The sequence below is a fragment of the Ceratotherium simum genome, chromosome 30 (assembly GCF_057802395.1).
Source record: "Ceratotherium simum simum isolate JZ-2026a chromosome 30, ASM5780239v1, whole genome shotgun sequence".
NCBI lineage: Eukaryota > Metazoa > Chordata > Mammalia > Perissodactyla > Rhinocerotidae > Ceratotherium > Ceratotherium simum.
In genome coordinates this window covers 23,315,318-23,387,406 of record NC_141929.1, presented here as the reverse complement: position 1 = coordinate 23,387,406, position 72,089 = coordinate 23,315,318, and the positions used below count along the sequence as shown (strand labels likewise).

Genomic DNA, 72,089 nt, shown 5'->3' with positions numbered 1-72,089 from the left:
TAATTATAAACACGTTATCTGGACAAGTCTCCCAGTTCTTTTTCCACCACACTATGATCTGGAAATTTCTTTCTTTTTACATTGTGGACAAAGTCAAGTGCCTTCGATCATTTGGTATCCTATCTATTCTCTTTTTCCACTCCATAATCCACTTTGCACACTGCAGTCACAGTTCAAAACTAGTCTTGTGGTATAAGTGACCAATGTCAGTGGAACTGCTTCCCCGTTCAGTGACACGTTGTCTTCACTCAACAGAAATGGATATGAGCTTAAATGAAAAGGTTCTCATGATCTTCCAGAATCCAAAAGGAAAAAAAGATTAAATTGAAATATTCTTTGACTAGGCAAAGCTCTCTGAATAATTTATTTGTTCTTTGACATTGTCAAGTATATTTGACCAGGAAAAAAACTGTGTTAAAAAGTTATATTAATTAAAGGATTACTACAGCTTTCAATATGTCAATGTACATTCTGAAAGTCCATGTTGGGAATATGGTTTGCCACTTTTCCAACTTTGACTATAAAATTTTTTACACACACACCAATGTAAGCATGCACACTCAACAAATTTATAAATTTCCAATGGCCAACGGCAGTGGTCCATGAAACACATTTTGGGAAATGCTGTTTTAGAGAAAAGACAGAAGGAGGAAGCTTTTTTTCAGCTCCTAAGAAAACCATTGTCTAATAAGAGAGCTAAAAATATTTCACAAATATATAATCAAAGATTAAGTGTCATAAAAAGAACTGTGGGCATTTATGGATTTTCAAGTGTTTTTGCATTGGAGATGAAAGAAATGATGTGAGCAAAAAGGCAAGGAGAGGTTGGGAGGATAAGAAAGATTACAGGATATATTAAGAAAATAGCCGGAAGTCCAGTTCTCAAGAGTAGTTGTTCTCAACCCAGGATGGCTTATTGTCCCCCTCCCCCCAAGGCATATGGCTGATCCTTGTGACATATTTTGGTTGTCATGCTGAAAATGAGGATGCGCAAGTTATTGCTCTGGTGGGGAAAGGCTAGGGATGCTGCTAAACATCTTACAGTGTACAGGACAGCCCTCGAATCTCCACCACCCCACCATCAAGACTTATCTCCCCCCAAATTTCAATAGCACCATTGTTAAGAAACCTTGCTCTGGAATATAATGTGTGTGATGGGTATGCCAGCCTCAAGAGTGTGGTTAATGTTACATGGAATATTTAGAATTCCAAAATAAAATATGTCTTTCAGTTGACAAAGGGAGCCAGGAAATTTTTCCCATAGGCAAGATATTGACATTTAAATCTAAATTACCTAAATTATGCATAGGTTGAAGCAGGGATAGGATGAAAAGAGAAAATTAAATAGTGGTGATGAGGCTAAGATGAGAGGTGGTGAGGCAGTTATAAGTATGAAAAATAACAGTTGCCAATAATCTTATTACCCTTATCAAACCACGAGCAATATTTGGATATATAGCTTCCCAGAATTTTTAAAATAACTATGATACTATATCACTTCATTTTATCATATTATAGTGTTTCTGATCAATTTAATATACACAGGACCCTAGTATATGTGCTATTTTGTAATCCACTATAAATACTTACTGAATTAATAAAAAATCATACACATAAGAGCATATATACAACTTAAATATATATATATGAGCATATATGCATATATATACACACGTATATCTGTATGTGTACACTCAAAATGCTCACTCTATGGGCGTATATATATATATATATTTACACAGTTGATGTCACTCAGTAGAAGGTCAGGAGATGAGGTCTCCATAGTTCCTTTCGAGAGTCTATTCATTCATCATTTCTAACTCTCACTCCTGGCAAGATACCAACTTTGCGTCCTTGATTTGGCCGGAAGAATAACTGCATGGTAGCATCCTGCCCACAAGATGGCAGTGGTAAGACAGTGTTTGGTGATAGAGGTTATTGGTGCCTGTGTTATTAAAAAAAAAAAAAGAAGAAGCTTGTTTGGTAATTCAATTTGTGTCTGTCTATCAGAGGAGGATAAGGGGATTTCAGAGGCAGCAGGCAAGGGGAAAGATCGTTAGCGGTACAATTTCTTTATAAGAAACAAAAATAAAGCGGCTTTTCTGTACGCCACAAACCTGCTCATCTTTTTCTCAAAGTGAAAATATTTTCACATAATTGCAGCACCATATTTAATAGCTGTGCATCCCATAGCAAAGCATTGTCCTTACAGGGCAATCCCCAACCCTCTCCCTTCCCACATATAAATATTTGAAAGTGGTAATTTTATTTGTGTTTTATTTTTCACTTTACTGGTGAGAATATTCCAATTTTATTTTAAAATTTTGTACACTGTACACATTACTTTGCTGGAAACCAATAAATATTTTCATTCATCTACAGTAACAGGTTGGTGGTGATGACTATTTGGCCAACATATGAATAAGTATTAACCTCAAAGTTCTCTTCTTTGTTTGAGCCGTATGATATATCAGAGTTTCAATAAATAGCTTGCCTTTGCCTGTGTTTCTGGCAAACATACTATTACCATCATTTAGCCTAAAAAGAATCCAAACACTTCTGCTCTCTGTTCTTATTCTCCCCATATTTGCTAACAGATTGTACTGCTATTAGCTAAAGTTATCAAAATACCTGTTAAACATGAGCAGCACATGATAAAGTATAAAATATTATTTTTTAAATTTTTTGTTTAGTGCAGTAACATTGGTTTATAACATTGCATAAATTTCAGGTGTACATCATTATACTTCTATTTCTGCATAGATTACATCATGTTCACCACCCAAATACTAATTACAACCCATGACCACACACATGTGCCGCATTATCCCTTTCACCCTCCCCCCTCCTCCCTTCCCCTCTGGTAACAACCAATCTAATCTCTGTTTCTATGTGTTTATTTGCTGTTGTTATTATCTACTACTTAATGAGTGAGATCATACGGTATTTGACCTTCTCCCTCTGACTTATTTGACTTTGCATAATACCCTCAATGTCCATCCATGTTGTCACAAATGGCTGGATTTCATGGTTTCTTACGGCTGAGTAGTATTCCATTGTGTATATATACCACATCTTCTTTATCCATTCATCCCTTGATGGGCACTTACGTTGCTTCCAAGTCTTGGCTATTGTGAATAACGCTGCAATGAGCACAGGGTTGCATGTATCTTTACGCATTGGTGTTTTCAAGTTCTTTGGATAAATACCCAGCAGTGGAATAGCTGGATCGTATGGTAGTTCTATCCTTGATTTTTTGAGGAATCTCCATACTGTTTTCCATAGTGGCTGCACCAGTTTGCACTCCCACCAGCAGTATATGAGAGTTCTCTTCTTTCCACATCCTCTTCAACACTTGTTGTTTCCTGTTTTATTAATTATAGCTATTCTGATGGGCGTGAGTTGATATCTCATTGTAGTTTTGATTTGCGTTTCCCTGATAGTTAATGATTTTGAACATCTTTTCATGTGTCTGTTGGCCATCTGTATATCTTCTTTGGAGAAATGTCTGTCCAGGTCTTTTGCCCATTTTTTAATTGGGTTGTTAGATTTTTTTGTTGCTGAAATGCATGAGTTCTTTATATATTTTGGATATTAACCCCTTATCACATGTATGGTTTGCAAATATCTTCTCCCAGTTGTTAGGTTGTCTTTTCCTTTTGTTGATGGTTTCCTTTGCTCTGCAGAAGCTTTTTAGTTTGATGTAGTCCCATTTGTTTATTTTTTCCATTGTTTCTCTTGTCCGGTCAGACATGGTGCTTGAAAATATGTTGCTAAGACCGATGTCGAAGAGCATACTGCCTATGTTTTCTTCTAGAAGTTTCACATTTTCAGGTCTTACATTCAAGTCTTTAATCCATTTGGAGTTAATTTTGTGTATGGTGTAAGGTAAGGGTCTACTTTCATTTTTTTGCATATGGCCGTCCAGTTTTCCCAACACATCTATTGAAGAGACTTTCCTTTCTCCATTGTATGGCCTTGGCTCCCTTGTCGAAAACTAGCTGTCCATAGATGCGTAGGTTTATTTCTGGGCTTTCGATTCTATTCCATTGATCTATGTGTCTGTTTTTGTGCCAGTACCATGATGTTTTGGTTACTATAGCTTTGTAGTATATTTTGAAATCAGGGAGTGTGATATGTCCAGCATTATTCTCTTTTCTCAGGATTCATTTAGCTATTCGGGGTCTTTTGTTGTTCCTAAAATATTTTTAATAAAATGGATGAATGAATGAAAAGAGAAGCAATGGTTATGGTGAGGTGGTCACCATAAATAAAGGATCAAATCAATGTAAAAAAAAAAACATTTAAAACTATTTTCACTTCCTAATGGATGTAAATAAAACTCTATGTGTGAGTTATTGAAATGTCTGAGAGTGTGAAGATTTACATGCATATACTATTGCCTCTCCAAAACATTCTGTTCTCAGGACAGATGACTTTGTGGAAATAAAGTATAATTTTGTTGCATTTGTGTTTTACAAAGACATTTTGGATTTTCTGTTTTGAAGAAGGGTGTTTTATTCCATTAATATGCTTACTTGCCTTCTTCTCTCTCTCTTCCCTCCTTCCTTCCTGCCTCCCTCCCTCCCTCCTTTCCTTCCTTCCTTCCTTCTTTCCTATCTGCCTCCTTTCCTCCCTCTCTATCTCACTCTCTCCCTCCCTTCCCCTTTCTTCTAAAAATTCTATAAAACAACTTTTCTGTGTTAGATATTTATGATACTGAGATGTGATACTGTGAGAGATTGCTGTTACTCTTGTTGCACTTATATTTTAATTTTGTGATAGAGAAAAATGAGGAGAGTGGTGGACCTTTAAGTGAGTAATATTTAAGTTGAGACTTGGAGAATGACTCCATCATCCAAAGGGGGCGCGTGTGTGTGTGTGTGTGTTGGGAAGGATAGGATAGTGTGGCTGTTCGAGCCTGTGGGACAGCATGAACAAAGTCTTTACAACTATACAGGGCTTTGTTTTTTCTAAAAAGTGAAATAACAGTAGGTGTTAGTAGCCTAAGAAGGAAGGAAGAAAGAATATGAGTTGAGTTTGGAGAAGCAGATCACATAAGACCACTGGCTTTTAAAAACAACAGAAGACACTGTTGAATCTTAAAATATATGTATATGTGTATGTGTATATGTATACATGTATATCATATAATGCCTCGAGCTCTTCCTTGGAAATCTAGGAGAACACTAAAAGTCAATATAGCTCCATACATTGCCCTCAAGTATCAAAATTAAGAAAATTTTGGAAAATTAAGGAAATGAATCAACTAAATTAATAGATTCTTAATAAATAATAATAGAGGCACACTAATTCTAAATCACAGAAGGTATAAAACTTGTTATGCATTTAAATCACACAGGGCTTAAAAATATACTAAACTAAGCTCCATCCTAAATATGCAAAATTGTTCTATTTCTAGTGGAGCTAGAGTTATCAGTTATTAGTACTGTTTTTTTCAGGTAATTATAACATGCAGCTAAGGTTGAGAACCACTGCTTCAAGGAATAGGCAAGTACCTTGCTAACTATGAGACTCTCCCCTTCCTTAAAAGAAATTCAGCCTATGTGCCCTTGTGAAGAATGTTTATTTACGTAAGTTCAATAGTTAGAGGGACTGGCAAGCCTATGGTTCACCTTGGTGGGATATTTGAAAGGGAAATAGAGGTATCCTTATAGATATGAGGTGACATATCTGCCATCATAAATGGGATGTGGCCTCAACTGTCTTTGTCCAGTTTGCTTCCTGCAGTCTGAGATATCAGTCTTGTACATCCAGCCAAAGCCTGCAGGCTATCTGAGCACCATTCCAGATGCAGAGCAGCTCCTAAGGGAGTAAAGAAGAAGGATTTAGGGAGCCTGATCTTTTCTTGGAGAGAAGTGGGGAGAAAGTGGAGGCTCTGGGATACAGGAATACATATGTCCTTTCAAAGGTAACAAGAGATATTTCAAATGCTAATTGATTATTTGTATATGAGGGAGGTAGCTTGGAGTCTAGAAAACTAACAAAAACAAAAACAGAGAGGAGAGAGGACAGAGATAAAAAAAGATAAAACGAAGCAGACAAAAAGAAAAGGCAACCTCCACACAGTGTGGACATGGTTAATCTTGTAAACTGATTCACTGCAGCCGCAAGGAGGCCATCTGCCTTAGAAAGGCTGGCTAGGGCCCTCCAAGTACAAAACTTCCATTATTTATGCATTCTCCAAAAAGCTTTGAGAGTGTAACTGTGATGTATATGTATGTGACACATGCCTCTGCGTAGTGGCTGGCCCTGCCCTTCCCTTAACCCCTCTGCATTACTTAAGCCACCATTTTCCTCCTAGGATTTGGTGACTGAATCAGGGGGACTTCAAATCTTTTCTAGAAGAGACATACCTCTAGGGCCCCTCCTCATTGGGGGCTTACTTCATTAAATGTCTTCATTTGAGACTACAGAAAATAGCCAACTTAGCTAGAAATTCAACTTCTTGTTTCCCATGTTTGAATATTCCCTGGAATTTCTCAAACCCAACTTTAAAGCAATTTGCCTCTTCCTGACTAATCTAGTAGGCTACTTTTGGAAACTCTGGGGGAATAGACATATAAAAAGGGTGGACATGACATTCCCCATTTTGTTACGGTTTCCTTGTAAAAGAGACATCAACCTACCCAGGGAGGTAAACGTGGAGTAGAAGTCACTAACCTTAGATGGTGCAGCGGGGCTCGTAGTCCACTGAGAAGAGCAGGAAAGACCAAGACAGAAGGTGAGTGTCCTGGTGTGCTTGCAGATGCAAGAAATAGAGACAAAATCCCCTTGCTTCCTCCTGTATGTTAAATCATGGATTCTTGAAGTGCGGGTTGTTTACAACTGGTATTAAGTAAGATGATTTTATATTGTAAAAGGCCAGGCATTTTTAGAAAAGTATTCCCTTTATACTTCTCTATCAATCTATCCACTTATATCAGAAAGAATGTCTTGGTGTCACATGACTACCTTAAGCATTTCCCTTATATGTGTCATCTATAAGTTTAGCAAAGAAATAATAGGCTTTAGGCTGAAAATCTCAGACAATCAATGGTATCTATCTAATATTTAATAATATTATCTTGGTTATATAGTGTTTATTTCATTTTAAAATAGGTATTAATTGTTTATCATTTGTCATAGTGACAAAATTTATTTTAAATATAAATTTACTTAAGTTAAATATTAGTCTGGGGCCCGCCCAGTGGCTTAGCAGTTAAGTGCGAGCGTTCTGCTACTGGCGGCCCGGGTTCGGATCCCGGGCGCGCACCGACGCATCACTTGTCTGGCCATGCTGAGGCAGTGTCCCACATACAGCAACTAGAGGGATGTGCAACTATGACATACAACTATCTACTGGGGCTTTGGGGAGAAAAGGGGAAAAAAGGGGAGGATTGGCATGGATGTTAGCTCAGGGCTGATCTTCCTCACACACACACACAAAAATATTAGTCAATGTGAGAAAAATATTAAATAATTAACAGTATGATAGCACATGAATGTGGAGAAGTTTGTAAACAACTGAATCCTGATTATGTTGCTGGGTCAGAGCAGTAGTTCTCTATACTGACTTTGCATTAGAATCATCTAGGGAACTTTAAATATATAGATGTTAGGATACCATCCCAGACCAATTAAATTAGAATCTCCAGGGAGTGGAGCTTGGACATTGGTTTTTTTTTTAAAGCCCCTGAAATGATTTTAATGTGCAGCCAGTGCTGAGAACCACTGGGTTTGAGGTGCTGATTCTAAAGAAGGAAGAATATATGCCCCGACCCCAAAACATACACAGACACAGAGACAGCCATAAACAAACAGATTCAATGGCACAATCACATAAAAGCTTTGTGTTTAACAAAAAGCTTTCTTTTTAAAGGAATAACAAATTGTAATTCAAAATAAACTATTCTCCCTTGCTCTGCAGATTCAAATGCCTGGGCTTCTAAACACATTCTACTGGGACCAAGCTTAAGTTCAGCCATTAGCTTAATTTGTCACCTTGGGCAAACCACTTGACTTCTCTGTGCACCAATTTCCATTTTTATAAAATAAGGGGAGAAAGGATGTTTGACATGGATGATCCCTAAAGACCTTTCCAACTACAAATCTTTATGGTTCTTTATTTTAAATGGAAATGACCAGACAATCAGTGTTTCCTCCTTGGTTTTGCATTAAAGATTATAATTAAAAATAGGATCATAGATGTGGTGTATGAGGTTTTGCTTTACTTTTTTACAGTAGATAGATTTTGAAAACTAATTTTTCTCTCCCTGAGCTGACAGTTCAGCCAGCAAGCCACCTTTTAAAAGCCTTACTCAGAGCAAGGAAACCAGCTTGAGTATGCACAGAGAAGACATGGGTGACCTAGTAATGAGGACTGTGTAAAATCACATTGATTTTCTTTTTTGACCTCTTTTTCCATTTAACCATTTGTCAATACTGGAGAAAGAAAGCTGTAGAATGTAATTCTTCAGCAGCTGGCGAAAAGACAACTTGTCCAGGAGAAGGAAGTTGGAATACAATTTTGACATGGACTCAGAACTTTAAGTGGAGTGACTTTTCTCAAGTTTTATGCTGAATGTAAATCTGTGGGATCAAACAAGTATTCTGCATTCAGGTCTTCCTTACTGCTTGACTGGCCTCACTTCCCTTTTGCCTCAGAGCCCAGCCTAGACTCTCTCCTCTTTTTTTGCTCTTATCTAACTCCCAAATGTCTTTCAAGACAGTTTAGGGGTCACTTCTGTAAAGTATGCCATAATGGTTCCAAAAACATCTTCACCCCTTGACAGGGTTAAACTCCCCATCATCGGTGCACAGCACCACATACCTACCAATGCCCTGCATATGGTCTCACAATTATTAGGTTTACTTATCTCACTTACGAAACTGCACAGTCTTCGAGGTCATGGGATGTCGTTATTCATCATCCTCTCTCCAGGAGCTGGTACAGTGCCTGACACATAGTGGAGGTTTGAGAAATGGTAAAGAACACTTAGTGCTTATAAGCATATTCCTCTAAGATAAAAATGTCCTCAACATCCTAGGCTCAGAAAAGATTTTATTTCTACTATGGAAAGAATATGCCTACTTGACAATTAACTTTTATTTTTTCTCAAGTCCATACTCAATTCCTGAAGGTGGGATTTGCTTGCTGTAAACGCAGAGAAGCAATGGCCAAATGGTGGCATGTGGTGGGCCAACCCAGATCAATTGGTTGTGCATGCCTAGAGTATTGAGTTGAGAGGATTTTGAAAGTATATTAGGGCTAACCAAGAGATTCTTGATCATTAGCAATATTCACCAGGGGCACTGATAAGATTGCCAGTAAACAGGCTTTGTGTTTGCTGAAATTAACCAAATTAGTGAAATAGAAATAGGATTTAGATAGCTGAGATGCATGAATAGTAGGTTGGGCAAACATTTTAGAAGTAGATCAATTACAGATAAAACATTCCAATAGTCTGAGTTACCATTTGGACCTATTATGATTTATATACAGCAATGTCTGCTATTTGAACGAATTTTTCCCAAATCCATTTCACTGTTATGTGGGGGGTGTGTGTGTCTGTGTGTGTTCGTTTCAGCTAAGAGGCTTAGAAGACAAGGCAAAGTATTTATGCCCTAGATAGGTGACACGCTTGCTGTATGGCATGACCCCTTAGAAAACTAATATGATATTTTGATATAAACACAGATGTCAGCTACAGTCCCCTTTTCTACTGAAGGGTCAGTAAACTTCAGATTAAGATTCTCTGTGGTACGATAATTATCTCTTTACCTATCTGTCTCTCCTGTTGGAATAAGAGCTGTTCAAGTGCAGAAACTATAAACCATATTCATCTCTGTCTCTCTATTGTATATACAGACTATACAATTGTGTGTATGTGTGTATTTGTGTGTTTGTGTGTGTGTAAAATTAGGCATGTGTGTTATGATTTCCTATATACATGAAAGTGAATATATTATTTACATTCCTCTAACATCAAAAGTCTCTCTTTTACATATTTACTCCTAGATGGGGCTTTAGTGGTGAATGCGTTTTGGAGTTTTGGAGATGATCTTTTCAATTTAGAACTTCAATTTCACTTAGAACTTCTTCTAATCCTACATAATTTTTCTCAGTTGTGATATTGACCTACTTTAGACGAAAACGGTATGCAGAGCAGAAAATCCTGGTTTGGCTGCATCTAAGAATGGAAAATGCAGAAAGTGCAGAATACATTGCAAATATTAGTTGTAAAAAATATGTCAATGAGAAGTAGAAATTAAAGAAATACTGTACTTCCCAGCCCCAATACATACACACACATTATAGATAGATAATAGATCAATACATAGATATTTTTATTAAAAAGGCAGACTTTCCTGCCTCCCTATAGAAAGTATCCCCAACTTTGCCTTGGTAGATATACGTGGAAAGATTCACTAATCCTAAGTGTGCAATTCAAATAGTGCTTACGTACTGACTGAATACACCCACGGACCTAGACCAAGAAAGGGAACATTATAAGAAATCGCTTCTGTTTATTAAACTTCAGCATTAAAATTCAGTTAATGCTGAATCCTAACAGTATCCAATAATTTTACCTGTTTGTGTATTTCATATAAATGAAATTATATAGTATAACTCATTTGCACCCAAGGCCTTTGATTCAGGATTACATTTGTGAGATTCATTCATATTGTTGCATGAGTCTGGTGGATCCTGCTATACTCCACCCACATCCAGAAACTCCTTCAGGAGTAAAGAACTGATTACTGCAGCTGCTGGGAGTGACGCCAGCAGACAGCCCCCAGCTGTCAGTTCCCTTTTGAAATTGACTTAACCGAAGAAAGGCACCTCACCTGAGGTCTTGGCCACCCTCCGGGCGGCCAACATCCAATGACTGATCCACGGAGGGGTACATAGGGTCAGCCCTCTTGCCCCAATTCCAGAAATCTCTGTTGGGCTATCCTTTCTTTAAAACTCTTTGTAGTTTTGGTCAAAGCATCTGTTGGGACTGGCTCAAAGCTAGACTTCCCCTTCTGTCCAATCCTCCTTCCTCTCTTTCCTTTCTTCAAGTGCTGATCCAAGCAGCGCCCCTAATACCAACCTGTAAATATGCAGTTGTCTTTTGTTCATCCAAATTGCTCTAGAGTGTTCCAATGTACATCAAACATAATTCATGTGTTTACTGTTGATAGGTACATGAGAAGTTCCCAATTTTAGTAATTATAAATAGTGCTATAGTGAACATTCTAGTACATTCATGCACCTTATAACACATAACAATGTTTCAGTCAATGACGGCCGCGTATATGACTGTGGTCCCGTAAGATTAGTACCGTGTAGCCTAGGTGTGTAGTAGGCTGTTCCATCTAGATTTGTGTAAGTACACTCTGTGATGTTCACACAAGGACAAAATCGCCTAATGAGTCATTTCTTAGAACATATTTCCATCGTTAAGTCACGCAGGACTTAGCATGTTTTGATAAACATATTCATGAATTTTTGAGTGACTATTTAGACGGGGGATTGCTGGGCTTTTGACTGTATATTTTCAGCTCTCAAATATATCTCTGGTAAGTACTGATACTATGCCTTTAAATGACAAACTTTTCCCTACACAAAGGAATGAGGAAGACAACTTTTAAATTGGCTATGAATTGTATCAGGCTGAAAAAAATATATATATACTTTTTTTTTAAAAAAAGGAAAGGCTTTCCTAATGGTCGTCAGAGAATATTTATTCAGAGTGTAGGGTGGGGAAGAAGGAAGGTCCTTTACTTTGGAGATAATAATGACTACCAGCTGGAGGAGGTGGGGGATAAGAAGAGGCACGTAGATTCCTGGAGCTAAGTTTTAGATGTGTCCAAAATATGATCTATTTCTCAAAAAGTGTCAGGAAAAGAAACTGAAAGAAGGAATATACAAAAGAAGACGTTGAGTGTATAGTAACTTTTGGGATTTCAAGATATCTTAAGTCATGGTGACAGACGAGACACTCAGTGGAGTGATGAGAGGAATAGCTTTGCATTATATTTAATTCATAATGAACATCTTGAAGTAGGAGAGTGGTGGGAATATATCCCTGTTATATATCCCATGAAAGAAGCACAGCACATTTACTAGTGTGATTAAACAAACAAAGGAAGAAGCAATGGGAAACAAAAAACTGAATCCTGCAAAAATTCTTCAGAGTCGTGTTCTGTGTTATGTTACTGATTTTTAAAAATATATTTCTAGAGTTGAAAAGTTCAATTTTGTATTTTAAGTTAAACTACGCTATACCTTTGTTTTACTATAGGCTGCCTTCAGAATAAATAAAAAAATTAACATTGTTCATTTCATTAAAATATGAAGTATCTGGTGCATTTTTCTAAAAATAAAGATTAGTTTACACAATCACTTTATTAAAAAATCCCGTATATATTAACTTGTTCTACCAAAGATTTGAGTCTTATCTCTTATAGAGAGCTTAAGTTACTTGATAAATTAATTATCAGGGTCCACTTTGGTTACATTCTTCTGTAATTATCTGTGTTCTTCTGGCAATCATTTTGTTTGATTTTAATGGTTGAAGAAAAGAAAACAGACATTTTACCCTTTTAAAATAACATTAGAGTCCAAATTGGCAAATAATCATTAGAAAACAATGACAATTCTGATGTTTCAAATAAAATGTTGTATGTGTTTTTGAGGTGAAAGGGTTCTAGATTCTTTTTATTTTGAGTTTCCTTTGTGAACTGACAGGAATCAACAGCTCAGGACCCATGAGTATGATCGAGGCAACCAGTGCCTGGAGGATGTGAGTAGACATGCTAGAAAACAGTACAGATTTCACTTACCTATCCCTTAAAAAGAAACTCAGCATTAATTTTAATGATGGAAAACAGTATATTGTTAAGTATCCAACCTCTTCTTTCTGCCCATATAGAATATAACTCTTTTGAACACAGCCCATGCTGGATAACATTTGAGTGTTTAGGAACATATATTTTTGGATAGCTCAATCCAGTATAAGTTCTTAATTCTGTTAGGGGTGAATTGTGCCCTCCAAAAGTTCTTATGTTGACATCCTGCCCCCAGTAACTCATAATATAACCTTATTTATAGGCAGACTCTTTAAAGAGGTAATTAAGTTAAAATGAGACCATTAGGGTGAGCCCTAGTCCACTATGACTGGTTTCCTTATATAATGGGGGAAATTTGGAGACAGAAACAGAGATAACGTCATATGAACATAAACACAGCCATCTACAAGCCAAAGAGAGAGGCCTGGAACAGAATATTTCCTCACAGTCCTCAAAAGGAGCCAACCCTACTAACACTTCAATTTCAAACTTTTAGCCTCCAGAACTATGAGACAATAAATTTCTGTTGCTTAAGACCCCCAGTTTGTGGTACTTTGTCAAGGCAGCTCCAGCAAACTAACACATTATCTTATTCAAAATTTTTATCCCTGGGTTAAAAATAGTAATAGAAAGCTTATAAGTGTTTATTAAGTGGATAAGTGAATGTAAGTGAACAAATGAATGAATGAACTAGTTTTTTTCTTTTTTTATGCTGAGGAAGGTTCATTATGAGCTAATATCCATTGCCAATCTTCCTCTTTTTGCTTGAGGAAGATTTGCCCTGAGCTAACATCTGTGCCAAACTTCCTCTATTTTGTACGTGGGTTGCTGCCACAGCATGGCGGCCAGCGAGTGGTGTAGGTCTGCCCCAGGGAACCGGGCCCAGGCTGCTGAAGCAGAGCATGCCGAACTTAACCACTAGGCCATGGGGCCAGCCCCTGAACTAGTTTTTAAAAAATATATCATGAAGGGGAATTGGCAAGCTTGAAAATCAAAGAATTCCATGTTTTTAAAAATAATTTTAAAAAACCAATTACCATCTGGTGCTTTTCTGAGATTAATCTATTTTATAAGAGAGGGAGGTGAGATAAAACTTTTTGATTCTGGAACATGTTCCATGTAATATTCTAGGCTCTATAGATATATATATATGTATATATTGAATGCAACTTTTCAAAGAAGGTGTTATTATTCCACTTTTATAGAAGATATAACAAAAGTTTTAGGTAATTTAAAATGTCACCAGGATCAAGTAAATTGAAGAGTCTACATTTGGAGAAATAAAAGAAAAAAAATGAGAGGTCTTGTCTAATCCCAAATCTATTTTTTCTATCTTTCCAACTTTCTTAGAGTATAGGAGAAGATAGTTAAGTATAAGGAAACTTAAGAGATAATTGGAATTTTAAAATAGCAACAGGAGTGAATCTCACAGAAAGCCTCTAATAGAAAATGAGAATTGGTGTTTTCAAGTTCTTTGAATAAATACCCAACAGTGGAATAGCTGGATCATAAGGTAGTTCTATCCTTGATTTCTTGAGGAATCTCCATACTGTTTTCCATAGTGGCTGCACCAGTCTGCACTCCCACCAGGAGTGTATGAGAGTTCCCTTCTCTCCACATCCTCTCCAACACATGTCGTTTCCTGTCTTGTTAATTATAGCCATTCTGGCGGGCGTGAGGTGATACCTCATTGTAGTTTTGATTTGCATTTCCCTGATAGTTAACCTGAAATTTATACAATGTTATAAACCAATGTTACTGCAATAAACAAAAAATAAATAAAAAAAAAAGAAAATGAGCAGCTCACTTTCACTATTTCAGATGTAAAGGAGAAAGAAAACAGGGGTGGATAACAAACATGCTATATTCTGTTGACCGCTTTTGGCCATTTTGTTAAGAAGAATCAGTTCTAGTTGTTCTCGAAAGTTCAACAGAACACAAAAATGCCATTTTCATTTCTTAATGATGCCTGCAATAATCTATTGCATTTAAAAAATATTTTCAAGGAAAAGCTTATATCTTAGGCAAAAGAACTTCATGCTTGGTTTTAGAGGACCAGATTTCATAATCTGGTTCTAACATTTAATACTATTATGACTCTGAAAATTTGCTTGAATGTTTCTTCGTTTAAGAAAACGTAGATGGAAGAATCTTACCTGCCTAAAACATTTTGATGATTCCACATGAAGATATTGGAAAATACAGTCAATTTTTAAAATACCCTATGTAAACACGGAATTAAGCTTGTTGGAGACAGTGCATACTGTGGCACTCGAGATGAGTAGTATGTAAAGAAAACATTGTTCACTCCCTAGTTATTTTGCTAAAGATCCCTTGAGAAGTTTTGGCTACTCGGCTATGTGATTAGGGGAATAGATAAGAGATGGATATGTTTTTTGGAAACTTGTGAAACTAATCAGGACCTTGGATCTAAAGCGGGTAGAGTGTTGGCCCAAGACACTGAGGCAAACTGGAAAGGAAAGAATGTTCAGATGACAATATTACCCGCTCTAAAAAGATCATAGGCAAAGGCATCCTTGCATCCAGGTGGAGAAGTGTTGGGGATCATGAATCTTCATGCATTAAGGGAAGAATAAATGAAAAGATGACATTTTATAAGTAAACCCATTTTTTCCTGCAATGAACTGATTTGATAATACTGACAAAAACGGAAACGCTCCAATGAGCTCAGTTCTGAAATTTTTGAATCTTTTAATATATCGGGGGAACCACATTCTAAAAGATTCAAACTGGTCACACATTCCACTTCAAGGAAGTTATGGAGATATATTGAGGCAAGCAAATAAAACAATAGGAATTCTCTTCCATCACATTTGAAAAAAAAAATGAGTGAACATTAATTTGGCCTTTGTTGCTCTACATAATCTCGTATAATTTACTTATTGATTTAGAAATACCAGGAAGAAAATGAACCATTATCAACTTTCATTGTCTTATTTTCTAGGCAGTATTCCCAATAAAGACCCAGCCCTGGTCATCCAATCATTGTGTTTATTTGTCCTTTATTTGTGTGTTCGTTTCTTCCCAGACTACTTATTTTGCCTAGGAATTACTTTATTTTGTCACTTACAGATAAGCATACATTTAATGAATTGAAAATCAAATGGTATTCAGTGAGTAAAAAGACCATGTCAGAGCAGACATTTAATGGAAACAAATAAAGGAGCCTGCACAGACCAAGAGAGGGAGGTACATGTGACTTCTTTCTGAATTGCTTGATAGAATTAGTAGAATGAGAAAGTTTGGGGCTTTCAGTTTTGTTTATTTGTTATAAAATTCTATTTCATTATTATTTTGGTGGTGGTGGTGATACTTTCTTTTGCTTTTATAAAAGGTGTCTGAGAGAACACCCAAACTTTATCACTTGGCTTTTGAAAAGCCTGCAGCCCAAGAAGGAAGGGGATATGAACAATTCTGTTAGGTAGCAACAGCACTAGGCAGAATTATTTGCTCTTCCCTTCAGCAGAGACAGCACGTAGGTCCATCACAATTGCCAATGGTGATTGATTAGTAGTGGTTGCATGGCGTACTATTCCAGGGAAGATCCTGTTATATCTGGGCAAAGCAGGGAAATGTCGTGACATATTAGTAATTAATGTCTCCCATTTGTGAAGGAGAGGAGTAAGAGACATATGCACTATATTTCCATCCCAAATGACATGATTTTGTGTCTTTTTCCAGGAGCAATATATTTACCCAAAGATTTCTAACTGTTTAGCTAAATTATCTCTTATTAAGTTTTGCATTTGCTCTTTCTGAAGTACACAGGCTGATACAACATTGGTTAAATGAGCTAATTATACTAAGGCAAGATAAAAATTCATAGAATTTTGCTCTAAGCTAAAACTCAATATTAAGAGTTATTCGCCATTTGCTTTCTAGAGTACAAATGCAACAAAATAAAGAACTTCCAAACTTTGAGAATTTGGCTTTTACTTGTTATTTGGACTTAGAACTAAATATTATATCTGTCCAACAACAAACCTTAATAAAGTAATTCCACCACTTCCAATGTCTATTCCAACAAGAGGGGTTAAAGAAGGGACATTTCTATTTATAACAGATATAGTAGAGAAATATCAAACTTCTGCTGGGGAATTGGACTCGATATCTCTAATGTCCCTTGAACGTATTTGTCTGTGTGAAAGGACACTATTTATATGCTACTGGGTTCATAGGCAATGATTTCTCTCTGGATCTGTCATCTTCACATGCTAAGCATTTTATAAAATTTAATACCTTATTTTCTATAATTTCATATATTTTGTAGACTTCTCATATCAAGGCAAGGACAACTGATCCATTCCTTCTTTAAATAACTAATTATCGAGTGCCTGTTATAGTGGTATGTGTATGGAACACAATGGCAAATACTAGCAGACACCATCTTTGCTTTCACGGAGCTTGCAGCCTGTAGATTTAGAAAGGTATTCATGGGGCCGGCCCGGTGGCGCAAGCGGTTAGGTGTGCGCATTCTGCTGTGGCGGCCCGGAGTTCGCTGGTTGGGATCCCTGGCGCGCACCGATGCACTGCTTGGCAAGCCATGCTGTGGTGGCGTCTCATATAAAGTGGAGGAAGATGGGCACGGATGTTAACCCAGGGCCAGTCTTCCTCAGCAAAAAGAGGAGGATTGGCAGATGTTAGCTCAGGGCCAATCTTCCTCACAAAAAAAAAAAAAATTAAAAAAAAAAGAAAGGTATGTGTGACCAAAAGGAACAACCGGATATACATGTAGTGAATGCTGTTGGTGCCCTGCTGAGATCACCTTTACCAGCTGGTGTAAGCATCTCTCCTTCCTCCTTGTGCTTTGACTGTTGGTTGACAACTACCTACATCTATCCTCCTCTCAGAGAATTGCTCCTGATCATACTAGAGCCTATTAGCTCAAGACCATAGCAACTCTCTGGCATACCTTGATTAACAACTAAGGGTGTTTCCCACTTGCTACAAGGTAGGACTTGTAGGTGAATTTATAACTGTGAGGTGAAATTTGTACACCAGACCTTCAGAAGGGATTGCAGCTTATCTCTAGCTGAGTTTACATTTTTTCTTTTCCCTTTGTATCCTGCCTCCCTCACTCCCATTGTCCCCAAAAATCTACTTGAGCAAAAACCCATACCTGCCTCAAACTTCACTTCTAGGGAACCGAACCTATGACAATGTATAATTGCAATTGTGAAAACTCAGGAAGTGTGGATGCTCCTTTCAGAACATATCAGAGGTGGAGTTTGACCTGCAAAGTATAAGGAAGGCTTTCTTTAGGAATTGAAAATGTATCTGAAATGTAAAGGATGCTTAGGAACTGTGCTGATAACAGGATGGGAAGAGTTTCCTAGTCAGAGGAAAACCTGTGTCATACAACCGAGGGAAGAAGCGTCATGGTGCATTTGAGGAAGAGAGATGGGTGATGAGGTTGAATCACAGAGAATAAGAGATGTGGTGCAAGGCAAGAGACTATGGGAAACCAGGTAAAGGGTAGACTTTTTAGGCCACTGTAAAGAATTTGGATTTTAATTTGTGTAATGAGAAGGCACTGAGCTTTTGAAGTAGGATAATAGGATCAGATGGAATTAAAAGTACATTTAACAAAGTAGGCTGAAATGTACAAAACTTACATATCTCTCCTGGTTACTCGGATTTATCGCCTAGTCTGCTTTCCCATCAGACAATCCATGGAACTAGCATTTGACCCAGCATAACCATCTGCTCTTTAAGCCTATTTATCACAGAGGACTGAGGTTCCTTTCTCTACTTATTCTATCTTGGAGCTGTGCTACACTTCCTTTCTCTCAGCAAACCCACACATATTGCCTAATATCTCTCTGCTATATTTATTTTCCAGGACAAAGACTAAACATTTTCCAAAACACTTGACTATTCAACAAGCGTTTTGGAATATTCTTGGTTCCAGGAAGCAGATAACTATTCAAAGAAGTTAAATTTGCCCATGTGCTCTTGAGCAGATGACTGGGAGAAAACCAGTGTGAGGATGAAAGTTTCATTAAGATATAGGGGATTTCAACAAGACACAAATGGAATCTGGCAATTTTCTTTGGTTACCTTAATCATTATGTACATAAGTTGATGACTTATTCAGAGGACATTGCCATCTTTTTTTTTTCCCCATTATTTTCTTATTAACTACACATCTGTAAATGGAGATCTGTGAAAAGAAAAGTCAATAAACCAATCATTGAGTGATATTTAAAATGACTCATGATGTTGGTGGAACTAACATTCTAGTGTTGAATAGAAGCTTAAAGCATGCTCATGGTTTAAGGAAAGTTTTATAATATAGTTGCCTTCATAATTAAATGGCATACCAGACTGGTGTGTGATGGTCAGCATTACAAGGGACGATCCAAAATGACCTATAGAATTGCCCACTGGCAAAGAGTTGCACAATAGATCAGAACATTGATTATTTATCAAGCTTTTTTTAAAGTCTATTCCAGGGATATTTTTTTTTGCTACAAATACGAGTTACTTGCTCCAGTAACTCATAGTCTAATAGTCATATCTCTGCACAAAATCTGCTGAATTTATCAGACGACATACACTGTTAAGAGTGAGATGCTCTTGCATCTAAAATATAATGAACTGAAAGGTTTGTTCTTGTTAAAATACATGGGTAGCTGGTCATATTTGGAATATGCCACCCCACATATGCCAGATTTATTACTGTGGATATAATGTCATCCTACTGACCTCAGTATAAAGTAGAGTTCACAGAAATTCCAATAATAATAAAAAAACCTGAGATATATTCTGCTTCAACTTCGCCATCAGGAACATAGTGTATCTCAGCAGTACCCCCTGCTGGTGACATGTAATTACAGTTAAATTATTTGTCAAATTGTTAAATTATTCTTATCAATGGTAGCCACCAGAATGACTCACCATAAACACATATAACTAAATCTATGTATACATGTATGTATGTATGTATGTATCTATCTATCATCATCTACCTATCTCTTTCTGGATTTCTCCACCTAAATATATCTAATTATAGATCCACTCATTCATATGTCATTGTGTGTGTGATATACACATACCCAAGCGTATGTTTTTGTATCTTCTTTGTCTAATTAACATTATAACATAGAAATTTGCCCATGTAATTTAAAAAATCTTCCTAATTATTATATTTAATAGCTATAGTATCTACTAATAAACACTTTTATTTATTTAATCATTTTATGAATCTGAAATGTTGGTTATTATTTTTTTTAAAATAGAAATGATGTACCAAAAATGCACTTAAAAGGATTTCTATACTAAAAAATTATAGTATTAGAATTATTGAGACAAAATGTAGGATTGTGTTAAGAGCTTGTTAGCTGGCAAACTCACTTTCTGAAAGAGTTGCACTAATGAGCACCTTCACCAGCATTCATCAGTTAATGTGAATGGCCATACTCAAACATTCATTAAGCATTGCCACTTTGAAGTGACTAACTTAATAAAGAAAATATGGTATTTAATTTTGATTATAATGTTTTTAAAAGTTTTTTCAACCCCTTAGATCAATAAATAACCATATTTTAACTGTCTGGTATAGTTTTCACTATAATCATACATAAGCACGTATAGTTTGTCACAATTATTTTATTTTACATTACCAGTATTGAAATTTCTAAACACGTGGATATATATTTAGATTATACACACACACACACAAACACACACACATTCCTTGTTGAATTTCTCCTTTTAGTGAAGAGATCTACATGTCTGTGAAGGTTTAAAAATGCCCAAACAAATTCTTAGACATTCTTCAATTGAAAGATGGAGTGTATGTCCCATCTCCTTGAATCTGGGTGGACTTATCACTACTCCAGCCCATAAAATACAGCTCGATGAATTCCAAACCTAGAGCATAAAAAGTCATATAACTTTCACCTTGTTTATTGTACCACTTGCTCTTGAAGATTTGACAAGCTGCCAAGTAGGAAGTCCAGCTACTCTCAGACAGTCATGCCAGAGGCAATATATAGATGCTTTGCCTAAGAGTATCACCTGAGTCCACCCTTCAGCCCTCACAACTCAGGCACCAGACAATTGAGTGAAGAAGCAACCATAGAAATGGATTCACAGTCCTTGCTTTTCCAGTCCCCCAGTGGTTGGGTCACCCCCAGTCATTTGAAGACACTTTGAAGCAGAGAAAAGTGGACCTCATTGTGCTTTTGCCAAATTCCTGACTCTCAGATTCAGTGAGTGTAATCAAATTGTTGTTCAACACCTCTAAGTTTTAGGGTCCTTTGTTTGTGGAACAATGTCCTCCTTCCATTTTTATACTGGGACTTTCAACCGATTTTCGATTCAGTGCCATTCTAGGCATCTTCTCTTGGAATAAATGTTCCCATTAATGTAGATAATTACCAAATCTTTAACATAACCCCTAAAATATAAATCCTGCACCAAAGTTCCTGTAATAATGTCCAAATATAAAAAGTGGATCCTAGAACATTCTGTTGCCAGAAGAGGAAGATGTAAGGAAGCAGCATCCATGTGCTGATCCATTAGCAAATATGCCCTAATAAGTATTTTGTGATCTAATTAGATGCTTTCCCATTTGCAGTCCTCTTCCTCAGGGAGGAACTAATAGGGAAGGAAGATTTGAAGCAAATCTAGTCACAAAAGACAAAAATGAAAAGTCTGTAACAATACAAAATAGACAGAGGAGCTGACAAGGGAATCCTGCCAACTCTTTAAAAAACAATGAATTTAGGATTGAGTTCTTGGAACTGCCATGCACTGGTATAAATTCAGAGTGCTTAAAGGATGGGACTAGAGCTCAGGGTCATTCATCAAAAGGCAGAATTGAAAGAGAATATCTTTCAATTTCCTTCTAATTCCATATTTTCATAAATTCAGTTTTGTGTCCTGAAGTTTACAAAGCAAGCTGTATACAAAATAATGGTTCCAACAAGTATGTGCAGAGCCGTGTTTCAGATATAAGTGGAAACACAGGTGATGATATTTTGTCAAGAAATCTTCCATTCAGTTCCCTCAGCATATAGACACTGTACAGACATTTCAAACCTTAGTGTTATTTCTTACTTTCCCTTGGTGTGTGTCATTCTGCATTCACACTCTAAGAGGCCAAGAGTGACGATAATATATCTCGTCCTTGGAGGTAATTACATATCTGATTCCAGCCAGTCCAATACGGGATTTCTGAATCACTTTTTCCTGGTGGTCTATTACAGTGATATCAGTAACTGTCGATAATCCATTAGCATATGAGCACTTGAGTTAAAGCAATAATTACCTGTCATTCTCACACTCACATCGCATATGGTTAGCATCTTTATCTGGTGACACTTCCATCTGGTGAAAGTAGAGAGAAAATAAACTGAAGCCAAAGAGATAATAAACTAAAATCCATTTCTCATTATTTGAGATGCTGATACATCAAAGAGCTTGAACGTGAAGGCTTTTTAAATTTAGAATTTACTTTGTTTTTTAAAAGAATAGCTTCAAAATGTATTACAGGGTAAACTTATAACACAGGTAAGTTGCAACCTCTGCTGAATCTGAACCTCTGCCTTCCCACGTGAGTCGTGATAAAGTCATCTGTTAGTTGAAGCAAAGATAAAGCCTACACCAAGTCTAAATAAGTAATTCCAGGCATGTAAAATGTATTCTAGTAATTGCATTGCTTTATTATCAACTTTTAATCTTTTTTTTTTTTTTTTAATTTTTAAAAAATTTTTTGTTTATTGCAGTAACATTGGTTTATAACATTGTAAAAATTTCAGATGTACATCATTGTACTTCTATTTCCGCATAGATTACATCATGTTCACCACCAAAATACTCATTACAACCCATCACCACACACATGTGCTGAATTATCCCTTTCACCCTCCTCCCTCCCCCCTTCCCCTCTCGTAACCACCAATCCAATCTCTGTCCCTATGTGTTTGTTTATTGTTGTTATTATCTACTACTTAATGAAGGAAATCATACAGTATTTGACCTTCTCCCTCTGACTTATTTCACTTTGCATTATACCCTCAATGTCCATCCATGTTGTCACAAATGGCTGGATTTCATCGTTTCTTATGGCTGAGTAGTATTCCATTGTGTATATATACCACAGCTTCTTTATCCATTTGTACCTTGATGGGCACTTAGGTTGCTTCCAAGTCTTGGCTATTGTGAATAACGCTGCAATGAACACAGGGGTGCATGTACCTTTACAAATTGGTGTTTTCAAGTTCTTTGGATAAATACCCAACAGTGGAATAGCTGGATCATATGGTAGTTCTATCGTTGATTTTTTGAGGAATCTCCATACTGTTTTCCATAGTGGCTGCACCAATTTGCACTCCCACCAGCAGTGTATGAGAGTTCCCTTCTCTCCACAACCTCTCCAACACATGTTGTTTCCTGTCTTGTTAATTATAGCCATTCTGACGGGCGTGAGGTGATATCTCATTGTAGTTTTGATTTGCATTTCCCTGATAGTTAGTGATTTTGAACATCTTTTCATGTGTCTGTTGGCCATCTGTATATCTTCTTTGGAGAAATGTCTGTTCAGGTCTTTTGCCCATTTTTTAATTGGGTTGGTAGTTGTTTTGTTGTTGAGATGCATGAGTTCTTTATATATTTTGGAGATTAAGCCCTTATCAGATGTATGGTTTGCAAATATCTTCTCCCAATTGTTAGGTTGTCTTTTCGTTTTGTTGATGGTTTCCTTTGCTGTGCAGAAGCATTTTAGTTTGATGTAGTCCCATTTGTTTATTTTTTCTATTGTTTCTCTTGCCTGGTCAGATGTGGTGTTTGAAAAGATGTTGCTAAGACTGATGTGGAAGAGCGTACTGCCTATGTTTTCTTCTAGAAGTTTCACAGTTTCAGGTCTTACATTCAAGTCTTTAATCCATTTGGAGTTAATTTTTGTGTATGGTGTAAGGTAAGGGTCTACTTTCATTTTTTTGCATGTGGCTATCCAGTTTTCCCAACACCATTTGTTGAAGAGACTTTCTTTTCCCCATTGTATTTGCTTGGCTCCTTTGTCGAAGATTAGCTGTCCATAGATGTGTGGGTTTATTTCTGGGCTTTCGATTCTATTCCATTGATCTGTGTGTCTGTTTTTGTGCCAGTACCATGCTGTTTTGGTTACTATAGCTTTGTAGTATATTTTGAAATCAGGGAGTGTGATACCTCCAGCTTTGTTCTTTTTTCTCAGGATTCCTTTAGCTATTCGGGGTCTTTTGTTGTTCCATATAAATTTTAGGATTCTTTGTTCTATTTCTGTGAAAAATGTTGTTGGAACTTTGATAGGGATTGCATTGAATCTATAGATGGCTTTAGGAAGTATGGACATCTTAACTATGTTAATTCTTCCAATCCAAGAGCACGGAATATCTTTCCATTTCTTTGTGTCTTCTTCAATTTCTTTCAGCAATGTTTTATAGTTTTCGGTGTACAGATCTTTCACCTCTTTGGTTAAGTTTATTCCTAGGTATTTTATTCTTTTTGTTGCAATTGTAAATGGGATGGTATTCTTAATTTCTCTTTCTGCTACTTCGTTGTTAGTGTACAGAAATGCAACTGATTTTTGTATGTTGATTTTGTATCCTGCAACTTTACCATAGTCGTTTATTTCTTCTAAAAGTTTTCTGGTGGATTCTTTAGGGTTTTCTATATATAAAATCATGTCATCTGCAAATACTGACAGTTTCACTTCTTCCTTTCCAATTTGGATCCCTTTTATTTCTTTCTCTTGCCTGATTGCTCTGGCTAGGACTTCCAATACTATGTTAAATAGGAGTGGTGACAGTGGGCATCCTTGTCTGGTTCCTGTCCTCAGAGGGATAGCTTTCAGTTTTTCACCATTGAGGATGATATTAGCTGTGGGTTTCTCATATATGGTCTTTATTATGTTGAGGTACTTTCCTTCTATACCCATTTTATTCAGAGTTTTTATCATAAATGGATGCTGGATCTTGTCAAATGCTTTCTCTGCATCTATTGAGATGATCATGTGATTTTTATTCTTCATTTTATTAATGTGGTGTATTACGTTGATTGATTTGCGAATGTTAAACCATCCCTGCATACCTGGAATAAATCCCACTTGATCATGGTGTATAATCTTTTTAACGTATTGTTGTATGCGATTTGCTAGTATTTTGTTGAGGATTTTCGCATCGATGTTCATCAGTGATATTGGCCTGTAATTTTCTTTTTTTGTGTTGTCCTTGTCTGGTTTTGGTATCAGGGTAATGTCAGCTTCGTAGAATGAGTTAGGGAGCTTCCCCCCCTCCTCAATTGTTTGGAAGAGTTTGAGAAGGATAGGTATTAACTCTTCTTTGAATGTTTGGTAGAATTCACCAGGGAAGCCATCTGGTCCTGGACTTTTATTTTTGGGGAGGTTTTTGATTACTGTTTCGATCTCCTTACTGGTGATTGGTCTATTCAAATTCTCTACTTCTTCTTGATCCAGTTTTGGAAGGTTGTATGATTCTAAGAATTTATCCATTTCTTCCAGATTGTCGAATTGGTTGGCATATAGTTTTTCATAGTATTCTCTTATAATCTTTTGTATTTCTGAGGTGTCTGTTGTAACCTCTCCTCTTTCATTTCTGATTTTACTTATTTGTGCCTTCTCTCTTTTTTTCTTGGTGAGTCTAGCTAAAGGTTTGTCAATTTTGTTGATCTTTTCAAAGAACCAGCTCTTGGTTTTATTAATTTTTTCTATTGTTTTTTGGTCTCTATTTCATTTATTTCTGCTCTGATTTTTATTATTTCCCTTCTTCTACTGATTTTGGGCTTTGTTTGTTCTTCTTTTTCCAGTTCCTTTAGGTGCATTGTTAGATTGTTTATTTGAGATTTTTCTTGTTTGTTGAGATAGGCCTGTATTGCTATAAACTTCCCTCTTAGAACCGCTTTTGCTGTATCCCATAAATTCTGGCATGTCGTATTTTCATTTTCATTTGTCTCCAGGTATTTTTGATTTCTTCTTTGATTTCTTCGTTAACCCAATCGTTGTTCAGTAGCATTTTGTTTAATCTCCATGTATTTGTGGCTTTTCTGATTTTCTTCCTATAGTTGATTTCTAGTTTCATACCGTTGTGGTCAGAAAAAGATGCTTGGTATTATTTCAATCTTCTTAAATTTATGGAGACTTGTTTTGTGGCCTAATATGTGATCAATCCTGGAGAATGTTCCATGTGCATTTGAAAAGAACGTGTATTCTTCGGTTTTTGGATGGAATGCTCTGTATATATCTACTAGGTCCATCTGTTCTAGTGTGTCGTTTAAGGCCAATGTTTCCTTATTGATCTTCTGTTTGGATGATCTATCCGTTGGTGTAAGTGGAGTGTTAAAGTCCCCTACTATTATTGTGTTACTGTCTATTTCTGTTTTTATGTCTGTTAATAATTGCTTTATATATTTAGGTGCATCTACATTGGAGTGCGTAGATATTTACAAGTGTTATATCCTCTTGTTGGATTGTTCCCTTGATCATTATGTAATGCCCTTCTTTGTCTCGTTTTACAGTTTTTGTTTTAAAGTCTATTTTGTCTGATATGAGTACTGCTACCCCTGCTTTCTTTTCATTGCCATTTGCGTGGAGTATCTTTTTCCATCCCTTCACTTTCAGTTTGTGAGTGTCTTTAGGTCTGAAGTGTGTCTCTTGTGCGCAGCATATATATGGGTCTTGTTTTTATCCAGTCAGCCACCCTATGCCTTTTAATTGGAGCATTTAGTCCATTGGCGTTTAAAGTAGCTATTGATAAGTATGTACTTACTGCCATTTTTAACTTTTTTTTCCCTCAGTGTTTTAGTAGTCCTTCTCTGTTCCTTACTTCTTCTATACAGAATTGATGGTCACTTTAGTTTTGACCTCTGTCTGAAAGCTGTACTCTTTAACTACCCTCCTCCCTCCTTTTGTTTTTGATATCATATCCAACTTCTTTTTGTGCATTTGTATCCATTACGTTCTAATCGTGGAAATAGATAATTTTTCCTATTTGTGGTCTTCTCTTTTCCCCTTAAATCAGTCCCTTTAACATTTCTTGTAACACTGGTTTCTTGGTGACAAACTCCTTTAATTTTTGCTTGTCTGGGAAATTTTTGATCTCTCCTTCCATTTTGAGCGATAACCTTGCTGGGTAGAGTATTCTTGGCTGTAAGTTTTCCTTTTAGCACTTTAAATATATCGTGCCATTCTCTTCTAGCCTGTAAGGTTTCTGCTGAGAAGTCAGCTGATAGCCTTATGGGGTTTCCTTTGTATGTAACTTGACATTCTCTTGCGGCTTTTAGGATTCTCTCTTTATCTTTAATTCTGGACATTTTGATTATGATGTGTCTTGGTGTGGGCCTCTTTGGGTTTATCTTGTTTGGGGCTCTCTGTGCCTCCTGTACCTGGATGTCTGTTTCCTTCCTTAGGTTAGGGAAGTTTTCATCTATTATTTCTTGAAATAGATTCTCTGCCCCCTTGTCTCGCTCTTCTCCTTCCAGGACACCTATAACACGGATGTTAGTGCGCTTGATGTTGTCCCAGAGGTCCCTTAGACTGTCCTCACTCTTTTTAATTCTTTTCTCTTTTACCTGTTCACCTTGGGTAATTTCTTCTAGTCTTTCTTCCAGCTCACAGATCCGTTCTTCTGTATCCTCTACTCTGCTTTTGAGTCCCTCTAATGAATTTTTCATTTCCAGTATTGTATTCTTCATTTCTGATTGGGTCTTTTTTATATCTTCCATTTCTTTGTTCACATTCTCACTGAGTTCATCTATTCTTCTCCCCAGATCAGTTAGCATCCTTAACACTCTTAGTTTGAACTCTCTGTCGGGTAGGTTGCTCATTTCTGTTTCACTTAGTTCCTTTTCTGGGGTTTTGTCCTGTTCCCTTACTTGGAATGTATTCTTTTGCCTCCTCATTTTGCCTCTTTCCCTGTGCTTGTGTCTATGTATTAGGTAGATCAGCTACGTCTCCTGCTCTTGGATAGGTGACCTTATGTAAGTGATGGCTTAGGAGGCTTCCAGTGTGCTTCCCTCAGTTCTCAATGTTCCAGGGGTGGCCCCTATGTGGGCTACGTGTGTGCTTCTATTGTGGCCTGTTAGCTCTCCCTATAGGCGCCCAGGGAGGCTGAGTTATGCTCCTGGCCAGCTGTTGTAATGCTCAGCTGCTTGTAGTTGTTGTGGGCCCTTCAGTCTCTTTATCAGGTGTGAGGAGCCCCAGCACAGTTGGCTGCAAGTTCTAATACCACATCTGTGTTGCAGTATTTCTTTTAAGTGAGTAGGCCCCCAGCGTGGCAGGTTGTTAGGCTCAGGGCCTTAGAATTGCTGTAAACCTCTAGCCTATTAGGTCTCTTGTCAGCTCTCTGAGGATTGCAGCTGGGTGGGGCTGGCCTCAGGCACAGGAGCACCCAATTGTTTCAGGCTTTGGAAGGTGGGGCAAACCTCCTATGTGGGTCTTTGAGAAGCACAAGTCTTCTGCAGCTGACAAGCCCTGCCGCCCACAGGTCCACACACACAGTCAACACAGTCCTCCCCCGTGTGCGCGCCCCGACCTCCCCAAGCGGACCCAGTCTCTCCACGGCGGGAGCCCCACACACTCCGCCACCACCCCACACTCTCCACCCGCTCCTTGTGCACACCCTGCCCCGCTCAAGTCAGCTCAGTTGCCAGGCTGCAGAAAATCCAGTCACCAATCTATGCAGGCCCACACGTTGCCTGAGGGTTTGTTGTTAGGTGGGGCCAGTCTCTAGGGTGGGCTGCCTGCCCTGGCTGAGCTGGATTAAATCGGTGCTCTAGCGGGTGGAGCAGACCCTGGGCTAGCAGGTCTCAGGGAAAACTCCAATGGCGTCTGTGTCAGCACACTCACACCAGGCCACAACAATGGCCGCCGCCAATGTCCCAGTCCCTGGAGAGGTCTCACCCCTCACCGAGATGCACTCAGGGCCTATTAGGTGAGTCTCTTGTCACCGAAGCACTGTGCACCTTTCTTTCTGGTGATTTTAGGATGCTTTCTGGAACGGGTGAGTTTGTGCGCGGGCCCTTTAAGAGCCAGTTTTAGTTTCTTTGTGAACCGGGTTTTCTGGGGGTGTTCCCCAATGCTTTAGTAGCAGGCAAAGTCAGATATTATGCCGCTGGTCTCGATTGTGCTGGGTCCACAAAATGCCCACAGCGGGGGCGCTCCCGGCTCAGGGCCCCGCGCCTCCAGGGAGGCTGCGCACCTGTGAGCTGCTCCCGGCGGCCGTGAAGCTGGCGGCTTGTGAAGGCGGCGTTTTTCCTCTCCGGAAGGGAGTCTCTGCCTCTTCCACCCCAGTTAGGATTGTCCGTTGTTGCAGGAGTTCCTCTTATCCAGTTTTCAGCTCTGTCTCAGGGGTAATTTTTCCACGAGTAGTTGTAAATTGGCTGTGTCCACGGGAGGAGGTGAGTTCAGAGTCTGCCTACGCCGCCATCTTGACTCCCTCTCTCAACTTTTAATCTTGAATTAACAATAAAGTCTGAATGGTATGTTTGGGGAAAATTGAACGTGCAATTAATAGAACTCGGGCAGATTTCAAGTCCTACTACCCATGTGTCTCAGAAAAGTTAGTTCATTCTTTCAAATTGACTCTTTTTTATAATGAGGAAAATGACATATATAGATTTCACAGTTCTAAATTTCAAATAAAAACATTTGTAAAGCTTCTCTCACATAATCTAAGATAAAACTTTCAAGTCTGGAACCCATAGAGGGGATCAATATCCTATCCTCTACTCTGAGAAATGTTTGAAAACAAATAGAGGCTAGCGCCATCTTCTGTTAGCAACCAGTTTTCCCAGGTAGAACCTTATGCAGAAGTTTTGCATTTCTCCTTCTAACGTTGAGGGAATATATTAATCCCCTGTCTGCATTACTATAGAAGGAAGAAATGTTGAAACTGCATCAGAATAAGATGACTTGAGAGAAGAATAAATTTGTGAAATTATACATTTACAAGATACAATTTTAGTTTTAAAAGGGGGGGGGCTAAAGTAAAAGATGAACCTGGGCACGTTTTTAAGTGGCAATATTCTTGTAAGTTATATCAGCTGGATACTTGTAGACAACTGGGGCATTGAGCCACTTGGTGAAGTTTCCCGAAAGGAAGCAGATCACTCCAGGTTAACGGTTTGTGGAAGGAGGAAATATGAAGAAACAGGAGCTTTGTAATCATTCAGATCTAAGCACAGATTCTAGCTCAGTAGTTTAATACATGCGTGAATAGGGACGACATACTGATCACTCTGAACCTGTGTCTTTATAAATTGAGTGTGTAGTGTTCATCAAACATACCAGTTTCTATGGATTTCATTGCTACTCTCTGTCCCAACACTTATTGACAGGTTCACCCAGCAGAAACTCACATTTTAGGGAAACTTATGCTAAAAAATTCTGATGCTAAGAAATACAATTTCTCTTTACTGTTTATTATATATGCAATGTTTAATCTTTTGATTTGTTTTTAATATTTTAAAAAGTAACAGTAATTTATGAATACAATTTGAGAAAAACCCAAAGAGCATAAAAAGGAACAGAATAGAAGTGAAATTTTCCCTTTACTCAAAGCAAACACCACTAAAAAGTTTCAGGAAAATTTCTTCTAGAAAAAAAAATGAGTCATAGTCCAGTGTGTACACACATATTTTTATCTATATTACTAATTTTGTGTAATTTATACTCTTCTGCATCTTGCTTTTTGATATAAAATACTTAGGAAAATACCTTTCTTCATCAGGACAAACTGTATATATACATACATATATATATACACACGCACACAATATGTATATTATCAGAAATTAGTGATTTGTAGAATGTATTTATCAGATCTCTTAATTAAGACATTTGAAAACGGCAGAAACCAAGAAGAACATATTATTTCAACCAAGGAGATAGGGCTGGAGAGCCAGTACTCTTGATATGGATTTGCTCAGACTATAAATGGAGGTGGAATTTTTATAGGTGTTAATTAGAATTGTGATGGAATATAGACTCTACCCATCTCTCTCTTAATAAAGCCCTTCTGCGAAAGGGAACAGTGTAAGGTGGAAAAAACAATGAACTGAATTCAAACCACATCTCAGCCACTTGCTTTTCATGTATACTAGACAGATATCTTACCTCCTCAAGTCTCAGTTTTCTCATACTAAAAAAAAAGGCAAAACCTATCCACTTTTCTTTTTAAAGCAGGCTACAGAGTTGGAGAATATATTTGCAAATCACATAGGCAAAAGATTAATATCTAGAATATATAAAGAATTGTCCAAACTGAACAGTAAAATAAATAGTCCAATTAGAAAATGGGCAAAAGGTATGAAAATACATTTCTCTTAAGACAATAAAAAGATGGTAAATAATCAAATGAAAAGGTACTCAGTGTCATCATCCATTAGGGAAATGCAGATCAAAACCACAAGGAGTTATCACTTCATCCTCACCAAAATGGCTTCAAAAAATGATAACCCTGGGGCTGGCCCAGTGGCGTAGTGGTTAAGTTCTCAGGCTCAGCTCTGGCGGCCCAGGGTCCTCAGGTTCAGATCTTGGGCATGGACCTACGCACCGCTTATCAAGCCATGCTGTAGCAGGCATCCCACATATAAAGTAGAGGAAGATGGGCACAAATGTTATCCCAGGACCAATCTTCCTCAGCAAAAAGAGGAGGATTGGCAATGGATGTTAGCTCAGGGGTAATCTTCCTCACATACACACACACACACACACACACACACAAAATGATAACCTGAAATGCTGGTGAAGGTGCAGAGAAATTGGATCACTCTTGGGTTGCTGATGGGAATGTAAAATGCTATAGCCACTCCAGATAAGTGTTTGAAAGTTTCTTTGAAAAGTAGTCATGCAACTACCATATGACCTAACAATTGCGCTAATAAGCATTTATCCCAGAGATATAAAAACGTGTGGTCCCACAAAAGCCTGTATATGAATGTTTACAGCAGCTTTAGTCATAATAGCCCCAAACTGGAAACAGTTTTATGTCTTTCAATATGTTAATGATTAAATAAAATCTGGTACATCCGTACCATAGACCACTAGTCAGCAATAAAAAGGAACATATAATTGATACACACACCAATCTGGATGATCTCAGTGAATTATCCTGAGTGAAAAAAGCCAGTCTCAAAGGTTACCTACTCTATTATTCCATTTTTATAGCATTCTTGAAATGACAAAATTATGGCAATAAAGAATCATCAGGTTGTCAGAGTTTAATGAGGAAGTGAGGGTTGTAAGGAAGCGGATGTGTCTGGAAAGAGACAACAGGAAGAATCATTGTGGTGATGGAAATGTTCTGCATCTTGACTGTATCAATGTCAATATGCTGGTGTTGATATTGTGCTATACTTTTGCAATATGCTACCATTGAGGAAAACTGGGTAAAGGCCACATGGGATCTTGTGTACTATATTTTGTAACTGCAGGTGATAAAGTTATCTCAAAAAAAGTTTAATAATAAAAAAAATACTATTCCCCTGTTATATGTTCTTCTATGCTCATCCATAGTATGATGAGAAAGCTGTAGTATTCAAATCGCTGTACCCTTATATATAATGTGTTGTTTTTCTCTGGACAATTTCGAGATTTTTTTCTCTTTACTTTTGATTTTCAGCAATTTTGTTATGGTGTGTCTAAGCTTGGTTTGCTTTGAATTCATCCCCCCCCCCCATGACAGTCACTTTTCCAGCTACCGTCCCCACCACACACACACACACACATACACACACTCCACAATCTGGCTGCTTTTGTGTTTTCCTCAGAATCCTTAGGTATTTTATTTGCCTATTTTGTCTAGTTTTTGTGATTGGCATCAGAATTGTTTTGATGGGGAGTTGAATGCTGTTCTGATAGAAGAATTATAAATTTTGAAGTTTGTCATTTTAATATTTTTATACCCCAGTCATGCCTTTAGAATACTCTAATCTATATAATATACAGTGAATATATATAATTAATTATATATGTTGTTTTATATGTCTAGATATAATATTAATACATTTATATAAATATATATATATAAAATTATGTATCTAGTTATCTAACAAATCCATGACTCCTCTTCCTGTACTTACGCAATAATGTACAAATAAGAGCCTGTCAGAAGAGCATGTGGAACTGAATTGAATTGGAAACTCTTGTAATAATCTCTTTTGGTCAACTATAGCAAAGTGATAGAAAAGTATTTCAGACTCATTTGTCCTAGAAAATCCTATTTATTATACCCTACTTTTTGAGACCCTCATGAAACTAAAGATTCTAATAATCTTTCATCAATCTTTATTAGAATTGCAGAGGAGAACTCTTATTTGTTGCTTTTTTTCACTGAGGCACAGGAGCTGCACCAATATTTTTTTTAAAAATTCCCCTTGCTGGAAATAAATAGCATTATCAGATGATGTTTAAGTGATCTTAGGCACCCAGAAGGCAGCGAAACATATTGCTCCTTTGAAGGTCACTCTAAAGCCCTGCTTCCTATCATTCGGACCCAACATTCCCTAGGGGCTCTTTGCAGCTCTGCTCTGGACAGCGACATATCTCTGCAGGCTGTATTCCACACACACGGTTCAGAGAGGCTGATTTTGCTTATCAGAGAAGAGGAGCAGAGATCACAGACAGCCCACTCTCTGCTCAGAGCATAAATGAATCCCCCTAATTAACTGATCAAAATCTGCTATGGCTCCATAATTTTTTGCAGTCCTAAATGCAGACTTATTAACATGCACAATAGCCTTTTTACTTTCTCGCCGCCTCTGAGTTCTCCGGTGTTTTCTAGTAATTCTATTTTCATCTTGCATCTTTTGCAAGGTCCCCAGTCACGCCATGCTCTCCCGTGCCTCTGTAGCTTTACAGCAGGTTATTCTTTCTATGTGAACTTCCTTTGCCATCTTCACCCTCTCTAAGCTTCATCTCTGTATGATCTCTCTGATTGATAACTAATATTGCATATCATTGCAAACTGTATAGCTCTAAATGATAGCTAATATTATTGTGTCACAGTTTACCTCTATTGTTAAATTCAACACAATTTTTCTGTGTAGCTAACATAACCAGGCACTATACTAATTTCTGTAAATATGATCCCTTCATTCATTTATTCCACAAATATGTATTAAGTGCCTACTATGTGCCAAAAAATTTCTAGATTCTTAGAGTATGGTAGAGAACACAGAGACAAAGACCCTCATCATGGAGCAAACCTTCTCAGAGGGAAGATTAACAGCACATAAGCAAATATAAAATTATGATAGTAGATAGTAATGCATGCAATGGAGAAATAAAAAGCTAAGTAAGGAGATAGCTCTTAATCTCTCCGTTACAGATCTCACAATCTGATGGGGGAAATAGATTTATAAAAATTAAACTAAATGAAATATAGTGTTATTGGAAAGTAGCTTTAGGATAATAAAGAAAAGCAGATTAGAAGAACATAGACCAGCCATTGGATGAGAGGAGTATGGGTGAGATTCTTAACAATCTGAATTTTGAAGATGTGAAGAAGTTGACTAGGTGGAAATGAGAGAGGAATGCACTCCAGGCTGTAGTACCAGCATAAAAAAGGACGTAGCACTATTTTCCAGCATAGAATACGGGACTCTAAGCATGATCGTACAAAGAGAACATTATTCATGAGATGAAGCGTAGCATCTTCGCAAATCTACAACGTGAACATTTTGTGGTGGGACATGGCTTAAGTTTCATGATGTTCTTTGTAAACAGCCCTAATCTGAACATCTAAGTTGTTAAACATCTAAACTTGTATTTGAAAAATTATTCCTATATCTTCTATCTATAAAGCCTCACCTCAACCTGAATGATGTTGATCCTCTTTCATTTTGAATATGTCACAGTCCAGCTTAAGAACTTCACTTGGGAATTTCTCTTGCCATAAGAATTTAATTGATTTCCATTGCTCTTTCAATATCTACTACTTTATAAACATATCTAGATAAGCAATATATCTCCATCTCTATCTCTGAAGCTGAATTGAATACTGTTGTCGTTTGAATGCATAAAAGGCACATTATTTATTGTTCACTCCAACCTTATGTATCATTATTCAAATTTAACTAATGAGGAGACAAGCTCAGAGAACATAATCAGAGTCATGATTATAGGAATAATAGCTAGTGTTTATTGAATAATTGGTATCTATTATCCATTTTTTTAAGTACTTCATAAATATTATCTCATTTAATGCTTACCATATCAGCCAAACATTATTATATCTATTTTATAGATGAAGATACTGAACATGTAACGTATCCAGGGACATAGAGCCAGCAAGCAAGAGAAGTGCAGAGTCAAACCCAAAGCCATATGGCTCCAGGGGCCATTCCTCTTTCAGTATAACATGGGGCCTTCCTGATGCTGGGAGAAGAAAAGGATGGGGAACAGGATAGCATCTGGCTTCATATTAGTGCCCATCTTTGTATATATAAAGGATGGCGAAATTTCTACACCCTTAATAAATAGTAATGCTAAATCTTCTAAGTCAGCAATAGAAAGTACGGAGGACTAACTGGCCTGCACCGTCATGCTTCAGTCTCATAGATTTACCATTTTTTTGGAATCATGTTCTGATTTTTGCAATCATGATCTATTGATGTTTGGGTAATTCTGTTCTCTCATATTCTTACTCTCGATTTCTCTTTCTCTTGCGTGCTCTCTCCCTCATTTTTTCTTATCTCTGACCTAGATCTTTGATTCAGAGGGCATACATGTGAAAGATTAGAGAATAAAATTAACATTTGTCCAAGGATAAAGGATAACAAGAAAATAGTAATGACATAGAGAGCTTTACCTGGCTTGTATGGTATGCTAATCCGTGGACAACTTTTAGCCTAGTTTCTGTTCTGTTCTTCACATGGCATATAATGAATTTGCCTGAGAAAAACACTATGTGGATCTCTCTTAGATGAATTCCAGGAATAAAAAAAGAAAGGAGGTTGAATTCTCTTTGTGTTTATCTACATCCACAATCACAATTATAACCAGTGGACTAGCTTGTATCCAGTGTAGTAGTTACCGAGGAAGAATTTATCCTTCAATTATTTTCTTCCCTTCTTCAATCCATTTTGTTATGTTCATTTTTATCTTATCAGATTTAAATTCAATAAATGCTAATCCACCAATTATTCTTCAATACTTTCTTTTATACTTCTACAAAAACCCACCTTAGATTATAATATAATAACTACAATATCTGTGAAGGCATCAGTAATAAAATGATGTTTTCATTAGAGAATATAATGAATATTTGAATAAAAGAAACAACGGATCGATGAATAAAGGAAAGAACGTATTGGTGGCTGAATGAATGGAAAACAACTCGGCTGTCTGGGGTGGTGAGGAAGCCATTGCTGCTGAATTGAAACTCATTCCTGACGCATATGCACCCCGTCCAACCACCTGGGTCACTTCTCTGTGCCAGGAGCCAGCCACAGGTGGTGCAGGCTTTCTGTGTAATCTTTCTAAATGCTGTCTCATCTGCCAGCACCTACTCTTGCTCCTGGTGTGAGCAGCCCCACCCTCTGGCTGTGATCATTTGCTTCTGGACATGCTGTTTTTCTACTTGTCAAGTAGACCAACATTACTACACTTGCATAAAATGAATAATCAGCACTTTGAGGAGCCATTTTTTGCTCCTAAAATGAGTTTATTACGGGTTTATTTTTCATTGCCTATCAAACAGATGTTGCCTGCTCTCAGAGGAATTTTCTGCGCTTCCAGTCGCTCTCGCTGGGTGGATAGCCAGATGCTCGAGCGCTCTGCAGAGCTGCACATGAATGCCAGGGAGGTGAGTGAATCTGCCTCAGCCATGCGAAAGGAAATCAAAGTGTTGCCGGGCATGGCGGGACAGTGGGTGGCTGTTGCTTCAAAATGGGAAAACGCAAACAAGTATAGAACAGATGCAAGACAAGTTCCGACTGCTGTGGAAGCAGCTTGATGCAGTAGAAAGAGCATCAGATTTGGAACCAGACTGACTTAGGTTGAAATCCCAAATGCCACTTGCAGTCTCTGTGAGTTTAGCTCTTTGCTTCTTCTTTAAATTATAGATTTTAACACCCAAATGATAGAGTTCCTGGAGGGGCTATGTCCTGGTGTATAATAGATAATCAATAAATATTAGCTAATCCACCTTTTTCTTACTCACTGTTAATCTGAATGATTGGACCAAGCCATTTTTTAATCATCTTGTTTGTTAATAATATATCCCAGACATATCTATCATGTATCTATCTACCCATCATCTATCTATCCATCTAACCATCTACCTATCTACCAATCTACCCATCCATCTATCTATAAAATTACCTTATTATGTTAAATGGCTACAATTTGTGAATCACCATAATAAATACTAATTCATGAACAAATAAGTTACTTCATTTTTTTTATTTGTGTAAACACTGTCACAGTGAACATTTGCACACACACACACAGTCACATGTTTCAGTGCACTTGTCTGATAATTAATTTAGGAGAAATGTCTCAAACAGGATTTGCTGAGTCAATTTGCATTTCCACTAATAATATCTGAGAATTATTTTCCCACAACCTAATAAACAGGGAGCATTAATGAAATTTTAAACCGTTTCCTTTTCATTATTTTGTTAGGCGCAAGAATGAGTATCTTTCAAATACTCATTGGTAATTTGTCTTCTTTTTGATCTGCCTACTGAGAGGGTTGTGAGTACAGCATCTTTTTTTGTTTTGTTTGATGAGGGGTGAGGTAGTTCAAAAACTAAGTTGGAAAGATAACTTCACACAACTGTGGCAGAGAAACTCAGTGCTCACCAAAATTCCACGTGAAACTACATTTCTCCACCTCCTTTGCAATTGCATAGACTTAAAAAATTTTTTTTGTTTTGTATTTATTATAAAAAGAAGCACACAAATAAGAATAAAGAAAATATATTGGTACAATTTAAAGATTCATAAAATGAATACCCTCATATAAAACATTCAGATTAAAATGAATTTGCTGAAATAATGGCAAGAAAAAATTATGGAAAAATGTATAATTAATGCCTTTTCGAGCTTTGTGAAGGTATGATCGACAAGCAAAATTGTATATATTAGAAGTGTACAATGAGATGATTTGATTTTGAGTAAGAAATAAACACATCAGATTAAGCCACTGAGATGTGCGGCAGCTAGAATTAATTACCCTTATTTAAAACAGTGTCAAGGTGAAACTGCCAGTCATGACTCAGTGATGACAACGAGAGATTATCTTGGCTTAACCTAAGACAGAATGGCGGTAAGTATACATATATTTATTTATACATGTCCATGGTTGTGTGTAAACAGTGTCACCGTGAACCCAGATTTATAACACCCTGTTTATAGATATTTCCACGACATCACATAATCTTCTATGTACTCTTGGATTTCCTAGTCACAAAATAAGTAAACTCAAAGATCTTCCCTGGATGCCTGCTCTGAAATTTGAGCTATTAAAAAAATGCTATATAGACAAACCCAAACAAACAGACACATAAACAAAACACAAGGACTTCGGAAACACAAAGGCACAGTTTCAAATCCCAAAGATGTTCTTATAAACTATGAGATCTCCAGTAAGCTAGTCAACTTTCCCTAAGCCCCCTTTTGCTCATTTGTACACAGAGAATGGGGATCGCTCCCGTAAGATCTTTCTAAGAGTTAATTGAGCTAGTGGATGTAAAGCCTAATATGTGGTCTTGTTTAAAGGTCGGTGCTCAACATGAGAAACACCCTGTCCTTCTGTATACCTCATTTCAACTATGGTGCCTGTTCCAAATTCACATGATTTGGGCAATATGTCAGATAATTTTGACAGAAAAATAAAGAAATATGTCTTATAAAAATCAAAACATTGTAGAATGATTTCCCTATCCTTTTTAGGGATCTGTATGTCTATTAAGGGTGTTTCTTTGTTCACACCACAAATACAGAGTTCCCAAAGGTGACTTCTTTGGTTGAGGTTGCTTGGTGCAGAATTCTAGTCAGGAGACCTGGGTTTCAGCTCTAGTTCATGCTTAGCTGATTGACTTTGCAAAGGCCACTTAATCTGCAAAATGGGACACTAATAACCAAATCACAGCATCGTTGAGAGCATCACATGAGAGCATGTGTGGTAATTTAACTGGCAAACTCAAAATGCCACTTATGCAAATGTATTTCCTTTCATAGCCAAGTTTATCCTACTACTATTTTCTATTTTAAAGTTCTTTGTAGGGGAACATAAAGGCTTCATGGTGTTTTTTTTTTCCTGGTAATTTCTCTTTCTTTTTGATTTATTTTTAATAGTATATTTCTCCAGAGTAAATCACTAGTTTTCCCTAGTTTGCAAATACCAAACTATCCTTCAAACAGAATTATTGTTCAGTTTAGATATTTACTATTAACTTTGAGGGTTTTGTTGTATATAATGCTTTTGTTCACATTGTTTCTGATTATCAACATGATTCATGTTCATTGTAGAATGAAAGATATTATACAATATAAAAGAGAAAAAGTTAAATCCCATAATCTAGGTACCATTGACATGTTTTTGCTTCCAATGCTTATTTGTTATAGAAACACACACATATACACACATGTATATACATACACACACGTGTATATTTCATATATTCTAATAATACTATTGATACTGTTCTGCATTTTGTATTGTATTATTACAAATATTGCAATGTGTACATGTATCTTTCTCAAGTTTAGTGGCTTTCATGGGCTGCTAATGGCCAGAGTTCCCTCACCATCAGCTGGGAGAACAGTGTAAACTAGATTCATTGGAAACTCAGTGAAATTAAAAGTGTGCAGTGAAGAGATTTGAGGCTAATACATCATTTTATCCTCTTATGGTAACACTGTTCTTTTGGAAGTCAGTTCTTCATAATGCTTATTCCACTTACAGACTATGGCTCTCCAGCCCCTAAGTCTTGGGTACGAAAGCCCAAGGCAGTGACTTGACTGTCACTCTTATAGCAACTCACTCTCAGATCAAGGGAAAACTGAAGACAACCTTTGGGGGTCCATCAATACTCCACAGTAAAAAGAAGCTTCTCCATGGAGCAAAGTTTAAATAATCCCCAAGACAAGAGAGATTAAGCCATTTTACTCAAGGAAGTGATTAGTGTGTTCATTCTCCTTGAAGTTCATCTAACTTTCGTGCAGATGTTGAATGTAATATATGGAATACAAAGAAAGACCAGAGGAAAGGTTACATGTAAAATTGTTCAGTTTTCACTCTAGTCTAGGACTTAAGCTAAAAAGTGAAAGAGATCCTCATGCCTCACAGATCACAAGCTTCTCCAGCTAATCAAATTATGAAAACAAAGAAGAATCTTAGCTTTAATCCCTAATTATGATTTTATTATTAATAATAACCAATACACTTAACACTTACTATTCATCCAGCCTTATCCTCAGCACTTTACGTATGTTAGTTACTTGATCTTCATTGGTACCCTATGAGGTAGGAACTGTTATTATCAACTTTATTTTAAAGATATGGCAAGAGAGGAATAGAGAGGTCATGTTTGGGGAGCCAGAATTTGAATATATGTCATCTGGCTTCAAGATGTGGGCTTGCCACTTCCTGAGGGAAACAGGCTATGCATTTTCCTAAAGAAGTTCTGTGTTATTTGTCTCTTAAATCCTATTCAGTCTCTTTCTAGATATGTGACTGACTTACCTAATCACTCTTTTCCTTAATTTCCTCATCTTTAAACTAAAACGAGAGCAGTTAGCATTAAAGACGATATAAGTAAAATACTCAGCGCATTTCCCTACACAAATAAAACGTTTGATAAATGATAACTATGATTATTATTACTTTTATTATTGTTATTGTGATCAGATAGTTTGAAAAGATAAGACTGGTGAATAACCAGTCTGACTTCACTAGGAGAGATTTTAGAACTTGTCAGTAGTCTTCTTAATTATAAAACTGGAAGTATTGTTCTTAGAGAACACAAAAGAAATTAAAGAATTCACCTGTTCTTGCTCGACAAAGTTGGAAGTAGTTGCAGAGCATACACACGTAGAGGTCATGTACCATTGGGACAGATTTTATTGTGTGTTGGCTTTGGATGGAGGAACGTTAACAAAAGGAAGTCATGGCTAAGTCTCAGCAATCTTCTTTGATTTAGAGATCCAGTCAGTATTTTGAAGGAGGCCAACATTTTCTGGCATTCATGTACTGGTGCAAATGAATATCCAGAGTATAGTAAATGTGATATAGTATGTAGATAGAGCAAAGAAAGAAAAAATGAATACATGCTCTTGTCTCGTCCAGGTATACACAGATTTGAAAAGTTACTAAACAGTAAAAATCACATTAAAAATACCAGAGGATTTCGTCCTTTACCAACTTCCTGCTACCACATTAAGTAAAAGTGGTAACATCTGTTTTCCATGCAGGTAGCTAGCACTTCCCATGTAGGGCAATTGGATCCCCACCAGGTGAGAGATTCAGCTGCCTGCTATCTCTTTTTAAGCGCATCTTTATTCAAATCATGGTGATACGTAGAAATAAATTTGCTTACTTTCCATTTCCTACAAGTAAGATTTATCTCTTCTCTCTTTTTTTTTTTTTTCCTGGGATCTAGCATGGATTAATAAATATATAGGATTTTTCCCAAATCACTTTTCCATTGATTCTTTTTTTATGCAGGGGAAAATTTTTCTTTATTGAAATTTTCTTGGTCAACAAAAATCTATAAAATGTCTTTAATGTGATTATAGATTACATGTTGTGTCATAAATTTTATTGAAATTGTATTGTATGCCTAATATTGTGCTCATAACTTCACATATTTAATGACATAGTGTTCATAGGTTAATATTATCCGTCATAGAAATGAGATGTGAAGTAGCTTGTCCAATATAACACTACTGATTTCTCATTGTGCTCTTTCATTTCAACTAGCTCTGCTGTTCAATATATTTACCAGTAGCTTCAAAAGTGTTCCTCAGTGCTATGCATTCCTTTGGAAGGTAGTTTACCACATGTTTGTTTTAAAGAATTCAGATATACAATTTTTAATTTGCACGCAGTCCCCTATCTGAGAGCTTGTCACCCAATGAGAGAGAGAGTTCTCCATATGTTTCTTAATTCCATTTTCATTGCCCTTATTAGGATCATCATTATCTCTACCCCGAAGTTCTTGCAGCAGGACAGAGATGTTCTAATTTTAACATCTGATGCAATTGGACTGCTGATTCTAGGAGGTTTGAAATTTTCTTCCAAAGGAGAGAAATGTTCTTTTGGGGAGTTTGTGTTTTAGAGAGTGAATCGAGAAAGTTGGAGGACTTGGCATCATCTAAGAAATTACAATTATGTGGTATTCCAACTGACTTTCTCATCTCCATTTTCAGCTGCCCTCCCACAAGGTACACAATGGCTAGATTAAATTCCGTGATGCATGACTCTTGGCTGTCAATGGAATAATTTGGCTACAGGATAAATTTCAGCCACCTAAGTCTCATTCTAAAGCCATTCAATATGCAAACATCTTCTGATCCCCTCTCTCTTTCCTAAATACTATATATTTAGAAAACTTGACTATGTGGTCTTCTATGCCCATATCCAAAAATTACTTTCAATCACATATGTTTGATTTCTTTTTACTTTACCATTTTTTCAAAAATCTAGCTTATTTTCCATACTTACTTGAAAGCCTGTGACTATGGGCTATGTCTTTTAATTATGTCTATGATCACCATGCTTAGTGGGATGGGAAGGGTGAGCAGCCAACTAGTATTGGGTATGACTCACCTATGAGTCAGATGCTGTGCTTGTATCCATTCTAAGCCTCAAAAACACCTATGATACAGTTATCTCCATTTTCTAATAAGGACATGGAAGCTCTGAGTGTTTAGTTCCACTTAGAAATTCATCACAGGTTTGTTTGAACATTATGCCATAGTGCCAGTTGCAGTAGGGTGAATATAGCAAGTGGTCAACTGAGATTTCTTGAATTAATGAAAGAATGAGATTAATGTATCAGTATACTGTTTATTTCCCCCTAACAATTGCATAATGAATTAAGTTTCAGGTTTCCCAATATATACCAAATCTGAAGGTGGAGAAAGAGATTATTTCCAGCGTTTCATCTTCTTTTATATGAATATAACTTTCTCTGCCACTGAACCAACTTGGTTTTACAAGGCAAAGGCAAGTAATAAAATCAGACTTCTGCTAGAGTGAGGTTGCTTCCCTAATTGCAAACGTAAATGTTGCCAGGTGTTCAGTTCCCTTGTTCTAATAAATAAATAATTAGAAAACATGATTAATATGAAGCCTCACTGCCTAGCTGTGCAGAGTGTTCTTAGAGAGCAATATGGGGAATTGATTTGGAGGGCAGAATGTGTGCTTAATGGTATGCTTCTGAGTGATTCTGGCAAAAAAACCCATCACATGCCTGTGCAGAGCATGAGTGACCCATTTGGCGCCAGAACTTATTTATGGACTTGAGAGAGGAAAAGATCCCCTTGATGGCTAGAGGTAGGGGTTGGAAGATGCATCGCCTGAAATTGATATGGTTTGACACAGTTAGGTTGTGCCCTGAGTCAAACTGGATTTGGTACCCAAACCTGTCACTTCCAAGTATGTGGAATTTGGCAAGTTAGCTAGCTTCTTTTATCTTCTATTTCATCAGTTTTCTAATAACTATAATAACACCTGTCTCAATTGTAAATATTGAATGAGATTTTGAATGTGCAAATGCCTAGATTATAAGAAGCCCTTCCTAAGTGATAGTCATTTAGCTCTTATTTTCTTTATCTGCAAAATGGAAATCAAGTTCAGGAAACAATATATATGATATTCCCTTATTGAAAAAATGCAGTGCTCGTCAGCATATTAAATTCTTTTCAAAATTCCTGCAATAATGAAGCTTACATAATTTTAACCTAGTAATGCACAAACCTATTCTACTACAAGAACTTAAATGATCATTTTTCCAAATACATTTTGGGAAATATTGTCCTATCTTAAAGAAGGCTGTGATGAATAAGTAAGAAACTATTCCTTTAAATAAACAGCTATGGCCTTATTGGATACGTAATACGAACATCTTTCTCTTTCTGCCAATCCAGAAATTTGGGGAAACAAATCAAGATCACTAGAGAATCAATAGAAGCTATCAGTACAAAATTCTGCAAACTCACATCGGGTTTGATAATAACTTGTTGCACTCTGAATCCTCTACTCATGGCCTCTGATTTTGTGCTGGATTTTGGCTTCATTTCGGAGTGAGGAGATATTTTCAAGTTAAGATCCAAAATGAGAAGGGAATTTATCCACTGGTGCAACGTGGTAGATCGTTTAAAAAAATGGCCAAATAATTCTTCCCATCCCTATATTTACGACCCTTGTGACAGTGCTGATCCTTTCTTCTAGAACTGGGAGGTATTTCCTTAGCCTTTGAATCTATTCTTTGCTATGTGACTCTCACTGGACAATGGAATATTTAAAAATGAAATGCAAGCAAAACTTCTAAAATGGTTGCACATTGGAACTTATCCTCTCTTGCTTTTACCACCATGTAAACAAACCTAGACTGGCTTGCTGCAGGATAAGAAATCATGCGAAGAGAGGAACCAGCTATCCCAATCATCCCAGGTGTTCCTGCTGAGAAACAGGATGTGTGAGCAAGTCCAATCCCAGAAGAGTCAGTTCAAACTAGAATAACCACCTCGTTAACCAGTTGAATAATGGGAAATAATAAGTGGTTGTTATTTTAGATCACTGAGTTGTGGGGTGGTTTTAATGCTGCAACAGATAACTGATACAAGCAAGTGGTCATGAACTCTTTGAAGATAGGTACTAGTCTAGCTGACTTTTGTAATGCCAGAGCCTGGTTATGGGGCCTAGCACAAAGTCCTATCTCAAAATATATGGATTTATGTCTTGCCTCTGTTTGTAGATATCTAAATTGAAGCTCAGAAATAGTAACTCACTTCCTGAATATCACACAGCTCATAAGTGTCATTCACCAATCTAGTTGTGGTCTCATCAGACTGAAAGATTTTTTTCCGGGCCAGCCCGGTGGCACAAGCAGTTAAGTGGGCATGCTCCGCTGCGGCCGGTTCGGATCCTGGTCGCACACCAACGCACCGTTTGTTAAACCATGCTGTGGCAGCGTCCCATACAGAGTAGAGGAAGATGGGCACGGATGTTAGCCCAGGGCCAATCTTCCTCAGCAAAAAAGAGGAGGATTGGCATCAGATGTTAGCTCAGGGCTGGTCCTCCTCACCAAAAAAAAAAAAAAAAAAAAAAAAGATTTTTTTTTTCTACAAAATGACATTCTACATTCTAATTTTGTCTGTGGAACTAAAATCTGGGGGACAGCTTTTCTCTGAACCACAATGCTGACCTCATACTCTAGATATCTATTATGCACTTTATAATAAATAGTAACTAATGTTTCACAAGTTGAGGGCAATTAAATCAACTCCTCAGCTGATTGCTTTAGAGATGTTTGGAGGGATGATTTCTGAGTTATAAGTAATTCAAGACACCCACCATCTATTACATGGCAGACAATGTGCTGGATAAGTAATTTAAATGCATCCAATGGAATTACCTCTTCAGAAAATCTTGCTTATTATCACTCAATATATGGATGCCATCTCCATATTTGTGCATCAAATAATTGACTTACAAATAAGTTTTACATCAGATTTAATTATGCCTCTTCAAGTAAAAAAGGTAGTAAAACAGATATAATTGTCTTTATCTGTTGGTATTTTTTTCTTCAAGGGTTTCTAAAGTACAGTAATAAATATTTTCTTCATCACCATCATCATCATTATAATCTATGTGTCTTCAATAGATCCTGTGGATTAAGGCCCATATCTGTTGTTATAATATTTATATCCCCAGGGACAGTGCAGAATAGGTGCACAGAGTATTTGTTGAGTGAATGAATGAATGAAATGTGATTATTATCACATCACTACCTGATTGCTGGCAGTTGCATTCTTATTGATTTTATAGTGTTTTAATGATTAAAACCCACATAAAGCAATTAGACCTAAATGAAAGCCCTAAGGAGTATTTTTTTTATTTAAGCAATAATAAAATATATTTAGCATTTGAAATAAAACAGACCCAGATAAATGAAACAATTTGCCCAAAATTATCTGCATTATAATAGCAGAGGGAAACGTGGACTCAGATTTTCTGATTTATAGCCACAGATACATAGAAACAGCATATTTGTGATTGTTAAACCAAATGTAATTTTATTCGTTAGAATATTGAAACCAATAAGAGATAATTGACAAGGAAGAAACTCATAGAACTTAATAGAATAAGAAGAAATAGAACTTAAAGGATAAGAATTTATCTACGAAAACAGGAAAGGTGGTTTTCCAGATAGAGAGAAAGGGTTGTGGAGAGAAAATGAGACTGAGAGAATAACTCAGTTTAAATCTGCAAAAATCTAGTATGAGTAAAGATACAAAAAGCCTTTTTCTTTGTTTTTCTTTTTTTTTGCTTTTTAAAAAAATGGAGATGAAATTCACATAAAATAAAATGAACTATTTTAAAGTATACAATCCTCTGGCATTTAATACATTTACAATGTTGTGCAACACCAGCACTATTAAATGATTCAAAAATATTTTCATCACTCCAGAAGGAAACCCCATACCTATTAAGTAGTCATTACCCATCCCCCCTATGCCTCCACAATGGACATCACCAGTCTGCTTTCTGCCTCTAAATAGATTTGCCTATTCTGGATATTTCAAATAAACAGAATCATACTACATACCGCCTTTGGTGCCTGGCTCCTTTCATTTAGCATGATATTTTGAGATTCAATCAAGTTGTAGCATGTATGTAATGCATTGCTGCTCTGGCTGAATAATATTCCATTCTATGTATATACTGCATTTTGTTTATCCAATTATCTGTTGATGGACATTTGGGTTGTCTCCACCTTTTGACTATTGTAAATGGTGCTGCTATGAACATTTGTGGACAAGTATTTGTTCGAGTACCTATTTTCTACTTGTTTGAGTATATACCTAGGATTGGAATTCCCGGGTTGTACAGTAGTTCTGTATTTAATTTTTTGAAAAAATGTCAAACTGTTTTTTATAGTGGCTACACCATTTTATATTCCCACTAGCAACGTATGGCAACTTCTCCACATGCCAACACTTCTTATTTTGCACTTTTTAAACTTATAGCCATTTTAGTGGGTGTGAATTGGTATCTCATTATGCTTTTGATTTGCATTGCCCTAATGGCTAAGGATGTTGAGTATCTTTTTATGTGTTTGCTGGCCATTAATATATCTTCTTTTGAGAAACGGCTCTTCAAACACATTGACGACTTTTTAATTGGGTTGTTTGTGTTTTTGTGGTTGAGATGTAGGAGTTTTTCATATATTCTGGATACTAGACATTTATCAGATATTTGCAAATTATTTTCCCCATTCTCAAAGCTGTCTTTTCACTTTCTCGATAATGTCCTTTAATGCACAAAAGTTTTTACTTTTGATGAAACCCTAGTTATCTACTTGTTGTTGACATTGTTGTTACTTGTGCTTTTGGTGTAACATCTAAGAATCCTTTGTCAAATTCAAGGTCCTGAAGTTTACCCCTGTGTTTTCTTCTAAGAGTTTGAAATTTCATCTCTTACAGTTAGGTCACTGATCCATTTTTTTTTTTTTAATTTTTTGTTTATTGCAGTAACACTGGTTTATAACATTGTAAAAATTTCAGGTGTACATCATTGTACTTCTATTTCTGCATAGATTACATCATGTTCACCACCCAAATACCATTTTGAATTCACTTTTATATATAGTGTAAAGAAGGGCTCCAAATTCATTCTTTTGCATGTGGAAGTCTAGTTGTCCCAGAATCATTTGTTGAAGAGATTATTCATTTCCCATTGAATGATCTTGGCACCCTTGTATAAAATCAGTAGGCCCTAGAGGTAGAGGTTTATTTCTGGATCTCAATTCTTTTGCATTGGTCTGTATGACTATCCACATTGTTTAGATCACTGTTGATTTGTAGTGAGTTTTGAAATCAAGAAGGGTGAATCTTCCAACTTTGTTCTACTTTTTCAGTATTGTTTTGACTACTAGGGGCCCCTTGAAATTTCATGCGAATTTGATGATAGGATTTTCCATCTCTGCTAAAAAATGCCCATTCGGCTTGTAGTAGGAATAGTTTTGGATCTGTAGATAGCTTTGGCTAGTAATGCCATCTTAACAATATTAATTCTTCCAATACATAAACATGGAATGTCTTTCCATTCACTTAGATCTTTAATTTCTTTCAGTAATGTTTTTAGTTTTCAGTGTATAAATCCTTCACCTCCTTGGTTACATTTGTTCCTAGATATGTTATTCTTTTGGATACAATTGTAAATGGCATTGTTTTCTTAATATCCTTTTTGTATTTTTCATTGCTAGTGTACAGAAACACAACTGATTTTTATGTGCTGATCTTGTGTCTTGCAACTTTGCTGAATTTGTTTACTAGTGTTAATATTTTTATAGATTCTTTAGGATTTTCTATATATAAGATGATGTCACCTATAAATAGGGACAGTTTTATTTCTACTTTTCCAGTTTGGATGCCTTTTATTTCTTTTTCTGGTCTAAGTGCTCTGACGAGAACTTCTAGTACAATTTTGAGTAGAAGTGTTAAAAGTGGCCTCCTTGTCTTATTCCTGATCTTAGAGGAAAGGATTTCAGTCTTTCACCATTATGCTGATGCAGACTGGGAGATTTTCATAAATGCCCCTTATCAGGTATAAAAAGTTCCATTCTATTCTCAGTTTGTTATTTTTTTAATCATGAAATGGTGTTGAATTTTGTCAAATGCTTTTCTTGCATTAATTGAAATGATCTTGTGGGTTTTTTCTTTCTTCATCTAATAATGTGGTTTATTACATTGATGGATTTTCCTTTGTTGAACCACCCTTGCATTCCTGGGATAAATCCCACTTGATCATTTTGTATCTAGATCTTCCTTGACTCACGATGGGATTATGTCCAGATAAACCCATCGTAAGTTGAAAATATCATAAGTTGAAAATACCTTTAACACACTTAACCTACCAAACATCAAGCATAGCTTAGCCTACCTTAAACATGCTCAGAACACTTACATTAGCCTACAGTTGGGCAAAAGTATTTAACACAAAGCCTACTGTATAATAAAATTTTGAACATCTCATGTAATTTATTGACTAGTGTCCTGAAAGTGAAAAACAAAATGGTTGCCTGGGTACAGAATGGTTGTAAGTATATTGGTCGTTTGCCTTCACGATCGCATGGTTGGCTGGGAGCTGCAGCTTGCTGCTGCTGCCTAGCATCACAAAACAGTGACATATATTGCTAGCCCAGGAAAAGATCAAAATTCAAAATTCGAAGTATGGTTTCTACTGAATATGTATTGCTTTCACACCATTGTAAAGTCAAAAAATTGTAAATTGAAACATCATAAGTTGGGGACTATCTGTAATTCTTTTAATATGCTACATGATGAGTTGGAGGCTTTCTGGACTGATCAAGAAAAAACAAATGACCATGAGATTAAATCAGCACACAATGAACACTTTTGGGTGGTACTTTACAAGTTGCCTGACAGGGGAAGTTCCTAACAGCAGGAGCCTTTCAATAGAAGGCAGCATTGGGGTGACCACCAAGATGGGGAAGAGGGCAAGGGACCTCCTGTGGGAAAAGGGAACAGGAAAGGGAACTTAAATAGCTAGATGCTGTCACTCAGTAGCAAGGGAAGGAATCTATGGGTCAGAGAGCTCTGAAGTATAGTAGTGGTTTGGAGTCTTTTATAGTCTCAGGTTTTGTTTTATCTGTGACTAGAAGATGTTGGGAGGAATTTTCAGGGTATATAAAACAGGCAGGCTCTAAGAACCAATTTTTGCTTTAAAAATTCTTTTTTTTATTTCTTCTATTCTCTATTTCATTGATCTTGTCTCTAGTATTTATTATTTCTTCTTTCTCCTGACTTCGGGTTTAGTTTGATCTTCTTTTTTCAGCAACTTATTTTGTAAATTTAGAAAATGATTTAAGATTCTTCCCCTTTTTTAATATAAGAATTGCAACTACAAAATCTATCTAAGCACCACTTTGGCTGAATCCCACAGGTTTTGTTATTTTGTGTTTTCTTGTCATTTGTCTCAAATTATTTTCTAAATACCTTTGTTATTTCCTCTTTGCCCCATTGGTTGATGATGTGTGTCATTTAATTTCCGTGTACTTGTGAATACATATACTTATTACTTATATACTTATATACATATATATACACACAAATATATTCTTCCTTTCTTTATGTAGGTACTAGATTCTAACCTATATAATTTTCCTTCTTCCTAAAGAACTTCTTTTAATATTTCTTGCAAGACAGATCTACTGGAAATGAATTCCCTTAATTTTTGTTTGAGAAATTCTTTACTTCTCCTTCACTTTTAAAGGAGAAATTTGCAGGATATAGAATTCTAGGCTGGTGGGGTATTTTTCTCTCAACGTTTCAAATATTTCACTTCACTCTCTTCCTGCTTGTATGGTTTCCAAGGAGAAGTGAGGTGTAACTTATCTTTGTTCCTCTATGGGTAAGTGTTTTTTCCTCCCCCACCCCCAACTTCTTTCAGTATTTTTTATTTATCTTTGATTTTCTGTAGTTTGAAAATGATATGACTAGGTGTAATTTTTTGAACACTTATCCTAATATGTGTTCTTTGAGATTCCTGGATCTGTAGTTTGGTGTCTGACATTAATTTGGGAAAAATTCTCAGTCACTATTGTGTCACATATTTTTTCTGTTCTCTCTCTTTCTTCTCTTTCTGGTATTCCCATTACATGTCTTACACCTCGTGTAGTGGTTCTTGGATATTCTGTCTATTTTTTTCCAGTCTTTTTTTCTGTTTGCTTTTTACTTTTGGAGTTTTCTATTGAGATATCCTGAAGCTTAGAGATCATTTGCTCAGCCATGCCCAGTCTACCATCAAGCCCATCAACGCATTCTTATTTTTGTTACAGTGTTTTTGATCTCCAGCATTTCTTTTTGATTATTTATTAGAATTTCTATCCCTTTGCTTACATTGCCCATGTGTTCTTGCATGCTGTCTACTTTATCTATTATAGGCCTTAGCATATTAATCATAGTTTTTTTTTTAAATCTGTGGTTTGATAGTTCCAACATCCCTGCCATATCCGAGGCTGGTTCTGATACTTGCTCTATCTCTCCCAACTGTGCTTTGTGCCTTTTGCTATGTCTTGTAATATTTTCTTGGTGGTTAGGCCTGATGTACTGGGTAAAAGGAATTTCTATAAATAGGCCTTTAGTAGTGTGGCGGTGAAGCGTGGGAGGACAGGAAGCATTTTACAGTCCTATGATTAGATCACAGTCTTTTAGTGAGCCTGTGCTTCTGGTCTATGAAGTTCACACATGTTTTTCTTTTTTCTTTTTCCTTTTTAGGAGGGACGGGATAACTAGAGCATACTGAATTTGGATATTTTCCTTCTCCCATATGGAACATTAGAAGTAGGAGTTGGATTTTTCCTTTCCTTGTGTTCAAGGCTTAGACCTTACTGAAGATGGGTATTTCCCTTCCCCCAGGTCACTTAGGCTCTGATAAAACCCCAGAAGGTTAGGCTATGGTTAAATAGTTTGTCCTGGGGGAAGACCTTGTTAAGAATATTTGTTCTAGTATATTTCAAATGGTTTCTTTTTCCCTCCCTTTGTAGAAGCATGAGGGGATTTTTCTACAATATTCATTGCAAGAACCTGGTAGAGATGCAGGAAGTAAAAGTCACAAAAGTGCGGGGGCCCCTGATGAGTGGATGCCCCTGAAGTTTTTAACTCTCAGAGCTGTCTGCACTGAGCCTTTAGCAATTCATCAATTACAGTTCAGGGTTCCCTATCTCTGCACTGTTTGCTGCAGAGATTGCTGCTCTGGTAAGTTGTGATTCTCCGTTATCCTTGTTTGCCTTGTGACCTCAATTCTCTTATGCATCTAAGAAGAGCTGTTGATTTTTCACTTTGTTCAGACTTTTACTTGTCGGTAGGATGGAGTGGCAACTTTCAAGCTCTTACATATCTATCCTGCAACTGGAAGTTTTTGTCCATTTTTTAATTGAGTTACTTGTTTCTCTCACTGTTGAATTTTAAGAGTTCTTTGTATACTTTGGATAACAGTTTTTATCAAATATGTCTTTTGCAAATATTTTCTCCCAGGCTGTGCCTTGTCTTCTCATTCTCTTGAAAGTGTCTATCATAGAGCAGAAATTTTAAATTTTAGTGAAATCTAGCTTATCAATTTATATCTTTCATGGTTCTTGCCCAAGGTGTTGTATCTAAAAAGTCATCACCAAATCCAAGGAAATGGATTTTACCCTGTGTTATCTTCTAGAGGTTTTATAGTTTTGGGTTTTACATTTAGTTCTATGATCCATTTTGAGCTAATTTTTGAGATGAGTGTATGGTCTGTGTCTAGATTCATTTATTTGCATATAGATTTCCAGTTTGGCCAGCACCATTTGTTCAAAAGATTCCCTTTGCTCCATTATATTGTTCTTGCCCCTTTGTCAAAAATCAATTAACTATATTTATGTGAGTCTGTTTCTGGGCTCTGTATTATGTTCCATTGATCTATTTGTCTAAACTTTCACCACTATCACAATGTTTAATTATTGTAGCTTTATAGTAAGTCTTGAAGTTGGGCAGTGTCAACCATCTGATTTTGTTTTTATATTTCAATATTGTGTTGGCTATTCTGGGTCTTTTGCCTCTTTATATAAACTTTAAAATCAGTTCATTGATATCCACAAAATAAGTTGTTGAGATTTTCATTGAATTGCATTTAACCCGTGGGAGATCAAAATTGGCCACCTCAAAATATGTCTCTCTACCTTGAGTATTTTCTCTGAAGGGCATTTGACCTTCCCCTCCCAAACTGCCTAAAGAATTTAACAGAAGGCCTGTTCCAGGAAGGAGCCACTGCCACATGATAACTGTAGTATAATGTAAAATAGATGTGATAAGAAAGGCACCAACAAGCCCATCTTATCAAAAATTGTATCTCTCCAGCCACATTCTCTATAGGTGGCCCTGTAAAGAGTTGTCTGACAAACATTTGCATTTCCATCTCCATGTGAGTTGTCTTCTTCGCCTCTGAAATTCCAAACCACTACCCTGCAACACCTTCCTTGCCTTTATCTGAAAATACTTAAGCGAGCATCTTAGAATGAAGATTTGCTCAGTTTCTATTTTCTAAATTTCTTCCATGTACACCTGTCATTAAACTTTGTTTGATTTTCTCCTGCTGTTTGGTCTCATGACAATTTAATTTGTAGCCCACCCAGAAAGGACCCAGAGTGGGTAGAGGATAGTCTTCCTCCCCTTCAAACCTATAAATCAAGTTAGTGAGAAATGATATCTTGACAGTATTGAGTCTTCCTAGCTATGAACATGGAATATCTCTCTATTTGTTTAGTTCTTTAATTTCTTTCATCAAGTTTAGTAGTTTTCCTATAAATCTTATGCATATTTTGTTAGATTTATACCAAAGTATTTCAATTTTGATTGAGTTCAATTTTCATTGAGTTTATTGAATGTGTAGATTTGTGTCTTTTATCAAATTTTGGACATTTTTGCCATTATTTCTGCAAATATTCTTTCTGTCTCTTTCAATTTCAATTTCTTCTCCCCTCCTGGGACTCCCATTATGTGTATATTGGTGCACTTAATCTTGTACTGCTTGTCTGTTAGGTTCTGCTCATTTTTCATCATTCTTTCTTTCATTCTACTCCTCAGACTTGATATTCAAGTGACCTATCTTCAAGCTCACAGAGTCTTTCTTTTCCCTACTAAAAATCTGCTATCTAAACCCTCTAGTGAAAGTGAATTTTCATTTCAGTTATTGTACTTTACAGCTTCAGAATTTGGTTTCTTTCTATAATATCTATATCTTAATTGATAGTTTCTATTTATTGAGGCATCATTCTCCTTGTTTCCTTTAGATCTTTATCCATGGTTCCCTTTAGTTCCTTCTGCACTTTTAACATATTTGATTCAAAGTCTTTTCCTAATAAGTCTAATGCCTATGCTTCCTCTGGAACCGTTTCTGTTTATTTCTCCTGTGATTGGGGCATACTTTCTTATCTTTGCATGTTTCATAACTTGTTATTGAAACTTGCAACTTTTAAATATTATAATGTGGTAACTCTCAAAATCATATGCTTCTCCTTCCTTAGGGTTTGTTTTTGTGGCTTACTGTTTGGTTGTAGTTGTTTTTTGTGTGTGAGTTTTTAAAATTATTTTTAAATTTCTGTATTCTTTGTTGTATGTGGTCTTTACAGTCTCTCTTCCTTTAGTTTGTATTTTGCTAGTGTTTTGACAGAGAATTCCTTGAATGCCTGGAGTCAAAAAAAAAACAAAGTGAGAGCCAAAAGAATAAGTAACTAGATGAATAGATACGTACACGCATACATAAATCTCTCCCAGTCTTTGTAGATTGGCTTTGTGATGAGGCAATCCTTCAATCCTTCAACAGGTCATTTATAACTCAGCCTTAGCCTTTATTTGCTGCTTGTTCTGAGCATAAGATCAACCAAAGGTGAAAGCTCGTGGTCTTCTCAGATCTTTTCTAAGCATGTGTCTTGCCTTAGGTATGCACATGGCCTTCTAAATTCTCTGACATATGCATGTGATTTTCGATGGCCTGATTTCTAATGAAAATCTCTCCCAGCTTTCAGTGTAGCTATTGTTTCCCTCAATTGTAATATTTTGCCTCAAGTGGCAATGGGTTGTTATTTTACCTTACAATGCTTTCAAAGACTTCTCTCTGCTTAGCCTACATGTAGGCTAACCTCAGAGAGATATGAGGTAGTTTTTTTAAAAATAATCATTTTGAGGGCAAAATTATGTGAGGAAAATGATTTGAGCTCCATAAATGACATAATATAATCTTAATAAAAATGTGCAAGCAACTCATTTGGAAGCTGAAGCTATGCTCATTGTCAGTGATGTGGAGGTGTTAAATGTTGTCACAAAAATGCTGCATACTGAGTAAACACATAAGTCCAGTGGCATATAATAAACAGAATTTGTTACTTGTTCATACATGTGGAGCTCAACTTATGTGGCTCTGCTCCATGTACCTCATTCTTGGGCTCAGGTTGGAGGAACAACAGCTACTCATGATATTTTTTAAGGGAGTAAAGGTTCAAGAGGGCAAGTTAAAATGCACACGTAAGTTTCATGTTTCTGTTAACATTTCGTTGGCCTAAGCAGGCCACATGGTCAAGCCCAGATTCTCAGGCTGGTTGAGACCATGGCAAGAGTGTGGATTTATAATATTACTAAGGAAGCTTGAATAATTGGGTTCAATTATTAAACCTACCATAGATGAAACAGGGAATTCTTGTATCACACTGTTAAGTTTTGAGAAAAGTATGATTTTCTTTAGATAGTATTTAACATCCAAATTTGAAGCTTTATCAATCATGACTTTCAAATTAAATATCACTTTAGCCAGGAGTATTAGCATGCCTCATAAAGAAAACTAACATTCATTGACTGTTATGCACTTACAAATGTAATTGACATTTAGTGTAGGTTATTTGTATTCTTCCTAATAGCTCTGCAGGCAGATCTTTTACTGCTCATTCTCAGATGGGAAAACTGAAACAAAATAATTTTAAATAACCTATCCAGAGAAATAGAATAATTATCATATTTAGCTCACCGTGTGTCAGGCAATGGTATAAATATTCTACATGGAATAACTCATTTAATATGTATTAAGTTTTCTTAAAGTCAAGAACCTTTATTCTCCTTGTTTGACTGATAAAGAAATTGAAGCATAGAAAAGGTAAGTGCCTGGCCTAAGATTACTCAGGTAGCAAACGAATGAGCCAAGATTTAACCACAGGCAATGTGGCTACAGAATACAAGTATGTAAAAATAATGCAGAAGGTAGATTAGTCAAGTTTCAAACACATTTATGTTAAAACCAAAACAAGGAGTAACAAGTTACCAGGACTGGAGGTAATTTTTATTTCATCATGTTTCTGTATGAGTGGAAAATCTGCACAAAGAGATAAAACTGATATAATGCCTCCTAAAGTATCTAAATTCTTTGAGGATTAAAAGGAGGTTCAAGAATATGACTGTTAAAAAAAGCAGCCTACAAAATTGAAATGCTTATGCTCTTCATCTCTTGGTTTCAAAATGGTGAAGTTTATTTCTAATTCTTTTTCTCTTTTCTCTTTTATAGGAATGTAATAGACGGGTAGTTCCTCACTACGTTGTTCAGTGTATGAAAAGTGCCATTTGCTGATCTCTCAAGGCTGAGTAGAAAATCCCCCATTTAACTTGATGCCTGGAATCAGTGCCTAGTTTTGACACTAGATACCTGCTGTGATTGATGCCTGTAAGTGCAGAAGTCACTGCAGTGTATATGGAAGGTGCCAGGGGTCCTGAGCAATATCATCAGACTTCTCACTTGTTGACAGCATTTGGAGAGTGCATAGTATATCTTTACACAATTTTGAATTTTGGAAAGATCTTAGAAGTAGGACTCAATCAGATAATCTTTTCTGCCAGTCATATTGATGAATGCACTGCCATAATGAGCAAAATGTGAAATGTCAAAACAGCATGTAGATTTTATATTAAGCACTCTCCTTGCCAGCCAAAATGTTATACTTCCCTGAATAATGATGATGATGATGGTATGATAATAGCAACAATATTAATGGTAAAATAATAGTAATAGCTAACATTTTACTAGGCATTCTATATGACATATATCTTGTAATATCCCAACTCTTTAATTTATGATTAACATTTCCTTTTTACTGATGAGAAAACTATGCCCAAGAATGACTTTTCCAAAGACAAGCAGCTAGCAAATATTTATCAAAGTCTAGAAAGCCAGGCTTAAGTAGCCTTGTTCTACTATTCTAGACCACACCCCATAGTCTAGGCGTACCCTCCTGGGGGTAGCACAAGCTATTTTCTCTGCTGGTTAATCTCTTCTTTCACCTCCCTTCACCTTTCATTCCCACCAGCAATTTAAACACTACGTCTAATAGGCATCTCAAGTTTCCATAGACTGGGTTACCTGTTCCATTTATATATCTGTTAACTTTTCTGAGCTTCTCTGCAAGATATAAATTCCTTGAGAGCAGAGGTTGTGACATCATTGTAAATTCTGTGCATAATAAGTATTTGGTGAATAAATTATTATCATGGGTTTATTATGGCAGCTGTTACTTAGTAAATCCTAGCCATGATCCAGGTAGTTAACATACTCATCTCTAATCCTCATAATAGTTCTGGAAGGGAAGTATACTATAAAATTATTTTTATTACTATTGCTGCTACTACACCTATTGTTATTATTGACATTTACAAATGAGAGAGTAGAAGCTCAGAGAGTTTAAGTAGCTAGTTCTCACTCACAATGCTAATAATTGGCAAAATTAAGACAAATTTTTTAACTGTACTTGGTCCCCGGTGGAAGTAGCTTTTGGATTTGACATATTAATGTCAAGTGATTAAGCCATGATGCCCTTTAATTTTGCTTGAGTTGCTTCTGTTGCCATCCATCTTTTTCAGTCCTAAGTTGGTGCTATTGGGAAAGAAAAAGTTTAATCTTTCATGTCCTCCTGGAGTCTCCTATTTTGCATAACTGTTTTGACTCTGCTGTCTCTATTGAATCTCTCTCTCTCTTCCTAAAGTTCAAGAACAGGGGCAGGTGCCCATGTGCACACTCCATTCAGGAGTGGCCCTTGGCCACCTCGTTTCTCGGTGACTTTTGTTGTGCTCATCTGTTCAGGAAGCCTGGCTTTAAAAGGGTTCATTTGCTGGTTAATTGCATTCTCAGATTCTCTAAGAAGGCTGGCGCACCTGCTCTCCACTTCACAGTCTCTTTTGATCTCTCTAGAAATATCCAACTTTGATTATGTGAAAATCTTCTGTAACTGTATTACGTGCCTGGAAAGCAACTGAAAACCTTCATTGTGACTATTTTGACCTGAAAGAGAGGCTATTTTAGGGTTCGTGCGTATTGACTACAGGGAAAAAAACAGACCTTCTTGTCTCTGTGTGTCATCCAGTCCAGGAGGTAGGATTTCATTCATCTGATGCTTGGCAGAGGTTAAACAGATGTGAGTTGCACAGTTAACACACTTTCAAATACAATTTTTAAAATACGGTTCTACTATTAAATTTCTGTTTTCTAAGCAATCATGTACTATTGCTGAGAAATTAAGGGGAGAAAACAGAAATATGACCCCATTTCTAAATAAATGTTAAAGGGGAGAAACAAAACAAAACAAATGAAAATAGAAAAAAATGTATCATCATAAACTAATCAACATCATCTTCAGAATATTCACCACAGGTAGCAAAATTTATTTCAAAGATGGAATTATCATCTATTTCTTGACTTCTCATGACTTTTATGTAAACTTCTCTAATGACATTTACTCTTTCCACTTTGTGTTCTAACTGTTCATATCCATGTGCTCTCACCTTTCACTTTTCCCCACATGCCTGCTAGATATGTATTCCTTTTAGGAAAATCTTGTATCTTTCTTTATTATATATTTTAAAAATCATTTCATGCCCTACCACCACAGGGTCTGGAACAAAGTGGAATCCCAATAATTGTTTGAGGAACAAATGATATATACATTCTTTCATTCAGTTATTAATTCATCAAGACATCTTGAATATCTACTATGTTAGATGTTAAAAATGGAGGTTAGGAGTGATTTAAAAATGTTACCAAGACTTGTCAAAGCCTTTACATTGCCATCACTTAAATTCCTCATCATTTATTCATATCCAGATAGGGAAACAATGTCTTCAAATACAAATTGCCTTCCAAATTACAACCTGTAGGTGGTAACAACTAGCAGAGGTAGAACGACATTTCTGTGAGGATTGTCATAGCACTTGGTAAGTATCCCATTAAAAATATCTTTTTTCTCATGTGGTGAATCATAAATGTGTTAATGTAGGAAAAGTAAATGTTTTATGTGCACCATCTGGAGAATATTTTAAAAATGGTATAGTTTTATAACTTTTGTGTTTTTCCCTTCCTTTGAAAAAGAGGGCTCAATATATCCATCAAATCATAACACCTAATCATTAGAAGGGACATTGGAAGTCAACACTCCAATTCCTCTCTGATATTTGAATCCTTACTATATACATACTTAAGTACTCCAGTGACAGTCAATCCACTGACCTGTGACTCAGCCTGTTCCAGTTTGTATAAGCTTCTTTGAGAAACTTTAGTTTCCTTACAACAATAATATGAAGACAAGATGGATATTTCATTAGATTTTGGATATCTTGGTCATTCTAAGAGCGCCAAGATTCTACTTCTACCTCAACTCACTTTTACTAAATTTCATTCAAGTTCTTCTAAAAAGAAGAGACTTTTTTGGCTGGTCACAAGACTTTTCTGGCTGGCAACAGAGATCTTATTTTATTCAGGCTCCTCTATAGTTTGCTGAAATAATTTCACTATCAATAGGAACTTTCACTTCCAATTTCAAACTAACCAGACTTCTTATAAGGTGACTATCCAAAGCCATTAAAGTATTAATTGTTATTTCTCTAACATTAAATCTTATTTTCAGTCCAGAAGCCATGCATCTTATTTCCCTTTTGGAACATGGGTTTCTCATGTTCTTTTAGAGACTCTAATTAGGCCATCTGTTTCAAAACTAGTCAGCCATTGGGAATGGATCTAGTTTTGTTTGTATTTGTTTGTCTGTTTTATTTTTACCAATGACATTTTTAATATGGCTTCCTACTTGTGGTAACCTGGGATTATTTATTTGTCTCCCAAATGGAAAGATTTTATTTATTACTATTCTTCTCTACAGCCATCAAAATGGCTGTATCCAGGAAATACGAGTCTTCTATTTTTCATTCAAAGAAAAATTCTTTGTTAGAGTGTCAAATACGTTCTATGGGGAAGAGAAGAAAGGAGACTAGAGGCTTCATACATACCATCAAGTGGGTATAAATGACAGAACACAGTAAATCTTAGCGATTTTTGAATGTACTAATCTCTGACATTTAAAATTAATCTGATTCCTCCCCCTATTCAAGTACTATATAGAGAAAGTTTAAAAGTTATTTAATATGGCTGTATATTTATATCTACCCCATGTGTAGCTGAAAGAGTTTGATACTGGGATTCATGAGGCCTGAGTGTTATGCCTGCTCCATAGTAACTGCCTGAACTTGGTCAAGTCACTTACTCTTCGTCCTTGATTTCTCTACAGAGGTAATGGGTACATGGATTTTCTTTGAACTCTTCCATTTAACCTAGTGTACTCTTATGATTTCTCAGGGTTGTTTTAAGCACATGACATTAAGTTAAATAAAAAAAAACTCTGCAAAAATGAAATTTTTTCTGCTAAAAACCAGGAGTCTCTTTCATGCATAGTAACTGAAAACTTTTAAGATATCCTTCCGTTATGTACAAGGGAAAGCATCCGATTGTCATCCAAGGAAAAAAAAAGGGTTATTTTTATTTTGCTCCAATTAATTAGTATAAAAATTAGTCAAAAGTTCCTGTGAAAGTGGCTACTAGATTTACTTTTGGAGCCTTATAAAATACAAGGCCTGTAGGCTATAACCATTTGCCTTTTTTTATCTCTATCTCTTCTTTTTTTCCTCAATGAACTTCCCAAAATCTGGCTGTTGAAAGAACTATATCTATTCATTGTGACACCTAGACTGTCAATTGCCTTAAAACCTGGGTTGGTCTGAATAAATGGGTTTATCTTTGCAGATGGTACTAATGTCAAAGTTTGAAAAACACTTTTAGGTATAAGCTCTTCATAGAAATGGATGAGAAAATAATTCTGTCCTGGTTGCATTTAGGCTACTTTTGTCAGTGATTTTTCTCTCACTCTCTCATATTACAGGGTTTTCTATAGTCAGAGGCTCTGTACTTTGTAGGTGTAGGTATTCTTGTTTCTCAGAAATCTGTTGGTTAAATGTTTTAGTTAATATGCATAGAGGGTCACTCCGTGGCTTAGTGGTTAAGTGCATGCGCTCTGCTGCTGGCGGCCCGGGTTCGGACCCCGTGTGCGCACCAACGCACTGCTTCTCCGGCCATGCTGGGGCCGCGTCCCACATACAGCAACTAGAAGGATGTGCAACTATGACATACAACTATCTGCTGGGGCTTTGGGGGAAAAATAAATAAATAAATAAAAATTAAAAAAATATATGCATAGAAACTGATAAGTGGGACATAAGATGATGGAGATATATATCTATGTATATATATTTTAATCAGACACAAGGGTAGACAGAAGAGCTCAAAGAAAGCCCATGTATCCCTTACCTGGTAGTTAAGAATATTTTACCAATCCAATATATATTTTGCTTCCTCTTTCCAGAAAGAATATGCTTCCCTATTCCCTGGCCCTTTGAGGCTGTTACGCTATAATTGAAGAAAAGGCATAAAATGGCGGGGAATTTATCTTGGATGTCATCAGGCTGATCCAACAATAAAGCACATCTTTAAAGGGCAAAGAGAATGGTGGTGCTATTACAACCTCATGTGTTTGTCAAAACACTGAAAAGGGTGAATTTTAGTATACGTAAAATATACTTCAATAATCTATGTTTAAATAAAATGTAAAAGAGGGAAGAGGAGAGTAGAGGCAGATGGTGAGTGGCACCTAGTGTGTATGCATGGTGAGAACACAGTCAATTTAATGCTGTTTATTTGCGTGGTGCCCAGTTATGTTCCTGCTCAACATCCTCTTGGACCACAAATTACTCTTGGAATTGGTAAGGCAAGCAGTTTTGCTCAGATGTAACCTGACTATACTTTAGCTACACCAGGGCTTTCTGCTCTAAAGAGCTTCTTTGGTACTAGGGTTTTGGGTACATGCAGGCCCTCACTTGGTACGTACATTCTTACTAACTTGGAAACACAGGACATTTAACAACCCATGTGACAACCCTGGACCAAAGAGGGATAACAGTTTTTGAATAAACATGTATAACATCCATCAATCAGAGAAAGAGTTTTTTTATTTCTTTGTGATGCCTCTTATCACATTTATTAAATTCTTAAGTACACTTGAGTCTGCTCCTAGATTGTTTCCTTAATTTTTATGTCTACTCTTGCACCAGGACCACTTGAATCATTATTGTATAATATTATGTTTTAATATCTTATAACAAGGGGAATTCTCTAACCAAACATAATCCCCGCTGCTTGAAAGTGTTCTTGGCTATTTTCACCCACTTATTCTTTTTGTTTTTTTAATTTTTTGTTTATGCAGTAGCATTGGTTTATAACATTGTATAAATTTCAGGTGTACATCATTATACTTCTATTTCTGCATGGATTACATCATGTTCACCACCCAAATACTAATTACAACCCATCACCACACACATGTGCCGAATTATCCCTTTCACCCTCTTCCCTCCCCCCTTCCCCTCTGGCAACCACCAACCCAATCTCTGTCTCTATGTGTTTGTTTGTTGTTGTTATTATCTACTACTTAATGAGTGAGATCATACGGTATTTGACCTTCTCCCTCTGACTTATTTCACTTTGCATAATACCCTCAATGTCCATCCCTGTTGTCAAAAATGGCTGGATTTCATTGTTTCTTATGGCTGAGTAGTATTCCATTGTATATCTATACCACATCTTCTTTATCCATTCGTCCCTTGATGGGCACTTAGGTTGCTTCCAAGTCTTAGCTATTGTGAATAACGCTGCAATGAACACAGGGGTGCATGTATCTTTACGCATTGGTGTTTTCAAGTTCTTTGGATAAATACCCAGCAATGGAATAGCTGGATCATATGGTAGTTCTATCCTTAATTTTTTGAGGAATCTCCATACTGTTTTCCATAGTGGCTGCACCAGTTTGCACTCCCACCAGCAGTGTATGAGAGTTCCTTTCTCTCCACATGCTCTGCAACATATATTGTTTTCTGTCTTGTTAATTATAGCCATTCTGACTGGCATGAGGTGATATCTCATTGTAGTTTTGATTTGCATTTCCCTGATAGTTAATGATGTTGAACATCTTTTCATGTGTCTGTTGGCCATCTGTATATCTTCTTTGGAGAAATGTCTGTTCAGGTCTTTTGCCCATTTTTCAAGTGGGTTGTTGGTTTTTTTGTTGTTGAGATGCATGAGTTCTTTATATATTTTGGAGATTAAGCCCTTATCAGATGTATGGTTTGCAAATATCTTCTCCCAATTGTTAGGTTGTCTTTTCGTTTTCTTGATGATGTCCTTTGCTGTGCAGAAGCTTTTTAGTTTGTTGTAATCCCATTTGTTTATTTTTTCTATTGTTTCTCTTGCACGGTCAGATATGGTGCTTGAAAATATGTTGCTAAGATTGATGTTGAAGAGCGTACTGCCTATGTTTTCTTCTAGAAGTTTCATAGTTTTAAGGCTTACATTCAAGTCTTTTGACTTGAGTTAATTTTGAGTTAATTTTTGTGTAGTGTGTAAGGTAAGGGTCTACTTTCATTTTTCTGCATGTGGCTGTTCAGTTTTCCCAACACCATTTGTTGAAGAGACATTCTTTCCTCCATTGTATATTCTTGGCTCCTTTGTCAAAGATTAGCTGTCCATAGATGTGTGGGTTTATTTCTGGGCTTTTGATTCTATTCCATTGATCAGTGTGTCTGTTTTTGTGCCAGTACCATGCTGTTTTGGTTACTATAGCTTTGTAGTATATTTTGAAATCAGGGAGTGTGATACTTCTAGCTTTGTTCTTTTTTCTCAGGATTCCTTTAGCTATTCAGGGTCTTTTATTGTTCCATATAAATTTTAGGATTCTTTGTTCTATTTCTGTGAAAAATGTTGTTGGAACTTTGATAGGGATTGCATTGAATCTATAGATTGCTTTAGGAAGTATGGACATCTTAGCTATGTTAATTCTTCCACTCCAAGAGCACGGAATATCTTTCCATTTCTTTGTGTCTTCTGCAATTTCTTTCAGCAGTGTTTTATACTTTTCGGTGTACAGCTCTTTCACCTCTTTGGTTAAGTTTATTCCTAGGTATTTTATTCTTTTTGTTGCAGTTGTAAATGGGATGGTATTCTTAATTTCTCTTTCTGCTACTTCGCTGTTAGTGTATAGAAATGCAACTGATTTTTGTATGTTGATTTTGTATCCTGCAACTTTAACATATTCGTTTATTACGTCTAAAAGTTTTCTGGTGGATTCTTTATGGTTTTCTATGCATAAAATCATGCCATCTGCAAATAGTGACAGTTTCACTTTTTCCTTTCCAATTTGGATCCCTTTTGTTTCTTTTTCTTGCCTGATTGCTCTGGCTAGGACTTCCAGTACTATGTTAAATAGGAGTGGTGAGAGTGGGCATCCTTGTCTGGTTCCCATTCTTAGAGGGATAGCTTTCAGTTTTTCACCATTAAGGATGATATTAGCTGTGGGTTTCTCATACATGGCCTTTATTATGCTGAGGTGCTTTCTTTCTATACCCATTTTATTCAGAGTCTTTATCATAAATGGATGCTGTATCTTGTCAAATGCTTTCTCTGCATCTATTGAGATGATCATGTGATTTTTATTCTTCATTTTATTAATGTGTTGTGTTACGTTGACTGATTTGTGAAGGTTGAACCATCCCTGCATACCTGGAATAAATCCCACTTGATCATGGTGTATAATCTTTTTAATGTATTGTTGTATGTGATTTGCTAGTATTTTGTTGATGGTTTTTACATTGATGTTCATCAGTGATATTGGCCTGTAATTTTCTTTTTTTGTGTTGTCCTTGTCTGGTTTTGGTATCAGGATAATGTCGGCTTTGTAGAATGAGTTAGGGAGCTTCCCCCCCTCCTCAATTTTTTGGAAGAGTTTGAGAAGGATAGGTATTAAGTCTTCTTTGAATGTTTGGTAGAATTCCCCAGGGAAGCCATCTGGTCCCGGACTTTTATTTTTGGGGAGGTTTGTGATTACTGTTTCGATCTCCTTACTGGTGATTGGTCTATTCACATTCTCTGCTTCTTCTTGATCCAGTTTTGGAAGGTTGTATGATTCTAAGAATTTATCCATTTCTTCCAGATTGTCGAATTTGTTGGCATATAGCTTTTCATAGTATTCTTTTATAATCTTTTGTATTTCTCAGGTGTCTATTGTAATTTCTCCTCTTTCATTTCTGATTTTACTTATTTGAGCCTTCTTTCTTTTTTTCTTGGTGAGTCTAGCTAAAGGTTTGTCAATTTTGTTGATCTTTTCAAAGAACCAGCTCTTGGTTTTATTAATTTTTTCGATTTTTTTGGTCTCTATTTCATTTATTTCTGCTCTGATTTTTATTATTTCTATTCTTCTACTGATTTTGAGCTTTGTTTGTTCTTCTTTTTCCAGTTCCTTTAGGTGCATTGTTAGATTGTTTATTTGAGATTTTTCTTCTTTGTTGAGATAGGCCTATATTGCTATAAACTTCCCTCTTAGAACCGCTTTTGCTGTATCCCATAAATTCTGGCATGTCGTATTTTCATTTTCATTTGTCTCCAGGTATTTTTTGATTTCTTCTTTGATTTCTCCATTGACCCAATCGTTGTTCAGTAGCATTTTGTTTAATCTCCACATATTTGTGGCTTTTCTGATTTTATTCCTATAGTTGATTTCTAGTTTCATACCATTGTGGTCAGAAAAGATGCTTGGTATTATTTCAATCTTCATAAATTTATGGAGACTTGTTTTGTGGCCTAATATGTGATCAATCCTGGAGAATGTTCCATGTGCATTTGAAAAGAACATGTATTCTTTGGTTTTTGGATGGAATGCTCTGTATATATCTACTAGGTCCATCTGTTCTAGTGTGTCATTTAAGGCCAATGTTTCCTTATTGATCTTCTGTTTGGATGATCTATCCATTGGTGTAAGTGGAGTGTCCAAGTCCTCTACTATTATTGTGTTACTATTTCTCTTTTTATATCTGTTACTAATTGCTTTATATATTTAGGTGCACCTGCCTTGGATGCGTAGATATTTACAAGTGTTATATCCTCTTGTTGGATTGTTCCCTTGATCATTATGTAATGCCCTTCTTTGTCTCTTTTTACAGTTTTTGATTTAAAGTCTATCTTGTCTGGTATGAGTATTGCTACCCCAGTTTTCTTTTCATTGCCATTTGCATGGAGTATCTTTTTCCATCCCTTCACTTTCAGTTTGTGAGTGTCTTTAGGTCTGAAGTGTGTCTCTTGTATGCAGCATATATACGGGTCTTGTTGTTTTATCCAATCAGCCACCCTATGCCTTTTAATTGGAGCATTTAGTCCATTGACGTTTAAAGTAGCTATTGATGAGTATGTGCTTACTGCCATTTTTTGACTTTTTTTTCTTAGTGTTTTAGTAGTCCTTCTCTGTTCCTCTCTTCTTCTATACAGAATTGATGGTCTCTTTAGTTTGACATGTGTCTGAAAGCTCTACTCTTTAACTCCCCTCCTCCCTCATTTTATATTTTTGATATCATATATAACCTCTTTTTTGTGCATTTGTATTGGTTACTCTCTTATCATGGAAATAGATAATTTTTCCTATTTTTGGTCTTCTCTTTTCCCCTTAAATCAGTCCTTTTAACATTTCTTGTAGCACTGGTTTCTTGGTGACAAACTCCTTTAATTTTTGCTTGTCTGGGAAACTTTTGATATCTCCTTCCATTCTGAATGATAACCTTGCTGGGTAGAGTATTCTTGGCTGTACGTTTTTCCTTTTAGCACTTTAAATATATCGTGCCACTCTCTTCTAGCCTGTAAGGTTTCTGCTGAGAAGTCAGCTGATAGCCTTATGGGGTTTCCTTTGTATGTAACTTGTCTTCATCTTGTGGCTTTTAGGATTCTCTCTTTATCTTTAATTCTGGGCATTTTGATTATGATGTGTCTTGGTGTGGGCCTCTTTGGGTTTATCTTGTTTGGGGCTCTCTGTGCTTCCTGTACCTGGATGTCTGTTTCCTTCCTTAGATTAGGGAAGTTTTCATCTATTATTTCTTGAAATAGATTCTCTGCCCCTTTGTCTCGCTCTTCTCCTTCCGGGACACCTATAACACAGATGTTAGTGTGCTTGATCTTGTCCCTGAGGTCCCTTAGACTGTCTTCACTCTTTTTAATTCTTTTTTCTTTTACCTGTTCAACTTGGGTAATTTCTTCTATTCTTTCATCCAGCTCACAGATCCATTCTTCTGCATCCTCTACTCTGCTTTTGAGTCCCTCTAGTAAATTTTTCATTTCCAGTATTGTATTCTTCATTTCTGATTGGTTCTTTTTAATATCTTCCATTTCTTTGTTGACATTATCACTGAGTTCATCTGTTCTTCTCCCCAGATCAGTGAGCATCCTTAACACTCTTTGTTTGAACTCTCTGTTGGGTAGGTTGCTCATTTCTGTTTCACTTAGTTCCTTTTCTGGGGTTTTGTCCTGTTCCCTTACTTGGAATGTATTCCTGTGCCTCCTCATTTTAGTAGGACTGTTTTGAAGCTCATTGCTCCTCAAAGGGTTTCAAGCGAGTGTGATCCCCAATTGCCCATAACACTAAACAGCGCCATAATGCCCCTTTAAACTGGCTCTTCTCTCCTCCCTACCTCACACTTTCCAGTCACCCACTCTCCTTCCCTGGCATAGTTTTACCTAATCAACTATCTTCATGCAAACATTGACTCAGATTCTTTTTTCTAATGGATAACACAGTCTATGCTGGAGAGGGAGAGATCCTAACATGCAATGGAAACTAATTATGTCTTTATATTCTTTTTGAAATGTATATACATTATTTAATCAATTTCTACATTATTATGAGGTAAAATTATTATTCCTACTCATCAAATTTAGCAGTTAAGGGTCATATTTGTCAAAGACCATGATTATTAATTAATTGATCCTTCTGACTTAAACTCAATATTTTCCCTCAAAAACAAATTGTTTCAGATGAAAGTAGATCTTCTGCTCAGAGAGTAGATTACTCTTAATCTGGCGATTATATCCCTTTCTTTATTTTATTTTATTTTATTTTTTAAGGAAGAAATTCTTTTTTTTTTTTTTATAATTTTATTTATTTTTCCCCCAAAGCCCCAGTAGATAGTTGTATGTCATAGTTGCACATCCTTCTAGTTGCTGTATGTGGGACGTGACCTCAGCATGGCCGGAGAAGTGGTGCGTGGGTGCACACCCGAGATCCAAACCCGGGCCGCCAGCAGTGGATTGCGCACACTTAACCGCTAAGCCACAGGGCCAGCCCATATCCCTTTCTTTAAAAATATGTATTTATAGTAGCCATTAATTTTATAAGTAGATTAAAATTAATTGTCTTTCTCTCTCCCCAATAAAACACAAGCATCCACAATTATCCCATGATTTCTCATATTGGTGGGAGAAGTTCATATGTTATTGCTCACAATAGCTCCTGGAGACAACTTGCTTAATACATAATTGGGTATCCTTTGTTAGATTCCTATTTAAGGCTTAGCACTGAGCAAGATGACTAATATATATCAGACTATAGTCTATTTTTTTTTTTCGTGAGGAAGATCAGCCCTGAGCTAACATCTATGCCAAGCCTCCTCTTTTTGCTGAAGAAGACTGGGCCTGAGGTAACATCTGTGCCGATCTTCCTCCACTTTATGTGGACACTGCCACAACATGGCCTGACAAGTGGTGCATCGGTGAGCACCGGGCTGCCAGCAGTGGAGCACACGCACTTAACTGCTACGCCACGGTGCCAGCCTCTCTATTATCTTTTAAAATGTTAAAAGTCCTAATTAATGCATAAGGTATTCCAAGGCTGAGAGAAGTTAAATGACTTATTGAAGGGCTCCAATGCTGATAAGTTGCAGAGTGAGGAAGCAATGCCAAGTCTATCTGGCCCAAATCCTGTGCTCTTTCCAAGCTTTGAAAATTTACTTAATTTGAGTCAACTATGACAACATTTGAAGCCAACTACTAGGAAAGCTATCCCCAATACTGATTTTATGTTTTCCAAGGTGAAAATTCTGTAATATTACAAAACATAAGAACTTGCAATAACAAGTGAATATTCCAAACTATTGGTATTTGAAATAAATTTAGCCTTACTATATTTATCTCAAAATTATCTTATTTCTTGTTTGTTCGTTAACATTCCAAAATGAAACTAATTATGATGCAAATAAAAATCTTACCATAGCCAAAAATATCTCAGCTTAGGTCCCATAAAGAGAATAATGAGAGCTGGAATTCCTCTTTTCTTACGCAATAAGTGGGTCACTTAACAACCTCCTCAATCTTCTACAGTGCTTTAGGGATTTCAATGAACTTTCACATAATAATTTGAATCTCATAACAATCATATGTTATAGGCACTGCAGGTATTATTATTTATATTTTACAGATGAAGACATGCATCCTCATATAAGCTAGGGAGTTTGTCTAAGAATATAAACACATTCAGACCTTGAAATTTTATTCAGTTTACTCCAAATAGCAGTGGTATATATTACCTTCATATATTGAAAATTAGAAAATTCATCAATCCGTATATTACCAGATATTGGCATAGCTGTAACTGGCTTTTTGTATCAATAGCTATTGTCTCATTTGCTAGGCAATTTCACTGGCAAGGATTGATGAACCCTCACCAGTACAATTCAATGGTTAAGGGAAAAATGTCAGAATTGTGGATTGGAGTGCGAATTTAAAAATGCAGATGTGTGGGATCCCAAAGGAAATGGCTAATGTGTGGAATTCGCAAGTATCTAATCAAATAGGTTGAATACAGGATGTATGACACTCAAAATCAGACAAGCAAGAGAACCATGGCCATATGAAGATACATTCTAGTATTTGAAGAAAGGAGGCAGGTTCTAACCTCTGTTAAAAGAAAATAAAGAGAATATTAGGATCCTAGAGAGGTAGACTAATTCAATTCCAATAATAATTCCAATAACATCATCCTAACCATGATCATCATAATCAATAATTGAATGCTTATCTTGAACTAGGTAAATAACTAAACATATCACGTACCTCAGACCCTGTAATGCCCCCAGCCACCTACACATTAACTTTGAATATCTCTCAACATTTTCCATAGCATATGTTCTGTACTTCCTAGGTCATAGACTCATTGAAGTAGGTAATTGCGTTACATCATCAAGTTACAGTTAAAGCAAGAGAAGTTAAGAATGGTTATGGAGGGGCCGCCCTGTGGCTTAGCAGTTAAGTGCACACACTCCACTACTGGTGGCCCAGGTTCGGATCCCGGGTGCGCACCAACGCACCACTTCTCCAGCCGTGCTGAGGCTGTGTCCCACATACAGCAACTAGAAGGATGTGCAACTATGACATACAACTATCTACTGGGGCTTTGGGGAAAAAAAGGAGGAGGATTGGCAATAGATGTTAGCTCAGAGCTGGTCTTCCTCAGCAGAAAGAGGAGGATTGGCATGGATGTTAGCTCAGGGCTGATCTTCCTCACACACACAAAAAAAGAATGGTATGGAACATTTTCAAGTTTGTTTAGTTTCTAAGAAGCAAACCAGGATGCAAAGCTATATTCTTTACTAATGTACTATGAAGTCTCTTGACATGGAAAACTAGAGAATTTAGCTATACAGAAAAGCAGCAGCATCCTCATCTTGCAGGCTAGGTTTATGCGATTTGGGTACACAATGAGTTATGTAATTAATTGTGCACTTATGGTGTCCTGTCTTAAATGAGAATACAAGATACTGTACCAAAACAATGATTTCAATTCCAGTCTCACCTCATCCACTTTCATCTACCCCCACCATTCAACATTAGAAGGAATTAATAAACTATCCTGTGCACTTGTCAGGATTTTCTTCGAATTTAAATATGGCTGAAGTTCTGGACTAGAGAATTCATATTTAAGTCTGGTAAAACATGGGTGAATCAATTGCTGGTTTTCTAAATATGACATGCTTTCAAGTAGTAAAGTAAAACAATTCCTTCGGCTTTCCATAAAGCTTCTCAACTGAGCAGGCAACGTGAGAAATTAAAGCCTAGGCTATTTAGCCTCTTTTATATGATATTCATTAAGATTTTAAGTGCCCATGATAGATTTCTTTGCTAGCATTTTTCATTATCCTTTCTTTATGGTCATTCTTCATTCAATTTTCAATCCATGTGACAGTCCTTGCAGCTAAGGTAATTTGAATTAAATTTGCAAGCAAGATCTTTTTGTATGTGTGTTTGTGAATTGCTATCAACTTGTTTTATTATGATCAAGATATTTTCCATCCACTCTATTCCTTTATCCACTAATTTAGTGAGTTTATCAAAAAAGCAGTCAAGTTTGTCTGGCATAAGGTGTTCTTTATAAATTTAGCATGGCCCCAGAGAACGTAATCTGCTATTTATTAACAAAGCAGGCAACAGAAGCACAGCTTTTTTTCTAACCACACTCCTCCAGGGGACCTTTGCAGAATCTGATTCCTGGTTTGAAAGAGGAATCATGGTCTGTTCTCTTCAAAGGGGTAGAGCCCCTGAGGCAAGGGGTGAGTCTCTTGCAACTCACATAGAAATCTCAATTTTTGAAATTGGATGGATTTACAAGCAGCTATTTCCCTACTGTGAAATCAGAGGCCTTCAAGTGTCATGGACCTGGCATCTGAAACTCCGCAAGCTGGTCAGAGCCGAAGCTCACAGTCAGTCTTGTTACAGCCCTAGGGAGCCAGAAAGGTCCTGCCATCTGCCACACATTTTAAGTATTAACCTCTTAATTGGCTTCATCATGATTTTTTTTCCTGGACCTATTTAGTTCATTTTCCTTAAAAAAAAAAAAAATCTAATTTTGTTAAATGAATTTTGAAACTCTCTCTTTTTCTCTGTGTTTTAGAATAAGGAAGGACATAATAAATAAATGCAATAAATAAAACATTTTGAAAACTCCTGGTAAATCGAGTAGGTTTACAGGTAGATTAAATGAAATGGTTCATATGAAAAAGACTGCAAAATTTAAGAACTCTTTCTCTAAATTTAACCAGTGGATGAATTATTTGTTTAAAATGCAAAATCTGTAGTTCCATTCCCATGGATTCTGATTCATCAAGTTAAGAAATTGTAATCTTTCTTTTAAAAAGATCTCTTGAGGTGAATTTGATAAAGATGACCCTAAGGCTACACTTTTAGGAGAAAAAAAAACAACTTGTTTAAAAGTACTATTGAATTGGAAGAAAT

The 72,089-nt window shown here is 36.5% G+C and overlaps 1 long non-coding RNA gene across 1 annotated transcript; it reads left to right on the top strand.

Moving 5' to 3' along the window:
- The first annotated feature begins 28,637 nt into the window (after positions 1-28,637).
- LOC147913121 (uncharacterized) lies at positions 28,638-58,273 on the top strand. The gene is made up of 4 exons (XR_015549160.1): positions 28,638-28,793; positions 36,564-36,668; positions 38,058-38,135; positions 56,142-58,273. It is a non-coding gene; the product is annotated as an uncharacterized LOC147913121 (long non-coding RNA).
- Positions 58,274-72,089: the final 13,816 nt, after the last annotated feature.